At 48.3% G+C, this 70917-nt stretch overlaps 1 long non-coding RNA gene across 4 annotated transcripts; it reads left to right on the forward strand.

The window, feature by feature from the left end:
- Nucleotides 1–1312: 1312 nt before the first annotated feature.
- On the forward strand, nucleotides 1313–28261 carry LOC114011727 (uncharacterized). 4 transcript variants are annotated; one of them, XR_008748840.1, is made up of 5 exons: nucleotides 1313–1972; nucleotides 2053–2578; nucleotides 21487–21559; nucleotides 21982–22117; nucleotides 23023–28261. It is a non-coding gene; the product is annotated as an uncharacterized LOC114011727 (long non-coding RNA). The 4 variants fall into 4 exon arrangements; XR_008748839.1 differs by having other exon boundaries at nucleotides 2070–2578; XR_008748838.1 differs by having other exon boundaries at nucleotides 1318–2364; nucleotides 2474–2578.
- The last annotated feature ends 42656 nt before the right edge of the window (nucleotides 28262–70917 follow it).

The following is a 70917-nucleotide window of genomic DNA, read 5'->3' on the forward strand; positions in this document are numbered from 1 at the left end:
GCAGTCATACACAGAGAAAGCAGGGATTTGAAGGAGGTGGCAATATTTTAAAGAAACTTCCACACTTCCCCTCTTTGCTGGGTGATGGCATCTCTCAGGACTTCATGAAGAGGAGGTGTCGTGAATGCTGATGACCTGAAAGATGCCACCACCAAGAAATTCCTTCCTCCAGACGCTGCTTCAGCATCTCTTGCTGGGCAGTAATCTCCCCAGCCCTCACCTCTTGCCCGGCACAAAGAGCTGGTGAAGCCGCTGAGCTGCTCAGGGCACTAAGCCGCATTGACAGACTTAATTCTGCTGGCTGCAAAACCCACGGCAGCTGTGGCAGCGTGTGACTGCTGACTGTGGCGAGCCCCTGTCCTCTGCCCTGTCCTCCCAGACAGGGCTGGCTTGTCACCGTGCTGCCCCCGAGCCTCGGGGGACGGGGTGCTTCACCCAGCGCCGCAGCTCCTGGGGTCTCCCCAGGCTCCCAGCCCCATCGTGGGCTGCCCCGTGCCTCCAGCGCCATGGCCAGGCTCTGCTGGGCAGCAGTTTAACCTGTGGATGGTGCATACAAAAGTCTCTCCTGATTTTCCGGAGGTGCTTCGCAGCGTGTTGGGAGCAGGGCAGATGGGATGGGATGCAGCGGGACTCAGGTCACTGGTCTGTTCCCAGCTCAGCTTTGGGGTTCCTGGATCCGTCTCAGCTCCTTGAGAGCAGTGGGACTTGTTCAGGTAGAGAAGGAGCATTTGGGGCACAGGGGGGAGAAACTGATTTTTCCCTTTTGTGAGAAAAAAGTAAATCCTCAGTGCTGGTGTGAAATGGCATAGAAAAGGAGTTGTCTGGGTTACAGGGACAGACATACCAATTACATTAAAATGGGGTAAAATCAGGAAGGCTTTACCAGGGCCACGCGCTAACAAAACTTGCAGCTACAGGCTGTGTATGAAAGGGCTTGATTTGAATCCACAGAAACATTTTGGCTATAATAATCCTGCAGTATGCAGGCAAAACTCCTGTGGGGTCCAGTGAGAGCCTTGCTCGGGGCCTGGAGGATTTACCTCATCGGTCTTTTGAAAACGTTGAAGAGTTTAAAGCCACCAGCTGACTTAGCCGGGGGAAAATGATGTGTGGCAGCAATGCCGATGCCTGTGTGTCACGGCGAGAGCCAGCACACAGCATCCCTGCAGAGGCACCAAGCTTTTCTTTTTGTCCTTTCCCAGTCACGGTACAGCGAGAGGAAAGGGATGAAAGCAAGAACCTATAAAGTTTCTCTCGCTACATTCTGTCAGCTCTTTTTTTTTTTTTTTTCCCCTCCTTTATTTCCTTTGCACTTGGCTGGGCTGTAAAGTCCTCTCTGTTCCCGGCTGCCCTCTGCCCTCGGTGCTCAGCAAAGATGCCAAATGGCCAGCGCGGGGTCACTGGCGGAGCATTCCCGGGACGTGCTGCACTTTGTTAGTGGTGACCCTGCCACGTGGCCCTCCCCGCAGGCCGTGCTGCTCGCTGTGTCTGCACGGGCACCGGAGCGACGTGGGAGGCGAAGCTTTTCTGCAGTGCTGGGTACCGAAGTGTCCCCAGTGTGACTGTGCTGTGCTAAGGAGACAACAAGCCGGACCAGCACCTTGAGGGTCTGGGCTCCCAAAGCATTGCAGGGGGATACAGGCACACGGGGGCTTTTGGATACCAGTTAGTGCTGCAAAAAGTGGTCACTGGGGACAACAAGCGGTTGTCGCTACCCTTGTTCTGGGTCGGTGGGAGGTGGCAGGCTTTGATTTTGTGCCGCTCTCTGCTGGGACTGTTTGACCCCGGGGCTGCCACAGCATGGAGCTGCCCCTGCCCCTGGCTGCGCTGTGGGATATGCCCTGGGCACCACGCTGACAGCAAGATGGAAACTTGAAAAAAAAAATTTGCTAACCTATTTCTGTTTCCTGGCTGCTGCAATTATTTTTGGGCCCCATCGCGTTCCCGCATGACCTGAGTTTTACCACTCGAGGTAATTAGATTGATGAAAACCCTTCTGCAAAAGGTTGTTTAAACCCAAAATTAAGTGGGATGAGAACTGTTGAAGAACAGCAATCTCTGATTTTCAGGATCTCCACTTTCCAATGCGTGATGGGAAGAAGAGCTGGCCCCTGTGTGCTGTGACCCTGCGGGTGCATGGGCTCCTCACCAAAGCGTGTCTCTGCTTAGAAAATGGCACCTTTGGGAAAGCTGGAGGCAAAAGGGCATCCTGATGTGTGAGGAGCCTCCGGGGACTTGTTGGAAAATCAGTTATGAGAAGCACGCACCAGGCAGCTCAAAACACTGGGGCAGGACCAGCTGCCGAGGAAGATGTGCCTTCTGCCACACATGCCAGCAGCTTCAAGGGAAGGATGGGAAAGAATGGTGACTGTTGATAAAAGGGGAATTCTTCATGTGCTCAGACAACACTTGGGCTATGTCCTGAAGGATAAACCTCAGTAACTCCTATGGCATTTTTTCTCTTGTGTTTCAGGTGGCCGTGGCTTTTCTTGCCATCAATCTGAACATCCTATCAGCGCAAGCCCTGCACCACTGAAACCTCAGAGACAATTTGCAGCAGCAAAACCAGAGGTTAATGGTATGTTATGGGAAAGTGGTCAGTTTTAAATTCACTGCTGTCTGATCTTGCTCTATATCCTCTTGTCTTTGTGCTGCTGCAAATAACCAGCCACTGGCTGCTCATTGCAACAGAGTCTGGCTTTCACCTGATTATTAACTTTTTTTTTTTGATCTATTTTGGGGTTCTTTTCACTTCCTGGTAATTGATGCTGGGTTGCTGGGGGAAAACCATCTGTGTGACTGGGGAGATTTAGAGTCAGTAACAGAAGGGATGTTATCAGAGTCTGGTACTTTAGAAGACTATGGTAATCCAAAGCTGATTACAGCTGGGCTGGTGCAGCGGGAAATTTGGGACATATTGGACACCGACACTTTCCAGCAGCATCAAGCAGCATGGGGCCGTCTGTGCGTGTCGGGGCCAGGAGGGCTCTCTGTGCATGCACAGAGCGAGACAGTGACCCTTTTCCTTTGAGATCATGGCTGCTGGTCTCAGCCAAAAGAGGTGGGGGGAAAAAAAGCTAGGAAAAAAAAAAAAAGACAAGGAGGTGGAAAGCACTGGACTTGCTCGCTGGGCTGTGGTGGGTACATGGCCGTAAGGGTGAACATGTCCCCAGCAAGCGCTCGTGCTCCCCTGCCATAGCACAGTCCCTGTCCAGGGCTGCTCCCCATGGGCACAGGTCAGTGCCATGCAGCCTTCCCAAGTGTCTGGATTTATATCCTTGGGCTTGGCCACACTTTTGTGTTGCCCCCGATGAGTAATACAGCCTGTGCAAATCAAGCACATAAATTCCAGGTGTCAGAGGGAGCGATGATGTATCCCCACTGGGGCAGAGAGACGTCTCGCTTCTGTCGTGCTTTATTAACAAATATTAGGCATTTATTCAGTTCCATAAATAAATGCCAAGGGGAGTTGCATTGGTGCTGTCCTCGGCAGAAGGGTTTGGGTCAGCCCTGGGGCCACTGGACAGAAGTGGGCTGTGACTGTGGGATGCTTTTTGTCTGTGGGGAAACCATTCACGCACGAAGCAATGCGCTGTGCCCAGCCCCATGCTGTGGTCCAACCATGCGAGGATGCTGTAGCCCAGTTTGACCATGGCAAACAGGATGAACCCAGTGCAGAGATGGGAAAGTTTCCCTCGGGTGCTCGCTGGGCACTTTTCTCCCCCGCAGGAGCCTTTTTGAGTGCTCCGTGCTGGCTGCTGCATCTGCACGGGGGAGAACGTGCAACACGTGAACCTTTGCGGGAGATTACAAGCTCTGCAAATTGCAGTGTGGCTCCTTCCCTTTATGCTGGGAGGGATCGGCACGGTGCCAAGGGGGGCTGTAGCAGAGGACAGCTAATCAGTGCTGCTGGTGCTTTTGTGAGCAGACAAGGGCTTGCAGCGTGCACGTGCTGCCCCGTGTCACTGCCACGACGCGGGGGTGTATCGCGGGAAAGGCAGTGATGGGGCCAGCGTACAAGTGGGTTGTAAAAGACAGCAAAGACCCCTGAGACACTCCTATCCCAGCCTGCGCTCATCTAGCTGTTGTTTGGGGTGTTTATTTTTTTTAATCTGGATTTGGCTCCCATTCAAACCCCCATGTGACGGGGTGCGCCCCCGCTCAGCGCTGGCTGCGGCACCCGGCTTTGGCAGCTCTGTAGGATGGCACGCGAGGCCATGCTCAGGCTGCCCTGGATCAAACCACTATTGATTGCCACTTTGATTCCCGCTGCTTTATTTACTTGCTCAGTAATAATTTGCTTAATAAAACCCTGCTATGGTAATTACTGAGTCCCCACACCTTTTGATTTCCAATTGCATTCCCAGGCCCAAAGCCACCAGAGTTTCTGCATTTCCCCTGAAGAACAGTCTAGGGTTTCTATCGTGTAATTTGGGGTTGTATGGGCTGACCCATTGCTACTTCATTGATAGGTACCAGTAGCAGGTGCTATCTTGGGATGCCTGGGTGGTTTGAAGAGCCCATTGGCATTGGTGTGTGCAGGGAGACCTTGTCCTGGGAAACATTTGCATGCAAACCCCAGAGGTAGAAAAGTGGCAGCAATTCCCGGTGACGCTAATACCCCAACTGGGAGCATGGGCATAAAACCTCAGCAAAACCCATGATGCCCTCATGTGCCTGTGTGGGCACAGGTCTTAGCCCACTGGTTGTGTAAACACCACTTGATTTATGCAGCAATGTTCCACGTGAGGAAGGCATCATCCTTCTCATTAGTGCAGCACCCAGCACGGTGGGGCCCTGGCTGTGGGCAAGCTGGCAAAGGAAATGTGAAATAATATTAATAAAAGGAAGCAGAAGTGGAGCTTGCCAGATGCAGCCACGCTGGGGGTTGTCAGGAAATGACAACACTGCGTGCAGGCTCTGTGCAAGATTAGAAAGTGTTTGGAAATTGTCCCCCTGAGTCTTTAACCAGGAATGGACAGTATGCAAATACAGTTAGTTAATCATTGCAAAATAGGGCAGGGTTTCCAGGGATGGAAGGCAATTTTATTCTTTCATTATGCAGGCTACTTGCTCTTAAATATGTTGAAGATAAATTTGTATATTTTTTTTAATATAAAAAAAAGCAGCAAACAAAAGTGAATGCAAAGGTTTGTACCACAGAGATGCTTTCGGGGACCCTCACTGCTCCTGGGGGGATGGAGGCAGGGGCCATGGGGCTGTGCTGGAGGCTCCTCTGGGCTTGGTGATGGCACAGGGTTTGTTCCCAGTTTTGGAGCTGGTGTCACCCTTCCCAGCTGCAGCTGGGTTTCGTGCCAGCTTTGTCCCAGCCTTGGCTATAAACCCCAGGGGTGGCTGTAGCCATCTCGGGGGTGATTGCCAGGCTGGGGGAGCTGGTTTGGTCCCATGGGCAGACTTGTCACACTGAAATAAGGGCACCACACCTTAAAGGTGTGCGAGCACAAGACAGGAGCTGATGGTGTCCACTGGGCAGGGTGGCACAGCCTGGACCCCACCAACGGGAGAGATGTGGTATTTGCTAGTCTCTCATTTTCTCATTTGGTATTTTTCCTGAACTTTCTATCAGTGAAAAAAAAAAACAACCACCAGCTCCTGTTTAGCCGTTTCAGTCTAATTTGGGATGAAAACGAAATGCTGAAATATTCCTCTGGCCTGAGGCGGTGTTTAGCCAGCTCTATTAATACAGCTGCATGCATATTAATAGCCGGGCTGCTGGTGAGTGGGGAGGGCGTTCAGCTACGCCTGGATCCCGCTCTGGTGGTGTGGGGCCGTGGGTGCCCGTGCCAGGCAGGGATGAGGGGTGCGATGCTGCCAGGCTGTGGCGTGCCTCCCTGCCTGCTCGGCCCTTGGGGCAGCGGCCAGCAGGGCTGGTGGCTCCGCATCGCTGGGGCAAGACACAGCATCCCCTCTGGGGTGTCGGTCCCTGAGGTGCCGGTGCCACACGGCCTCCGGGCACTGGGTGAACCCCGGGCTGTGGGTGCTTTGGGTGCTTTTGGCTGGTTTGCAGCCTCTAGATGGCACTGACCCAACGCGCATGGCTCGGGAGCAGGACAGCTTCTGAATTATATCTTTTTCACTCCCTTGGGTTATTTTTGTTTTAGAATTCTGTAATAATGGATGTTCAGTTTCGGCAACGAGGTGCTGATTACAGAAATAATCGATGCCATTGAGAGAAAAGAGCCTGTCTGTGCCAGGTTCTTCCCTGCTTTCCTCCTGCGGGAGCCATGGCTGGGGTCCCTGGCCCCCAGGGGAGAGCTGAGAGGGGACACCAGGGCAGAAGGGATGCTCAGCCCCATGGGCTGGGGGAAAATGTTCTCCTGGATGCCTTCTTCCTTCTCTCCATCCCTGTCACACCGGTGTGAAATGCCCTGTATAAGAAGGCAGCAGCACAGTGCACACCCTGGCAGGGTCCTTGGCTTCAAGAGAAGCCCTGTTCTGCTCTCAGTTATTCCTAGTAACAGCTTTGCTCTCTAAATCCCATTTTGTGCTTATTTCTACATCCCTTGAGTCAGGCAGCGAGAATCTGCCTTAAACCCTGGAGCGATGTGAGATCTGTGGAGCTCAGGGATGCACCATGGACCAAAGGCGTGAGGAGAGGGAAAATTCCCAGTCCTGCTTGGCCAGCTACGGAGGATAAAATGCTCCAGTTTGGGTGGGAATGTGGTGCATAATGGTGCCTGGTCCCTGAGCAGCCCCATCCTGTTTCCGCCCTGAGGCATCCATGCCCCCAGCATCCTCCTCCTCCCCTGCAGGGATGGGGATGCGCTTTTCCCACCGTGGGGTTAAACGCTGGGGAAGACTTTACAAGGAGACCCAGAGGTGTGGGGTGCTACAGGGACTTTAACCACTGGCAGCTATCAGAAAGGAGGGTCACAGCTGCAAAGACTGGAGGGTGGTGGGGGGTCACCACGGGCCCCTCTGTAGAGCAGGAGGGTCTTGGTCCCTTGCAGCCTCCCTCCCCTGTGGGACTGAACGCTGCTTCAGCCAGGGGGATTACTTATCTGATGGAAGATAAAGCCCCCAAGGTCACCCTGGCTGAAAGGCTGCTTACACTCCCTCCCAGGAAATAATCAGAACATTTTTGATAACGTTTTGCCTGACCTTGTGGATAAAAATGTGTGGAGAGGCAGAGTGGGGATGGGGCTGCTCAGGGCCGGAATGTGGCAATGGAGCATCTCTCCAGAGTGTCTGTCTGGGATCCTGTGGGGGTAAAGAAGGGTTAATGGCCTGTCCCACAATATGCCTTTGTAGGTATTTGAAGACCGGTGTGATTTCCTACTATGTTTGCTGGGCAGCTTGAAGGAGTGTATTTTATATCTATATATTTGTCTGTATGAATACATATTTGTTCATATTTCTTAATATTCTGCCATAAGCTGCCTAAAGGACAGTGTGGCATTATTTAAGCTTTATTTAAAGGACAAGTCAGGGGAGATTTCTGGGAAATTTGGGCTATTCCCCACGCAGCGAGGGAGGAGAATAGTTAATTCCCTCCTTTCCAGCACAAATTAGCAAATGTGTGTTGCCTGAGCAGGAGGGAATAAGTTTGGTTGGGAAACTTGTATAATGTAGGAAGCAGGTCTTCTCCCAGAGACAGCCATCCTCGCTGCCCTGATTTCTTGGAGGTGCCTGTGTCACTACATCTGGGTCCCTTGCTGGGATGTACCCCTGAAGCAGCTTCCCAAAATGCCTGGGAAAAAGCAAATTTAAACCTGTGGCCACGCTTGTAGTTGGTGTTGTGTTGGGAGGGCTCCCCAGCGAGAGAAGCAGTAGTGGGTGCTTAAAAAATGAGTAGAGGAGGGTTAAAAACTATGTGTGGCTTGCAAGGTGCCTTTGCCCTTTCCTGTAAGAGGGAAAGAAGAGGACGGGCACCTTCCAGTCTCCCCTGCTGCCTCCTGCCAGCACTGCAGTAAGGATGGGCAGAGCTGGGGCGAGGGGGGCCCTGGCTGCTTCTGTGGGAGGGGGGCTGGGGCTGGGGTGGCAGTGGGGAGCACTGATTGAGGTTAAATCCCCACTTGGGATTGGTAGCAACCCATTCCTATGGTGTCCTGAAGGGGAAGATCTGTGCAAGTTATGTGAAAGCCTCTTGGTTTTAAACCCCATCCCGTGCACTTTGGGAAGGTCTGATGGGATTTTAGCTCTTGGAACTGGCGTTATTGCTTCCAGCGAGGAAGAGTCACTGAAAGGCACATTTTCAAAGAGATTTTGGGAAGGGTCATAATGTCATTGAAAGAAAGATGAATGTTTGGTTTGGATGAGGGCTCATAAATTGGCTGGGGGACGGGTGCTTCTACTGGGAAATACGGATGTGGGTAAGACATTCGCACAATCTTCTATTTGCAGAGTTATCAAAGCTTCCAGAAATGTTGCTTTTAGGACTTGCAGTATGTATTTAACTCTTCCTTCAGCAAACGTTTCTGGCTTTTGTTCTTATTTGCTAAATAGTTGGCGTGCTTGGGAAGCTCGAAGAAAAGGGGTGGACTGGCTGCATGTCCTGTTGCTCAGGTCCCCGTTCTGGTCCTGGTAAGACCCTGTTTGCTCTCCTGACTTCCAGCTCTGATTTTTTTTCAAGGTTTTTCTTGTCCCTGAAGAAAACCACATGGACGTAAGGTTTCAGGAGAAAAAAACCCCTCAGATTTTCTTTTTTTATTGCCCCTGTCATAAACGGTGAGTGTCCTCTGTGTGGTCCCACCACCCCCTTGACACGGCAGCAGCTGCTTGGTTACTTGCAGGACAGAGTGTGAGAATTAGCTTTAAATACCGGTTGGAAGCAACCCGGGATCTATGGTTAACTCATAATTCTGCACAACCAAGGGTTCAGGGAAACAGCAGAAGCAACGGGGTTCTCCAAGCTGCCCAAACAGTGGGCAGTTTTGGGGCAGGATGGCAATGGCAAGGCTTTGCATTCCTACGCGTCCCTGGGGAGGAGGGAGCAAGGTCTAGTGCCCTGGACTCACACAGAGAAAATAAATCCTCTAGCCACAGGGAGATAAAGATGAGGAAAATCAATCCAGAGAATTTATAATGAATAGTAAATAAGCTAACATGGGCTAGCTGTCTACGTAGGTATACAGCTTCATCAAGAGGTGCTGGTGACATCCTGATAATGGCTTGCATTTAATAACAGGATTTAACACCCCCGTAAAGGGAGCAGGCAGTCATCTGTTGTCAGGACTGTGAGGTAGTTTTCTTGTATTACACTTTCACAAATTGCTTGTGAAATAAGGGCAGGCAGTGGTGGAGTGGGACGCCGTCCCTTCCTGCTCCCTGGCTGCCACGGATGTGCGGAGGGCAAGTGGCTTCGCCTGGCTGTGGCAGGTGTTGGGGGCCAAAATCCCTCTCTGACCTCGTGGTGGGGCATTGCCCTGACCCAAAAGCAATGTGTTGGATGGTGTGGCTGGGGCTCCGGGGCAGGCTCTGGCCGTGAAGCAGAGCCTCGCTGGGGCTGCGCTGTGCACCCTCGAGGTGACGGTGCTGCTCTCGTGGGGATGCTCTCGGACGCGTTCCCAGGCTGCACAGCCACAGACCCCTGCCCAGCCGGAGCGGTGCTGGCTGGGCGCTCAGCTCGGCAGCACAGCCCATCTCCCGTGATTCCAGGTTTCCCACCGCATGGCAGCCCCGCCGTGCCCCAGGATGCTATTGCAGATGGCTCTGCTTCCCTGGAAACTCTGCATGCTCTGGATGTGCAGACATCCTCTGGAGCCCGGTGGCAGGCGGGCTGTCAGTGGGGGGGCACAGCTCGCACCCCCTCCCCAAATCCCGGCTCAGCAGCCGGCAGGCTCCCGGGGCAGAGGGGAGGAGAGCTGCATGGCAAGGCTGTTCACAGGCTGTATCAAAGGGTCTGTTGATATCATGGTAACCACAGGGGTGAAACTTGATTAGCTGGGGTTGTGATCAATAATTAATGATGGTTATTTATTATTTGTTAAGTGCCGACACTGTGTTCGCTTCCAGATCCCCCAGTGGATGTATAGCCTTCTTCGGCGTCCCTGAGTTGTATTTTTATACTGCTTGTAGGTCACAAAAGATTTCACAGAAAGAATATTTTAAAGAAGTGTGATACTTTGTACAGAGAGAACAGAAACATCCCACTGCTGTAAAATTTGCTGTAACTAGGGAGAAAATTTCTCTTCTTTTTCCTAGTAGTTTGATTTCAGGACAGCTCTTGGACAGTTCAGGATGGCATAATCCATGGGTCAGAAGTCGGTAAAGGAGTAGTGCAAGTTCATTTCTGCAGCTTCCTTGCTTCACATGAAGCCGGAGCTGTGCTGAGTGCATCAGAGCAAAGAGAAGTGAGATGTAATGCAGCTGGATTTTAAAAAGATTTGAATAATTTAGTTGGCTGGGTCACAGGCAGAACGTGCTACTTGTGGTACCTCTGAAGTTGTGTTAATGCCTGAGGGCTGCGATTCACCCCGGGGCAGGAGGTGGGGGAAGGTCCTTGGCTTTCCTTTGGCTGTGCAGAGGGATACTGGTACGTGTGGTCCCTACTGGCAGCCTGCAGTGGGTGTGGGTGGGGGGAGAGGTGCCACCGAGGGGGGTTCAGCTCTCAGGAGAGAGAGGTCTGTGCCTTCAGTGTGACTCTGTACAATGGCAAGGGATTAAAAAAAAAGAGGGCAACAAGATGGGGCAGAGAGACCAGGTGGTGGTGACAGCAGGACAAAATACTTAATGGTTCAGGAACTGAAGTAGATGCAATAATTTGCATGCCCACCTGAAAACCCAGCTGCCTCTGGGCTCCCTGCACTGGTGGGAACAGCTTATGGTGGGCAGGGAGGGAGCGGCTCTGGGTGCCCCTCACGAAAGCGACCTCCACCATGCCCAGCACCATCACCTCCCTCCTCAAGCATCGGGGGAAACCCATGCTGGGGAAGAAGCAAATCAGCTGGGATTTGCCATTCAGGACTTTATAGACCCCTTCCTAGAGGTACCCTTTAGGCATCTAGGCTAAGGACTCCCTTTAGAGACCCCTTCCCAGAGATCCCTCAGCTGCCCTGGGGGATGACAGCTTGCTGGTAGCAGAAGAGACAGGGAAGTGCCTGTGGGGACTGGGGACCTGGGGACCTCACCAGTGGAGCTTCCATCCTCTACTTGAATGTACTGGCTCATGTTTTATTTTAATGAACTTAGCAGCCTTTTAAAGCTAATTATATTTCTCGCTCTATTACTCCAAGAGATTACAGAACCTCTACTAATTTCTGACCTAGATGTAACTCCAGCCAAATGCCCCCAGCAAAGCAAGGCCCGTGCCCCCCAGTGCCCACGGGAGCTCCCTGCATGATGTGCAGGGCAGGGGGTGCCCCCGCAGAGCCCGGCAGCACTCGCTGCCATGTGTATATATGGGTTATCTGGGTTAGAACCTGCCACCCATGCTCCCCGGAGCACTGCCCAGGCTCGCTGCCACCGTCCCCTCGTAGCAGCCCATCTGCTCTGTGGCTGCCTCGTAAATCCCTCCCGTCCCTCGTGCCCCCGTTAATGCTGCTGTGCTTTAGCTCTTGTCCTTTCACTCTGGGCTTCACAGTGTTGGCATAAAGTGGCGGGCGCTCAAGTATGGATGGTGCGTGATGGATGTAGCCACGTGGCTTTGGAACAGATGAGCGTTTTGTGTCGGTGATATTTGTTGCTCTCTGATGGCAACAAATCAAAATTTTAAGCAAACTAGATACTATATGGCCCTATGGTTATCTTGCTGGTCCTGGTGACTTGGACAAATCACTTCAGCTTTGTGTTTGTGTGGTTTTGTTTCTTGTTGGTTTTGTTGTTGTTGTGGTTTTTTTTGTTGTTTTTGTTTTTTTTTTTGAGAGAGAAACCCTTGTTACCATCCTGTCCCAGCCTTGTGTCGCATGGAGTGGCGGAGTTAATCTCCTCTTGCTATAGAGAGAGAAGATGGGATGTAAGGAGCTTTATTTGGTATGGAAACACTCTCTAGTTAATCCCTGTTTAGATACAACAAGAAAGAGCATGAAGGGTTAATGAACCCTCCCCAGAGAGATTAGTCTGGAATTTTTAAGGCTTCTTTAGTCTTGCAACAGTTATTGAAGGTTCTTTTTTTGTTTTATTGTTGTAATGCTCCATTCAAAGAAATCCCTTCTGGAGAATTCTTTCAATTTGGTCTCCAGCACAGAAATAAACTGGCTTATCTGAGATCTTTTAATATCATATTCGGTGCTTTTAATAAATGTGAATTTCATCAGTGCCTTTTTTTCTTTTTCTTTTTTTTTTCTTTTTTTTTTTTAACTGGCAAGATAATTTAATATTAACACATCACACCTTATCACCCAATAACACTTAGTCCCTGTAATCTTATGACAGGCTAATTTCTGTAGCAACATCCCCTGTGTCAAATCTGCTCCATTCCATTACTACCCCAGCTGCTCATGAAGCCTAAGTTGGTAATGAATATTCTGGCTCCTAAGCTTTTTATCTAAGGATTATGAAATGAATTTGGAGTTTAGCTTGAGGGAGTTACAGCTTCATTTTGCCTAGTGCAGTGCGTTCGTATCGTTGGAATAAATCGTAGGGGTTTTTTATGCTAAAAATGTAAGATGGAGAGCCAAAAATATATATATGTGCAAAATCCCCTGGATGGGCTGGGGTATTAAGTGCAGGATTTGAGAAAAAGGGTTAATTGAAAAGAAAGATGGGGAGATGGGGAGAAGCCGATGCCTGGCTCCTGGGGAGAGCGGCGGGGTTGGTGCTCTCGCACTTTGCAGGGTCTCTCCCATGGGCAGTGTTGATGGGGATGAGGTGGCGGTTTGAGCTGGGGGAAGGAGAGCGTTGGTCTTCGCTCTTTTAGGTGGGTCATGTGCCAAGGCAGCCATGGTGGGGACTGCGTCCTGTCCCCATTGCACGGTGTGTCGTGCTTCTCCCTCCTGCCATTCTTGACTGCGATGCTAACAGCTTTCACTTAATTTAATATGTGCAGCTCAGAAGGCTGAAGATGAGGTGAGCTCATTTGGCATAATTATTGGATGTGTCAGGAATGTGAAATCCGAGGCAGCGTAACTGTCCTGGAGCCATCACACCTCCGACAGCCTGTCGGCTGTTGATGCTGCAAGGATGGGAAATGCACCTGCTTCCTCAAGCAGAAAATAGACTGTTAAAAAAAATCAGTGAAGGCTAAACCGCTATCGTGTTTTTTATGTTTAGCATATGCTCCCCATCCCTGCTCCACTGCCCCTTCCGCGCAGCTCCTCACTCGGCTCCCGCAGGCCCCTTGCCGTGGTGCCGGGGTGGGTGATGCCACCCGGGGCGGGTCGCGGCGATGGGGGGCTGTGAAACGGGGGCAAGCTGCAATGGGAGCCTCTCCCACGTGCCCGCCTGAACGCAGCTCTGATCACACGCTCGTGGAGGAGCTGTTGGTGCTCTTGCTGATGCGCAAAACTCTTCCTGGGGTGGGAGAGAGGGTAAAGCAATGTGCCACACCTAGGCTGTGTGCTCGAGTCAGGGACTGGGGCATCCTGGGCTGTCCCCATCCCCTCCTGCCTGTCATGGGCAGCTGAAAGCCAGTTGTTCCAGGGAATCTGCAGCTACTGCTCCATAGCTATTGTACAAAGCTGCTAAAATGTGGCTGTTGTGAGCAAAGGTGGGTGCCTGTTTCATTTTTGTCTGATTTCTACCTGGGTCACTTTGCTACTCCCCACTTTCTCTTCTGAAAATCCCATCCTCTCAGTGAATCTCCCATCCCTGCCTCCCCGGCACATACTCTGGTGTGGTCAGACAAGTCCCTAGCCCAAGGCCTGAGGGGGACAGCTTTGGTGGGCTCAGTGGTGCCTTTTCAAAGCTTCAGAGCAGACTTTTCCAACATCTCTCTGCCGGAGATGCCACCAAAAAGGAAATAAGTAGGCAGCCTTGGGATGCCCATGTCAGACAGCAGTGGGTTTCGGCAGGAGGCAATGGGGGGGGGTGCCTACCCCAGTTACACTGGGGAAGCGGGAGGGTGTTACCTGGCTCAGTCCTGCCCATCCACACTGCAGTGCCAAAACTCACCCGCTGCCAGCCTCTCCCTTCCTCAATGAATGCCGAATAATAAATTTGACGAAAAATAATTACCTTGCCATAAATTGGGTATTAGCATATGAATTAGAGTTTAACATATGAAAGGGCTTTTGATGCCGCATAACATTAATATAGAAAATGACCGTAACAGAATAACAAATTACACTTTAAAAGTCAGCTCCATTGAGCCCGGCTGGCATCGCGACAGTGGCACAAGGATGCCTGAGCTGGCGGGAGGGGGAGGCTGGGAACGCGGGGCATCACTGCTGCCCCCCTGGAGCAGGCTGGCCCCAGTATTCGGTGCTGCACTGTGCCAGCCTCGAGCTTCGGGGCTGCCTTTGCCCTGTTATGGTGGAGCTAGAGGCAATTTGTGCAGGTAATCCCCTCCCATTTATTTTCTGGCACTTGCTTCTCATTTATTTGGGCAAGTGGTGGTTTATTTTTGGTCCATGACTTTTGTCCAGGGTGATCTTTTTTTACCTGGGGCTTTTTTCCGCTGGAGTTTTAAATATCCTGGCCAGGCTGGCTTTCAGCTGCATCATATCCAGGACTGAGAGGACTTAAGACAGCTGTTGAGGCGTGTTGTGATACTGTTAAAAACAACCTGTGGAAATAAATTATTATTCACAAGCAAAAAGTTTTCTAGGACAGAGTTCAGCTGGTAAAGGCAGGCCAATTATTTTCTGAGGGGATGCGGGGTCAGGGGGAGAATACCAAGCTCTTACTAGAATATGAGAAGTATGAATGCAATTAAACGCGGTTTGGGCAACAGCAGCTCAGTGAGCTGCCACTCATGGTGCTGAGCTGCCACGTGGGCTCTGTGCGTGCTCTTGGACCAACCCAGCTGCAAAAAACAAGGTCTTGGCTTAAGTTGCCTTCCCTAAAGTTTAAAGTCAATACATTTTCCCTTGTATTTGGAGCAAGAGAAATCAACTGACGAAGAGCAGCCCACTGAAATGCCACAATGTGTTTGCATGCCGTCAGGCATCCCACCCAATGCAGAAGGTCTCGGAAAATATGAGTTGGAAAGCTTGAAGATTCTTTTTCCAGTCAAATAACCGGAAAAACGCCACAGCACAGCTCTGCAGGGAGGAGAGCAGGGTGGTGGTAGGCAGCAGCACCTCTGAGCTACACATTCCCTACGGGCAGTTTTGCTTTGCCACCAGAACAGTGTCTGTACGGTGGGGAGGACCATGGCTTGCGTGGTTTCTGTAGGAGAGCAGGAGGTTGTCTAGCCAGCAGCGTACAGCCACACTTTAGAGGTAGAAATTGGAGATACTGGTATTTTCCTGCACCTCTGGCAGAAGAGCAGGGCTGGTTCTGTGCCCTGCACACAGTGGGGGGCCGTGAGGCTGGATGTGGTGCTGGTGCTTTCACCCTGACTTGTGAACTGGCGGTGCAGCTGCGGGAATCACAGGCGAGCAGTGCCGGTCTGGGCTGCGTGTCCGTGATGAAATCCTGCGGGTGGCTTGGGGCAGCGTGGGCAGCAAGAGCTGCCACTAACAGGCAGGAGAGGCAAAGCCGGGGAGGGTTGCAGGGGTCTTGGAGAGCAGGACTAGGGTTCGAAGCGGTGGGGGAGTTAGCTGCATCTGCAGATGCATGGCTAGCGGTTTTTCTCCCCCGACCGCCACTTTTCTCCAGAGCCAGACAGTGCTTGAGTCGATGCTGTGCTCCCAGTCTCAGGGAGTGAGAGATCTTGTAGAACAGCATCATGTGGGTGGGGGCGCATGGTAGAGAGGGGACTGCAAAGCCCCCAGACCCAACCTTTTGCCTTCAAAACTTTGCTTCCTTGCTGTAATCCTGCAATGTGTGATTGAGCTCTCCACTGCCTTTGGTTCTGTTCCAGATTCCTCAAGAAGCCCCCAAGATGTTTACCATTTCCAGGGAAATCCCTGCATTTCTTAAGCCCTGCAAGGCTCTCTGCCACACTGTCACCTCCCGTGCAGATGTCAATCCCTTTCCAGCACTGGGAACTCTGTCTTTGCAATGTGCAGAGCCCTCCACGCTGGCCTGGGTCCGGTCCCGATCACGAGAAGTGCATGGCTGTCCATCTTCTGTCTCTGGTTTGGTTTTTTGTCTTTTTTCTTTTTTGTCTGTGAGCAGACAACACTCAGGTTGTACGTATGCCTAAGATAGTAACATGATTATACCTTCCCAGCTGCTGTCCATAAATGCTCTTGCCATGAGTGCCAATTAAAATAAATGCAGATTATTGGGAATTTAAAGGACAAATAGATCACTTTTTGTCTAAATATCAGCCTGGATGCTGGGGCCATTAAGGCGTTTTGCATTAGTGCCTGCATTTATGACCTGTATCAGTTCCTTTTAGCAGGGAAAGAGCCTCAGCCTTGTTACAGGAGCAGGCAGGCAATCATGGTCCAGGGTTTTTTCTGGGCTGGCTGCTGCAGCCAAGGGGGACTGAGGGATTTTGCTGCCCTGAGCAGTGAGCTTGCTTTGGATGGAAGGGCAGAGAGGGCTGCCTGCTCTGATGGCTCAGCAAGCAAACACTAATCTAAAGAGCTTGCTCTAAATTCACAGCCAGGCAGAGCAAGTCAAATAGAGACAACCACGCTCTGCCCTGAGGGTTAACTATTTGCTGCTGAAATACTAATTGCAGTGAATTGTGTCCCTCGATTATAGCAAAGAGGGTTTGCTTCCTGCGAGGGTGCAGGGGGAGGGAGGGAGAAGCCCTGATCCTCTCAAAGGAGCTTTCTGCTAATCAGCTGAGAGGTGGGAGGGTTTGGGAGACTGATAATGAGAGGTGAGCATCCTTCACCAGCCTGTAACTGGTATGTCCCTGGTCACCCAAAGCACCCCTTTGCCTTGGGTGCTCATGGGTCCCTAGCTGGCCCAGGCTGCCTGCTGTCAGGGTGGGCTGAGGTGTCCATGGCCATCGCAGGCGGCTTCTCCTGGGGTCTTGTGTAACCGCCTTGGCCACGTTGCCTGTGGTGAAAATCACCATCACTTGGGGTCACTTGGTGCCTTTTTGAGGGTCTGGATTTCCAGTGAGACCCTGTGTCCTGCCGGAGCTGTGGTAGCATCATCCAATGGGCTGGGTTCAAACTTCCCTTTCCTTTCTTCAGGCAACTATTTTAATTAATACTGTGATATTACTAATAAAAAGAGGGATTTCACACTCTCACCAGCTTTGGGAATCTATTGTTCAGGCTGTTTACCTCCCTTTTTTGTTCTGAGGAATGATTAATTGTCTCCTTGGACAAGGTTGTCCTCTAAATTATACTAAATTGGTAGTAATTTATGTAATATTTCTCACTTCATACAGTAGCAATCTGCTGTTTACAGATCCTTCTGCCAGACACTGCTTTTGGGGATGCTCAGCTCTGTGGCTGAGCAGTCCTGGAGGATGAGAGCCACCCCCAAACCACAGCTCTGCACCCCAAGGTGGTTGGGATCCCAGGACCTGGCCTTTGCTGTCCCCTTGTTGTTCTCCAGTGTGTTTGGCTCCCTGGCACGTCTTGGGGAGCTTCTATTTCTGGCATCTCTATTTTATTGGCAAGGAAGAAGGAGCAGGTATCTCTTATACGTTTTCTTTTTCCTGCCTGCCTCTGCCCTATTTTCCTAAACTCAGAAGTTACCCGTAGCAGAGTTACAAGGCACTGCGTAAGCGCTGCATCTCTGAGATACCTCCTGTACTGCCTGGTTTAAATACTGCAGCAATTAATTTTTTCAGACTTTTTAACCAACCTTCTGGTTCACTTATTTCATGGATGTGTTGGGTGAAAGATTAAAAAAAATGGTAAATTAAAACATAACGAAATTTTTGTCTGAAGAAGAGCAATGAAGCTGGTGAAGGGTCTGGAGCCCAAGTCCTATGAGGAGCAGCTGAGGCACCTGGGGGGGCTCAGCCTGGAGAGGAGAGGGCTCAGGGGGTACCTTATTGCTCTCTATGACCACCTGAAAGGGGCTTGGGGCGGGGGTGGGTGTGTGTGTCAGTCTCTGCTCCCAGGTAACAAGCGACAGGACCAGAGGAAACAGCCTCCAGTTGCTCCAGGGGAGGCTTAGACTGGATCCGAGGAAAAACTTCTTCACCAAAAGGGTGGCCAAGCACTGGCACAGGCTGCCCAGGGAGGTGGTGGAGCCCCCATCCCTGGAGGTGTTTGAAAGATGTGTAGCTGTGGCACTCAGGGACATGGGTTAGTGGTGGGCTTGGCAGTGCTGGGTTAACTGCTGAACTTGATGATCTTAAAGGTCTTTTCCAACCTGAAAGATTCTGTGATTCTATAGAACTTTATAGAACTATGGTTCTATAAAGCATCACCTAGAATTCTCTAGCCCAGTCTCCCACTTGAAGAAGGACTGTCACCACTACTACCACATCTGGGCAGATGTTGCTCTGTGTGGCCAAATCCTGGAAACCTCCAAGGGTAGAGACATCACCGGCTCTGGTGACCCGTCCCAGAGCTACACCAGTCTCCCACAGGACCTTTTTTCCCTAGATTTTAGCCCGACATTATATTTTATATATCGATATTTACAGTCTGCCACTACAGTGAAGAATCATCTTTGAAACTGCCCTCTGGGCAGCTGTAGGCAGCTATCAGGAGCAAGAAGCCCCGTGCATGGTACATCCATGTGGGAGGGAGAGCCCAGGAATTGTGCAGCCTGTGCTGTGCCGGGGGACAGGGACAAGGTCTCGCCCTTGACCACCCCAGCAGGTTTCTCTCACTAGGAATGAGCAGTAGAACCTTGAAGCAGTGTGGGCCTTCAGCACTGACATGGGCCTTTTTCCTGCTGGCCATTTGTCTTTTTTGCAGTTCTCAGCTGAAGTTTCAAGTTATTATAGTAATTTTATCCCAGCTTTATGTCTCCTCTCTGAAAACAAAAGAAAACACTCTTTTATTTTTCACCTCTTCAGGTGGAAGTTTTAGTTCCATCTTCTTGTTAAAAGATAATGAAAATTTTCATGTCCTTGTTCAGTCTGTTCAGTTTGGGGGATGACAGTCTTTTTGTTATTATAATGCCAGCATTTTATTTTTAGTCCGAGTTTGTTTCTTTTTTCTTGCCAGTAAGTATTGAAGCTGGGTATTCTGGTATGGAAGAATTCAGAATATATTTTTTCTTGATTAGCTACAGGGGCGTATCTCTAAGCAAAAAACTTTCCATTTGGGAAAATGGGACCAGTGCAGGTGAGCTGGAGAAAATACTAGGGTGACAGCTAAATTTTTCCATAGCAGTCCTGCTCACTCTTAAAAGTTCTGATCTTAAACCTGGGATTCACAGACCATCACACTCATCTGCTATAAACCTTCGCAGTGTGAGGAAAGAGCGTTGGCTGTGTTGCAGACAGCCTTCCTAGCAGAGGCCAGTAGCATTTTGGCATGTGTTTTTACAGGAACACCTACACAATCCCCCCAGGGGCTTAAGTTAGGCTTAGAGCAGAAGAAAAAAGATATTTTCTGCCTTTTTTCACTTTTTTTTTGTTTGGCCAAACACTCCCTCTGGAGGATAAGGGATATTCTCTCTCCTTTGCTGCTTTGCTGTTAGGGGTTTTGTCTTCAGTTCAGACTTACTCATCTAAATGGACAGGGTATGTGTTTTTGACCAAATACAGGTGTTAGATTAAACCAGTGTTGCAATTAAAAAAAATATCTTTATTCTCTGCAAGAATTTTCAATACTCTGCAGTTATGTATCTCGTGAGCATTGCAGCACCTTGTGTTCAAGGGACACAACTAAGCATGTGAACTGTCGGACTTGTCTGTCCACGCAGGAGTTTCCCGGAAACCTCCTCATCTGATGGCAGAGGGGTTGTTTGTGTTTCCTGGTCCTCCCTGGGCTGGGCAGGGACTCCTGGCTGAGTGATGGAGTTGTGCTGACCATGTCAGCCATGCAGGTGTGGTTGGGTGGCAAGATGGTAAAGCTGGCTGGAGTTTGAGAGTAATGCTGAAACCCTGGGTTTTGCGATCACCGCCTCTTGCCTCCTTTTGAAGTTACAGGTCATCTGCAAGACCTAACATGTGACAAGTACCAGTGCCCCAGGGTTCTGGAGCCACTGGCTAGCAACACAGCCTTTTCCTAATACACCCTTACCCTGTCCCATGCCATCAAACCTCAATACCTTCCCTCCTCTCCAGCCCACTAGGGATTTATTCCCCTTTTTAAGCACACAGAAATGGTGCAGAGAAGGAGCTTTGCCATGAGCCTTTGGATGATGAAGGCGTCGGGGCTCCATGTGCTGTAGGCACCAGCTCACCCTTGTTGAGGAGATGCTGGCGAAGCGGGGGTGCCCCATTGCTGCAGATGGCAGCCCGCCCCCCCGAGGTGATCTCCAGCTTAGGCTCCAGGATGAAGCTGCTCTGCTATTTCTTTTTTTCCTTTTATTTCTTTTTTCCTTGTCATTGGAGGCATTTCTGCATTTGGGGAGTGTCACAGGCCTTCTGGCTCTGTCACTTCAAAGCTTGTCGCCCTTAATGGTATTTCTCTCCAGCCAGTTCCCACCCGCTTCTCCCACTGCAGTGCACCCCCCCCTCCCTCCTGCACCCCCCGCCTTAATTCTTTATGGACAAAAGCTGACTTTAGCACAAGTTTCCTTTGATCAAAGGGAGCCTTATCCAGTCCCAGAGACAAGTGCATCCCAGGGAGATGGCAGAAATTAGGTCAGCTCTGTGGTGCTCGGCATCGGGCAGACGGGGCTGCCTCCCGCCTCCCCTGCCCGTGGGGGGCTGCCGGCCACCCTGCTCCTGCCTGTGGGGAGCCCTGGGTGCAAGGCTCTACTTGCAGGCAGTTGGGGTCCCCCCCAGCCCGGGGGAGCAGCCTGTCTTTGACCCAGCAGCCTCCTGCATCCTCCAGTGCTGAGCACAGCCAGCAGCTCATTCCCTCTTATCTCAGGGTGACCCGAGTCATCTTGGGGCAAATATCTTCATTCAGGGGGGCACTGGTCTCTGCGATGCTGTCAGGATGGGGTTCATCAGGCTGTCAGCAATGAGCATGCTGGGCTTTAGGAGTTTTTTAAAAAACTGAATGAATCCCCTTGCCACTCATGGCAGCAAAGCCCAAGCCCCTTTACCAGCTATGCCACTATAACGGTTATCTACAAGGTGGGACCAAATCTCACTGGGTGTGGGATGCAAAACGCACCACTACTGGGAAAAGACTTCCATCTTTGAGGTGACTCGTTGCTTTTTTGGGTGCCTGGTAGCCTGGGTGCCCAGAAAGCCAGCAGGCAGTGGGGAGGGATGGGGGATGGGACCCGCAACTCAGCTCAGTTTGAAGGACAGGATTAGCCCCAGCCCCACAGCAGCATTCAGCTCAGCCCCCTGACCTTTTGTACAGCTCATTAACAACAAATGCTGGAGAGAAGGAGGGCAGAGCCATTACAGAGCAATTTATATGTAAATGCCTAAAGTACCAAATAAAAGCAAGCCTACTGGCATTCATTAGAAAAAAAACATTATTGAATTTTCTTGTGTGTGTCTGTGTTTGTTTTTTTTCTTTTCATCTTGGCAAGACAAAGCACTCTGTCAAACCACCTATTTGGCTTCTCGATTCTCCAGTTGCATCCTTGCTGCATCCAGGCACAGGTAAGGGCCAGGTTTTCCCCTGCCCAGATGGGGTGGGGGGTGAGACAGGGAGGCTCTGGGATCCCCCACAACCCCTGGAGAAGGACATTCCACATCTGCTGCCCGCCTGGATCACCAGGGCTGTGGTGCAGACCTCCCTTCCCCTTGGAAAGACAATCCAGAGCCTCCATCCTGGAGGGATTTCTAACCAAAGTGAGTTTACCTTCAGCTAAAACGTGAATTTTCTCTGCTGTGAGGTTTTAGCTCTCAGCTAAGGGCTGCTTCTGCCAGCAGCAATAGAAACAAGGTAAAACACATGTATAAATTCTTAATCAAACTGTTATCTATAATGGCCTCAAGTAGTACAGCTGGTGGCACTGCTGCTGGAGGGGGTGTGCTGCTGTCTTTGCATATTTGAAGAACAAGTGGATTTTCCTTCCCAGCGCTGTATTGTCTCTTGTCAAGCTGAGACGACGCACAGGTGAATTTGGTGGTCCCAGGGTGCAGCTGAAGGCCTGGGGAATCACCTGCTTGTGTTGCAAGCCTGGATGCAGTTTGATTTGAGGCAGAAAAGCTCAGGTAAGACTTCTGTTTCTGGATTGGAATGCAAAGTGGAAGAGCTGCCTACACCTCTAAGCAGGTCTTTTTACACCAGCAACCATGTCAAAATCCCAGATCCTTCTCCTGCCCCCGCATCCTTCCATCCTGGCTCCTTTGCAAAGCTGCCGGAGTCTGTGAAAACCTTCTCTGCATCAGCTCTGCACCCATCGGCAGCAACCAGAGCTGTTTTCATGGGCATACGAGCCAGCAGCAGAGGCCCAGGGAGGCTTGGTGGCCTCCCACTCGCTGGTTTGGAGCAGGCTGGCTGTGCAGCCCTGCCCGTGCATCTCCCAGGCTGCCTTAAGCGTGGTACCTGGTTTCTGTTGGTTGGTGTTGTGGGGTAACAGCAACATCACCCTATGCTTGGCATTCTGGGTGACCTTATGCAAATGAATGTAAATACAACAAGACCTACCCCATTGACATACCGATGGGATCGGCTGCTGTGTCAGGTGTTAACTCAAACCAATTTCTATCACACTTCTCGACACAGTGTCTGGAGATTTCCAAGATAGACTTTCAGCAGCTGTGCAAGGGAAAGCTATTCAAATGGGAGAGAGGGAAAAATGGAAAATAATCAATATTACAACATCACTATCAAATATGTAGGAGCCCATGTTCTGGAAAAGATGTGTTCGTTATCTCTCAGACCATTATGGCTGTATCAAACACAAGAGCTCATGTAGGGATGCTTGTGCCCATGGCCAGCAGCACAGCACACACCCAAAGCAGGTGCAATGAGCTAATGTGTCTTTGGCCTTAGCCTTCCCTCTCCTCCAAACAGCCATTTTACAGGGTTTTTTTGTAGTTTATATCGTAGTTAGAATTAATTCTCAGCCTTGTGATGGGGCAAAGAAATATTCGCCTTTTCTTCTCTGCATTAGTGAGGAGCCGAACTGTTGGCAGCTCCCGCAGAGGATGGGTTTGCAATGAGCACATCTCGCCACACAGGTTTTGTCGGCTGCAGCTGCGTGGCCAACCTTGGCCAAACTTTCGGCTGTGTCTGATGCCACCAGCATGGTGACACCTGGCATCGCTGTCACAGCAAACCCTCGCTGGAGCTCCACTTTTGAGCCTGTGCTCTAGTCTGCAGGCAGCTGAGCGTGCTGAGAGCTGCAGCAAAGCAGAATCACCACCAGGAGCTTCAGTTTGCTTACAGAGATCTCCATCTGTGGGGAAAAGTAGTGATGGGTAAGTTAAAAAAGGTTAAAAATTGCTGTCCAGGTGTGCAGAGCCAGGAGGTCTCGCTGGAGCAGGTAAGGAGGGTGCTATGGCCCCAGCGTGAGCAGGAGTCAGAGCAGTGCACAGACCTGGCATGTTAATGAGCAATTTAACAAGGAGCCACCTCGGCTGGCAGCTGTTGGCTGCCTGAAGGGACAGAAAACCTCACCCTGGTGGTTGTATCATGCGTTTTGCTGCTTCCCTGTGTGCTTTGGGACCTCCACAGGGGAGCAGAGGAATGTCTGCCAGCTCTAGCAGGAATTGCTCTAGATACTTGGCTGTCTCTTTGTTTATCCAAACTGTCTAGCTGGGTGGGCTGGGGCCCTAATCAGTAGTTCATGATTGGACTAATGGAGAAAAAGACCCAGCTGGCAGATTTCCCAGTGAGTTGGGCAGCCTATTCCTTGTGTATCTGCGCTGACCCTCAGAAATCAACTGAAACAAAATCACAACAGCTCAAAGAATCTGTCTCAGAGATGGTGTTCAGGGTAAAAGACTAAAATAATGTTGCTTAATCATGACATGCAAGAAGTCAATAAAGAATAACACAGCATAGTTCTGACGTGGTGAATTCGTACCTGACTGCCAGGCTCCACTTTTATTATGTCCATAATAAGACGGTGCTGCCACTGTTTTTTGTGGCCATTAGTCCAGGGGAAGCGTTGCCTCATCCCTGCTGGACACGTGCTTTCTGGTCCTATAACCCTGGTTGCACAGAGTATTCATTTAAGCGGAGGGACTGCTCGCACCCTGCTGCCTGCTCCTGTTGGCTCCAGAGGCATGCAGTGACCTCCTGCAGCATCGTCCCCTCCATCATCCCACCAGTGCAGGAGGGTTGAGGTCTGGCAGGACTCCCAGGGCCCCCCAGTTCCCAGGAGACAATAGGAGAGGACAAGCCCCCAGGATGTACTTTCCACAGCCCATGGCCAGGAATTCTGAAGCAGGTCTTGTCTCTTGTGTGGTACCTCCTGGGGCAGAACAATTAATCAATCCCCAGCTGCTATTTGCCTGGGAATTAGCTGTTTCCTGAGGATTAACCTAATTGTCTAATTATTTGTTATATCACCTCTCCTCCCGCTTCTCATTCATTGTTTTATTTGTAAAATATCTTTAGTCTCTTTTATTTGAAAGCATTCAGGAGACTTGTTTTGGGTTTGGTGGTTTGTTTGGTTTTTTTTGCATACATTTCTTTTCTGAAGAGTCCTTGCTGATACAAACATCTCCTCAGCCTCCCTGGGAGCAAGGACTGGGGGGTCTGGCCTTTAGAGTGTGAAATTTCCCCCCCTGCCCACAGGGAAGTCCTCTAATCTGCTTTTGTTCTTGTGTTCACCCTGTCTGACTGGCTCCTGAGACAGTATTACACTGCAAAAGGGATGTGTGTCTAGAGAACATGCTCTAGACAACTCCTTGACAGGAGTTTTAGGGTTAGGGCATAAATGTGATTTTGCTCCTTCAGTAGGTGTTTAACTACTTGAGTTTGTCCTTGCCCCTAAAGAATCCACCTGCATTAGCAGAATCTGCTCTTGCCTCCCAGAAGCAATTGCCTGTTGACACCTTGGTCTTTGTTCACAAGGCACAAATGGTCACCCCCCAGAAAAGCAAACAAAACGAGGAGATCACCCACAGAGCAGCCTGTGTGACTGGGAGCGGGGATGTTTGGAAGTGCAGGGATGGATTCTCCATCCCCCATTCCAGCTGCCTTTGCAGAGGAAGTTAGAGGCCCTTTAAAAGAAGTAGCCGAATTACTGACTCCTCTACAGGACCCTCACACCCTGGGCCTTACTAGCTGGTGTAAGATCCAGCCAGTTAACTTCAGCCAGCTCTTACCAGCTGGTGTAAGCTCCAGCTGGCTTTTACATCCTTCACCTGCGGTGATGTGCGGACAGCTGGTCTAAATTGTGATCTGGGGCTGAAATACTCCTGGTTGTGTCCAGAGTTAAAAGAGAGTTAAAATATGCTTTCTTTGGTGCAAAAGGAGTGCTCGCTCTTTTCTCTCCACTTGGGTATTGGAGCTAGAAGCCAACGTCGGGGGGGGACAGTCTGGCAAAGCTGCCACCGTCACTCAGGCAGAGAGCGGCTGAATCGCTGCAGATAATGGTCCTCTATTGATTTTGACTTGTTTTTACAATCATTTGAGAATTTTCACTAAGCAGAATGAGAAAATCTTCTGATCCCCCAGAGGGTTCTCTTGTTCCTCTCGTTCTCTCAAGGAAATAACAACAACAAATAAACAAAAAAAAAACAAAGCAGAAAAATTAAGCCCATGAGTAAACCGTAAATAATGGGGTAGAGCTGGCTGAGAGTGCTTTGATGTTCAAATGCATCAGTTACTTGATTCGGTTCTTTTCCTTATAATTTTCCTGTATGCACTTTCCCAACTTTTCATAGGCAGGATTTCAGTAAGAGGCACGGCTCCACGACAGTTCGTGGGCATTCCCAGCCCTGCACGGAGGAGCACGAGCTGGGCTGGGCATGGGGGTTTTGTTTCTTGGCTGGGTGCTTATGTCCAGAGGCTTTTGGGGATCTGCTTTGGGGGTCATTCCTCTGGGTCAAGTCTGTCTGATAAAGTCTTTGCGATGTTTTGATGAGTTCCCAAAATGTGTGTGCGTGTGTGTGTGTGTGTGTGTGCATTGGCTCACTGTGTATGTCTGTGCTGGACCTGGGTGTCAGGACCGCTGGAGGCTGGAGTTTGTGCCCATGGGGCGGTTGTCTCTGGGGCTTCTTGCAGATTGGAGGTGACCCTGACGAGTTTCCCGTGGCAGGGAGAAGGGGTGCGCACGTGTGTGTGCACCGTGCATGCTTGGGGACTGGGGTCTGCACATCTCATCCGAGCGCAGCGTTTGTAATAGAAGCCAACTCCAAGTGCTAGCAGCACTGTTCTGCTGCTCAGAGGTGTTTGTTGGCTCATGCAACTGAAAAGATTATGACATTCAAAAGAAATAATTTATAAACAGCAGATGTTTCATAAACTATGATTAAAAACCCCCAACAACCACAACACCAGCCCACCCAGTATGTGCTTGTACCTCAACTTGGAAAAAAGTATCTAGATAGAACAGCTGCTGAGAGCACCAAGGGAGGTCGGCTCCGGAGCAGCGCTGAGATACACATGATGCCGAATGCCTAATAAGAAATCTTGAAGTGATACAAAAAGGGCATCTGAGGGAAATTAAACTCATACATTTTTTATAAGAAATGGGGGGAAGAATGATATGAAGTGGGGAAATGTAAAGTGGGGAATGGGGAAGGAAGAGGGAAAAACAATCATGAGGGTGCAGCAGAGCTGAGCCACACTGTTAAACGCTTTGACAGCGAGCTGTGAGCGAAGCTGGAGTGCAGCTGGCAGGCGGCGATGTGACCCTGTGCCCTGCCTTCCTGAGCCTGGCTGGGGTGAGAGCAGGACTGCTGCTGGGGACATGCGTCCTGACCAGGGAAAGAGACAGCAGGGGCTGACACTGCCGTGTACCTCTTCCCAGAAAGCCTTTTTGATACAACTGTAAAAAATTCATTTCAACATCAAAGCGCATTTTAATTTGCGCTTTCAGTTTGATTGATTTCATTTCTTCTGTGTCTGCTAAATAACGACACAAGCATTTTCAGAAAATGCCCTTCTGATACTCTCTAACTGCTTGGGTTTGGACTGTAATCAGCCCTCCTCCTCCTTCTCCTCTCGGTCCCTGCAGCCCCTGCCCAGGCGGTGGCTGCAGCCAGGAGAAGGTGGACATCTCCCTCCTCCTTGTGCTCCTGCCAGGCTGGGCAGCTGGGGCAGAGAATTTGTCTGGGGTGCAGAGCTGCTGGCTGAAAGCCTCCCTCCAGCTGTGGCCACATCTGCCACGTACCCCATGGACCGACTGCAGGTCATTGCATCTCGCTCCACTCCTGCCACCCTACCAGTGCCTACCACTCTGCAGCTGTATCCTGGTAGGAGCAGCTCCTTCCTTACAGCCTTTCCTCCACGAATCCACAGATCTGTATTTCTCCAATTTTAGTCCCTTTCACCTACAATCAGAAGACTTCTCCCACAGCCCCAGCCTTTAGTGGCCATCAGCCTCCCTGGTATGATTACATAGGTCTCTCTAAAGCATCACAGGGATGTAACTCATCTGAAGGACCCAGTCAGTTCTTTCCCAGCTGGCTATTAATTATTGTGTTTGCCCAAGAAATCCCTTGGCAGAGATCCACATCTCTTGACCAGCTTTTAGCAACCTCCGGAATAGCCTCCAGTGATGTAGTTTCCCACTCACCTCCGTGCATGCTTATCTGTTCACCATCTGAGTAAAGATTTGGATGAAGCAGATGAATATCTGGTATTACCGGCCAAAAACTGCTGAGCAATGCAAAATAAATGGGGAGTATAGAAACATGGAGTGAAGGAGGAGGTCTCAGGAAGCATCTGGCCAGCCCCTCCTCAGGGAGGCTGGATCACGTAGCCCTGGCTGGCAGGAATCTGTGCCCACCGTGCAAGGGAGCTGACACAATTTGGTAGGTGCCAGCCCAGAAACCTTAGCTGGGATCTCCATCTCTCGCTGGCTAAAGATGGAGCTTTCATGGCTCCAGTGTTTGTGATTGCCACGTTCATGCCCTCCACATTGCACTGACTGCCAGAGGAGACAGGTCACAGCACAGTGACCGGGTACCTGGCACATTAAATCTGGAATTCCAGTTTGGGCATCCTGGAAGAAGGAGGCCATGTTCTGGTTTAATAATAGCTTGGTCTCCCTGGAGACCATCACATGTAGACAAGCTTCAAAAAAGGCTCATAAAGGACCTTAGAAATCCCCCTGATTTTCAGTCCCCCTCCTCTTCACACATCCCAGGTCCATCACGGTTGAGTTTCTTAGGCAGAGCAGGCTGTGCATTTGCAGGTGGTTTATTTTGTCCTGGAAAGACATACATACAGAAAGAGAACCCTGAGTCAGGGCTGAGGGCTCATGTTCATGTTCAGTGTTGCTCATTTGTTCCCATTTCCATGAATGAATTGCTTTTTAAAGGGTCTCCTTGGAGAGGTGCTGTGCATTAGAGAGAGCTCATTCAGATAGGATTAGTGCTGTCACCATTACCTGCATTATCTCAGAGTTTCCAGCTCACACCACTTTTGTGGATGTAAATTTCTCCTGTATTGAGGAAGACAGAGGCCCAGCCTGAAGATGCCTGTCAGGTATGTCTGAGTGAGCACAGAAGGCATCCCTGCCCACACACAATGCCCACATGCAGGCTGTGCATTGCAGAGTTGCTGCAGGAGCTGGACCAGCCACCCCAGAAGTGACCTTCTCTGGCAGGTCTCCCTCTCGATGGGAGCTGTCTTGTGGCCCTAAGAAAATTTTAAGATTTTCTTTATAGATTGAGGGATCTGAAAGGTCAGCCATCCCTGGACTTTTCCACCAATAAGAGATTCATTTGGGGATGGTTACCTGTCAGAGCAAAGATCCACCTACCCCAGCACCCTCACCTCCACAAGTGGCCAAGGGAATGGGCTGAATTTAGGGAAAAGAGCATCTGCACTTCCCCAGCCCACAGCCACTCGCCTTGCCTGCAGCTCCTGAGGGGCTATGTTTAATAATGTTGATGGACTTTTTTCCCCATGAATTTGTCTAATTGCTTTTTGTATTTCTGGATATCCATTTGCTGGTCTCAGCCAAGGAAAGGTTAATGAATTAGAGCCCTTAAAAGCGCCTGAAGGGTTTGAAAAGAAACAATTCTCTAAACACAAAGCCTCATGTTCTCATACTGTCATTAAGAGCTGCAGGATCCTTTGGAGGGTGGTTGGTGGAAGTGCGGGGACCCCAGCCCGAACTCCCTCCTGACCTGTTTCCCAACCCCGAGAAATTGGAGTGGTTTCTATGAGTCTGCTTGAAACCTGCTGTTCCCATTAAAGCTATTTTGTTCTGTGCTCGGAGGGTTTTGTTTCCCTTTATTTATTTATTTTCTGTTCCAGGAGGAGGGAGAGTTTGGACTGTTTTTATTTCAAATGTGCAGCTTGAAAAACAACAGCTGCTTATTATGGATGTTTCATGGGGCCCAGAAAGCAAAGGAGAGAAAAGATGTAAAGAAGCAAAGTTTGGCACAAGTGGGAATGATCAGCATGAATACAAACCGGCCAGAGGAGAGGTGTCCATGGGAAAGGGGGCTCAGCAGCGTGCCACTGCGGGCAGAGCCCTGCGGAGTGGCATGAATGACCATGGTGAAGGGGCGATGAGGGTCCTCACTCTGCCCCCTCCCCCGCCATGCTGGGCCAGCTGTGCTGATGGGGCACTTAGAGATTTGCTGGGGGCTGAGGCCGCTGCCAGTGCCAGGGATGCTCTGCTGGAGCCCTCGCCCCCCTCACACCACCCATGGGTCTGTGCTCTCTCCTGACTGGGTTGGGAGAGAACATTTGGGTTTGGGAGAAGCGGGGCTTTGCATCTGCCCATGCATGGGCACGGAGAGCAATTGCTCCAACAATGCATGGGCAGCAGAGGGACTAAAAATGTGCCCAGGGACCATCCCCTCCGCTTGTGGCGTGTTGCATTTAAAAGCAGCCCTGGCCCATGGCTCCTGGCTGGGAAAAGCTGGTGGCTGCGGGTTGACAGCACTGGCTGGGGAGCAATGTGCTCCTGTCCACGCGGGACTCTGTGGACAGCCTTGCAAAGATTACACTGATAATTTCTCAACTCCTAACCCTGGAATTTGGGTGTGTAATTAGGGCAAGTAGGCTGTAATTAACCACAGGGGTTGAGCACACCAACTCTCAAAGTATAAGAAGAGCTTAATGGTCTCCCGGAGCCTTCCACAGTGGTGGCTGTGGTACCTTGGCTCCTGGGAGAGGGCATGGGTGTAAAACTGCATCTTGTCTATGTAGCTGTGGGGGATCTCTGTAAAATCACCTTTAAATGCTTTTTACAGAGAGGGTCAAAGACGGGACAGGTGAGGTTATGCACTACATGGTGGGTGCCCTGTGCTGGTCTGTAAAGTCCCAGCATCAGTGTTACTGGGGTAGGGTCAGGCCCCTAGCACCAAGAAGAAAAGCTCTCCTGGAGGTCTGCATGCCTCTCCAGGACCCAATCACCCTGACCAGCCTCACCTGGGACCTGATTCCACCCACATACCCACCTCCAGCCCTTAGCCCGGGGCTGTGTTTAAGCTCAGGCTCTTAGCCTGTTCCCTTCCTTTGGGTGGGCCGTGGGGGTGCTGTACCCTGCCTTGCTCCTGGGCCCTGGCTTCAGGGCTGCCCTTGGACCTTCTTCATTGCCGCAGATCTGCATGATGACAATCGCTGCCCCAAAACTGGCTCTCCTTGCCCTGATACTGAGCCCCTTTTGGTGAGGTTGCTGTCCCCCTGGGCTCCTTGGCTCATCTTCCTCTGCAGAGCAGCCCCCTCTTACCGCTTCATAGCACTTTATTCCCAGGTAAGTCAGCTTTTGTTCTATTTTATTTTTGTGTAACCTTTTTTATTAATGGAAGAGCAGATATGAAGATGCAGTGCAGTTTTTCTCTGAAATTGTGTCATCTACTGCTGGGACAGATGAGCAACCACCCCCAGCAGTAAAAATGTCCATGCAGATCTTGAGGAGGGGGCAGGTGTGGGGGTTTGCGCAGGGGGGTTTGTTGCAATGTCCGTGTGTTACTGCCACAACACTGGCAGCTGCCTGTGCCCTTAGGGCCATTTCCAGGTGAGCAATGCTTGCTGATGCTGTGCAGATCCTGCTGCGTGGGAGGCAGAAGTTGCCCAGAGTAAAGAAAGTTTTTTGCTCAGCTTTTCCCCCATATTTTCTTCTGGCTGTTCGCAACCTCTGAAGGCAGAGGGGCTGGCTGTGCCAGGCTGCTGCAGGATTTAGGAGCTGATTTTAAGGGCTCAGAGCAAGATCCCCCTCTGTTCCCAGCAGCTGGCAGAGTTTTAAAGCACCAGAGGCTGCCTGTGATACATTCTGCAGCACAGCTACTGATGGGGGGCACTGAGGGATGGGTACAACTAGGGAAAAGAGCTGAGCACGGAGTGAGAAAATAAAGATGAGCTGAGGGGAGGGAAGGAGAACTGGAAGCAGCTGGTAGAGGGCTGTAATAAAGTGACAAGAAGCTAACACTTCAGCAGCTGCTTGGTGCACTGGGTAACCCAACACATTTAATGAGACGCTGCCTGCTGCTAACTGAATGGGTTGGTTTCTTTAAATAAATATTATAATAATATGTGGGAGACTGCTCTGACAGGGTGCTCGGTCCCCCCAGCTTTCCTTTTTTGTCTGACAGTGCTTTATTGAACTTGCCCTTTTTTTACGTGCTGTGGATACTTCTGTGAGCAGCTGCACTCCAAGGCGAGCGTGGGAGGCTCAGGCTGGATGGTGGTGTCTGCTTCCCCAGTGATGCTGGGAGCACTGGTCCTGCCTGCTCTGGTGGAGATGCCCTATGGCCTAAAGCGGGGAGGTTTGGGCAGGCTGCTTGGACACATCTCAGCCAGGTTAGGTATGCTGGGCAGGGACCCTGCGCAGACATTTGGGCTGCTGCACCTCTGTGAGCCCCTCTCTCCTGGCTAGAGCCATGGGTGTCCCTCCACTGGCTGGTCTCAGGTGCACATAGCCTTGAACAATACCCACAGCTGCTTGTATCAGCTTCAAGCTGACTCTGAAATTGACTTTAATTCCCTCTCTCCCGTGCTGGCCTGGTAATCGGTTACCAAATCTGGCTGCTGCTCTGGCTGCTTTCTTTGCTGGCTGAGCACCTGGGAGGCTGCTCTTGCCAGCCTGGAGAGGGTCTGGGCTTGGACAGGGTGAAATGAAGGTTTGGTGGGCAGGGCTGTGGGTGTTTGCAATCAAACCCAGTGGGGCTGAGTGTGCAACAAGGCTAATACTGCTCTAACGCATCTTTCAACCTTTAGCTGAGGTGCTTTTTGGTGAAATCTGCTGTGTTTTTATGGCTGTACCAAGGTGCTGACTAGTTCTTGCAACCATCCTTGAGACTGGCTAAAGCAGCTGTGCTTAGTGGCAGGGCAAATTCCTTCCTGCAAGACGCAGCAGATTGGCAGATTCCCTCTGCATCTCTGGAACAGCCCAGAGCTCTCAAGGAATGTGAAGAATTGGGAACAGTGGCCAGGTGATTGAAACCAAAGGAAAAGGTTAAAAGTCCCAGCTGCACAGCTTCGATAACAGGAGCACTGAGCACTTTGCTGCAGTATAAGTGTAAGATCATTCCAGACTTTATTGCTCCTCCAGGCCTTGTTGCAGCTGATATCCTCCTGCTGTGCTCTCTCACCAGCTGAAAAACCAACTGCAAAAGGGGTGAGAAGAGCTGGGAGACCAGTAATGGGCTAGTTGGAGCTCCTCTGCTTCAGGTCAGCAGCTGCTTTACTGTGAAGCAGCTCAGCTTTACTGTCTGCAATTCTTTCCATGCAACGTGCTTGTTTTTAACGTGTTTTTCCAATAGTTTCCCTCTAGCCTTTGTGGTCAGATGCTCACTGGTTTTGCTTCCCTGAGCAAGGTCAGTGGCAATCCTCCTGTTTCTGCTTTCCACACAAAAAATTAGCACTCCAGGAAAATAATACAGGTTTCTGCTGTCAGAGAATGGTTGGCAAGCTGACTCATTCACAGGTTGCAAATGTGCTGTGGGTTGGCCTGTGAGACCTGGGCAGGCACCATAAACTGTTCCTCCTTCATCTAAAATCCAGATAAATGCTTATGGCTTCACCCATAATTTCACTAAGTGTGGATGAAAGCTTGTGTTACACTCATTTCTGCACTGGAAAAGGACTTCTATGAGGAGATGTCCAGGGTGTGGGCCGTGATGTTAAGAAGTTGTTGGGGCTGAGCACTGCTTTGCCAGGGAGATTCCTGCTCCCCATTGCTTGTTGGTGGCTGTGGAAGCCCCGTGACACTGAAAGAGGCGGCAACAGAGAAATGTTGCTTGCTCGAGGTTGCCACAAGTGAGCACCGAGGTGCCAACAGACTGCCCCTGGTGCAGCAGGGGTGGAGGGCTGCTTCTGCCCAAGCTGCACCTGGGGAGAGGCAGAGCCACCACCTAAGCCAAACACGAGCACTTCCAAACTGCAGCTGCTGGCCTCCAGCATGTCTCTGGGATGTGAGCAGGAGTCGTGTTGGTCCAATTCTTGCTGGGGCTCAGGCTTTGAGCTGGGGGAGCGGCTGTGGTATGGGCCACCAGTGGCCTCACCGGTGTGGTGGCCATGATCTCTTCCATCCCCCACAACCCCCTCATCTGTTTTACCCACAGCTTTGAAAAGCGCCAGAGCAGCCTTAAAATAGATGGTAAAAGAGAAAAAGTGCAAAAATGATTCAAGCCATTTCTGCATAGTTTGCTCTATTTTTAGTCACAATTTGATAAATGAATTTAGGTCAAAAAATGAGGGGGAGGGGGAGAGTTTGAACTTTTTCTTTTGTACAAAATTCAAGAAAATTTTGGAAAACTGGAGCAGCTCAGGAAAGGACTAAGTAGCTGCCAAACACAAAGCTTGCTTCTGCCTGAAGAGCAGGGTCCTTGCTTGGTGGACTGGGGAAATTAACTTTGTTTTCGTAAATGTTGCTACTTTGTTGCATAGCAAGCTGGGGTGAATTAATTTTGTTTTGGTAAATGTTGCTACTTTGTTGCAACAATTAATTAAATGTTACCTGAAGGCCTGTGCCCTGGTGCAAGGGCAGGTTCCCAGGTTCCTGTGCCTGCTCGGGCGGAGGGCTGGGGTGAGCAGCCCTGCCCAGTCACCCTCGGCCCCCCAGAAGGGCACCCAGATGATTTTAGATTTTAGTATAACGAGGCGCTGGGGGTTGGCTTTAAGGGCTGCGGACACCTCACTACATTGCCTAATGGGGGAATTTGTTTTTTGGTGCATTTCTTTGAAAATTAGCAGGACTGAAGCACTGGGTTTGTTGACTCTTTGGAGGAAGTGAGAGCAGAGACATCAATTTACTCCATGATTATTAGGTTTTTTTTCTGGACCAGTTTGCTCTTGCCAAAGCTGGGAGCTGCCCTCTGTTTTCACACCCTAGTTGCAGTTTTCTTCCGCTGAAGCTCTCTCTGAGCATCAGTGCTGGGTGTCCCAGGAGACTGGGCTCCAGAGCTGGGGCTGGGAGAAGGAAGCGCTGACAGTGTCTGAGGAGCAAGAACCCCTCTGCCACAGGGAGCTGTGGAAATCCCTCCTCGAGCCTTTCCTTCCAGGCAGACAAGGAAGTAGTTTCTACCAGCAATACCTTAATTTGCAGAGTTAAAAAATGCAGCTGAAACGTTGACCTCCTCTTCAGCCTGTAGACACAGTGTTCGGTAAAGTAGTTTGACCAAAGGCACCGATTGCTCCTGAAAAATTATCTCGGGCTTGCTCAGCACCGCAGGAGTGTACAGACTGGGCAGGACAGTCCTCTGACACAGGGGAGAGAGAGACCGCTAGATGGATCTCAGCGAGCCTGGCTTAATTCTGCTAAACTTTTACTATAATCAACTGTTTGATGCCTCTGATGAGATACTATGGGTTCTGTATCTATCGTGACAGAGAGATCTTTTTAAGGAGAAGATGCCAATTTGTGTGTTTCTGGCTCTTCTGCACAGGTCAGGAGCTAAAATTGCTCCTGGACAAATGGATCCCCTGAGCGGTTGGGCTGGGAGGGTTGCTCAATCCAAGCAGCTATTCAATGGTTAAGGGAGAAGAGCAGCCTTCCCAGTACGCAGAAGTGTTATGTTCCTTATTATAGCTGCTATAGAAGTTATAATTTAACCTGCACTTAGAGGAAAAAAAAAAAGCTCCCTAGAGTGGAACTAGACTTGATATCTTTTTTTCAACGTATTATTACTTGGAGTATGTGGCAGCTGTTTGCTGCAGTGTTTGAAACACCCAGCAGAGTTAAACGAGAGATGTGCCAAGGGATACCCAGGGCAGAGAAGCACTGAAGTCTCACCTCGGACCCTGCTTAGCAGAAAGGCTGCTGGGAGGGTTGAACGTTGTAAGACTTAAGAGGCTGGTACGGTCTTCCCTTCTGCAGAGCACCTCAGGGTGCACCAAACCTGTGAGATGGTTGATGATGTAGAAAAAAATCACCTGGTGGATACAGATACAAAATCTAGTTTATTCTTCTATCATATGTTTCTGCTCCATGGGAAGTGTTTGAGGACTGGGTTGAGGGAATTAAATACATAGAGGTGGGTGAGAAGGTGAATTGCTTTGAAATGGGATGTAGACTTGACCTAGTCTCAGCAATAGCCTCAGCTGGGTTTAGACGAGGTTTTTCACCAGGTTTTCTTGATCTCGGGATCCTTTGAAAGCGAAAGGGAAGCAGTAGTAATGTAATAAGGAGAGCAGTTGTATGAGTGACATGCATGTTTTGATAGAGGACGCCTGAGGATGGATGTCCTTGTTAGTGCACTCGCAGGCATTCCCGTGTCAGCCCTTCAGAAGGCAGATCGCTGTGCGGGGTTGGATGGGTCCCTTTGCTGCAGCACCTGAACCCCATGCAAATCCCTGCAAAGAAAAATCTGCTGAAGTAACTTCCTTGTAGTGCTGTCAAGTACCTTCAGGACACTTGCTCACTCCTCTGCTAGCCTTCAGGCATATGCAAATGTAATTAATATGTTCTAAATTAATCTTCAGCACACAGGGGAGCAAAAAGATGCAACCTTCTCTGACTTTCTCCCAGTCCCCATCCATCCTAATGATGGTGTGGAGTAATATGACTGCAAGAAAGAGCATTAAATATCCACCTGCACCATTCTGAAGGTGTGCTGCAGCTCTCAGCACGGCAGGCTAGTCACGGTACCTGCTGCTCTTGGACTCACCAGTGTGAGCGGGGGAAGACTCCCTGCTCTGCCCAGGCTTCAGCAAATGTCCCTACTGCATCACCAAGGAAGCTCAGGTGCCCCCCAGCCCTCTCCTTGCTGGGCTTCCTCAGGTGGCACTTGCTGAGGGACTACAAAAGAGCTCAGTGCCCTGGTTAGCCATGCTCCAGCTGGGGAAGTGCATTGCACACCAGGTAACCACAGGACAGAATAATCCTAATTAAAAATAAAAAAAAGGAAAAGTATTTGAGGGCCGATTCAATCCTTTTCCAGCCTGACTTGCTGCCTATATGTTGTAGTTTAACACAGGCTGGCAACCAACCCCGCACGGCTGCTCACCCTCCCTGGTGGGATGGGGGAGAGGGTGGGAAGGGTGGAAGTGAGACAGCTGACGGGCTGAGCTAAAGGCAGTTTAACAGCTGCAGCAAAAGCCGCACAGGCAAGCGGGGCACAGCAAGGCGTTCATTCCCCGCTCCCACCGCAGCCCGGGGCTCAGCCACCCCCGGGACAGCCGGGCTCCATCGTAACGGGGGCTGGGGGGCCGACGGCATCACTCCGAGCGTCCCCCCCTTCCTCCGCCTTCCCCCAGTCTACGTGCTGAGCGTGATGCCACACGGTCTGGGATGTCCCTGGGGTCAGTGGGGGTCAGCTGTCCCGGCCGTGCCCCCTCCCAGCTCCTTGTGCCCCCAGCCTGCTGGCTGTGGGGTGGGCGAGGAGCAGCAAAGCCCTTGGCCCTGTGCGAGCGCTGCCGAGTGGTAGCGAAACACCCCTGGGTCATCAAGGGGGGTTTCAGCACAAATCCAGAACGCAGCCCATCCCAGCTACTAGGAAGACAATTCACCCTGTCCCAGCCAAAGCCAGCACGCTGTCCCTGCTGGCACTACAGCTCTTGGGTGGTCACAGAGACCATGTCCAGCCTGGCCCGAGCTCTGCTCGCTGCTCCATCCTGCTGCCGCATTGTGTCCCCGAGCTGTGGCACAGTTGTGTCCCAAGGTGCGGGGTGGCTCTGGGAATGCAGCACCATCAACTTTGGTGGGAACCTTCAAAAGCAGCAGGTTTTTGTGTTACTTCTGTCTTATTTGTGCCTGGCCATTTAAAAATATTTATGGATTAGCGGGAGTTATGCCAACTTGCTTGTGTGTGCAAATCACGTGTTTAATTATGCATTAACCTACATTAACAGCTTTTTATCTAGAAACCTCAAAGCAATTGGTGAGGGGAGGAGATGCATTGCCGTGATGGTGTGGGAGGTGTGGAACATCACTGCGGGGGTGCGGGTGCCTGTTCCCACACCACGTGGAGGGCTGTCAGGGATGGCTGTGGCCTGTTCCCACGTGGCTGGGTGAACCTGCCTTCCTCTGTGTGTGCGTAACAACCTGGCTCTGGCTTGCACAGAGACCTGCCTGCACAGCCCAAGGGGAAGCCAGGCCCTTCCTTGCTAATCCCTGGCTTTGAATACTTACTCCTGCTCCCTACCCAAAGCACTGTTTCTGGTGAAAGGCATATACACATGACAGTGCTTGTGTGTCTGCATTTGAAAATTTGGTCTCTAATGCATCTTTCCAGTGTTTTCTATAGATACACTCACATAATATCAGAAGTTTCATTTGCTTATAGGTTTTTTGTTAGCCATTGGTGGCTGGCAAGTGGTCTACAGAGTTCAATTTTGCTGTTAATGATTGCACGTGCTTGAGTTGTGATGGAAAAAAGTGGCTTGACTTTTCTTTTTTTAGAATCAGCTAAAGCAAGATTAATGGAAAATCAATGTGTGTGCTGTAAATTCTGTTTAGTTAATACACAATATTTTAAAAGTACAAAATAATAGAAAAGCAGGTAGGGTAAAAAGACAGTAATTGATGGATCGCCTTTGATTTTTGCAGAGAGAATAATTGTGTGTGTAACTCTGAGATGAGGCACTTAGCAAGCTGACATCATGTTCTGCAACTCTTCCATCCATTTAGTCATTAAAATCACTGTTTTCAATGCACCTGGAAAGCTGCACCAGAGAACAGTGAAGCACATTTATTATCAAGTCTCTCAGGTATGTTGTACATGAGGAGCAGCTGAGAAGGCTGCAAATGTGACTTGTAAAATGCTAACCTTGTGTTTTGTTGGATGCGGACACTTTCTCATGTGCTTTGTATGCTGGCTCTTTCCCGTCACCACCGGCAAGTGTCTTCTAGGCGATGGGACTTGATTTCTCTTAATGAGTAGGAATTGTGCTACCCTTGACATCATTTTTGCGATGAATGTCTGGTGAGAAATGGTTTGCTAGCTGCTGACTGTGTTCCCAACTCATTAAATCTCATGGGAGTGAACACTCCCGATGCTTAGTACTTTGTCAAATGTAACCTACGAGGGAGTGCCTGCCTGTCACAGCAAAGCTCAGCAAAAACCTGCCCTGCGGTGGCAAACAAGATGGTCCCTTGTGTCAGGCTGCCTATGGAGAGACAGAGCATCTCTGATCTTCCTAGCTTGTAGTCTAAGTAAGTGATTGGACGAAGTGCAGGATGTAGAGATGATGTGGGGTGGTGGTTTTTGCCTGTGGTCTCAGGACTGGAGAGGCAGGGACAAAAGCAAAGGCTCCCCAGTTGCAGCCCTATCTTCTCGAGGGGGAGGTTGGGTCGAGAAGGATCCATCAAGTCAGGAGCCATCCTGAGATGGACAACAAAGCTACCTCCAGGGATGGTATGTTGTCATCCTTAACTGCTGCATGCTTTGACACCCTGCAGGGGTAAGTGGCTGTTGGAGGGACTTCAACTTTGGCTTTTTTTTTACAGCTGTCCTAGTGACAAGGTAGTGTTTTGCAGAGCAGGAAATCTTTGAGTCAATCACATCACCAGCCTAGCCCAGGGAAGCACAGGCATAGGTGCAGGTTTGCTATGTAATGAATATTTAAATTTGAGGCTGAAGTTTCCCCTCGAGGCCCAATTTAATCTCCAAGAGTTAGTGTACAAAATATCATATTCTGTGATGGGTGGGGAATAGTTATGACAGCCTGCAGAGCAAGGAAGTCTATCAAGGAAAGATGTAGTACTTAATTTTCATTACTCAAATGGGTTACCAGTCCTTCTGGGCAATAGTCTCATTAGCTTGACACATGAACATCTCTCAAGAGGCAGTGCTGCTGATCATTCCTGAGGTGGCTTATGGGATGAGCTCTCGACCAAAACCTTCTCCATGGGAGGAGAAGTTGGCTGGTGGCAGTGTAAAGGTGAGATTCCTCCATGCTGTTGTATAACCCGCCACTGGCTCTGAGAGCCCTGCTCAGACCCGTGAAAGTATCCAGCATATCGAGTACTTGTAAGCAACTGGTGGCAGTTGTGAAGGCTAGGAAGACTTCTCAAAGCCACAGATGACGGGTCAGGGCCTGATTCAGATTGCTGTATGGGAGCCAGGTTCCTAGGAGACTCCGTGGAGATGGGAAGCACTTTTTCTGAACAACCGAGTAGCCGATCCTAATGGTCTGATTCTGTTGTACTCTCAAATCCAGGCACTGGTTCTCATCTGTATTTCCCTGTAGGCACCAGGTGGCAAATAGATGCCACAGTGCTGGCTTGCACCCATGTAGCGGGAGTGTGGGATGAAGCCTAGCTAAAAATTGGGCACCAAGGAGCCACTTCTAGGAAAAAATTCAGGATACTCTGAAATTTTCAGGCGTGAAAGCAAGTGCTATGCAGGCATAGCTACTCCTGGAAAGGCTGGTCTTTTCACTTAAGATTGATTACTCTGCCTCAGCATGTGTTATTAAACATAAAAAATACAAGGATGCAAGGGAATAAACTCTGGTATAAAAACCCAAAGATTTATACTTGAGCTTTTCCACCCAGCTCCTGTATTTGTTTTACTGCTTACTTAAGGGGCTCAATTATGCCTTGGAGGAGGAGGGAGGCAGAGGGTGGGAAAGAAACCTGTCACCTAAATGACAAGGCACAGTGCTTTGGTGAGGTGTAATGCCTCCTGGCTGCTGGTGGAAAGGAAGAGGGGCTGGTTGGGATGACAGTAATTGGGCAGTGTTATTTCAGCAATAGCCCTCTTAGTGCGTGTGTGGCAGGTGAAAGTCTAGGTCTGAGGATGGGTGGGATGCAAATGCTCTTGCTGCTTGGATGTTCTGCTGTTCCAAAAAGACCTCAGCCTCCTGCCTGCCTCCCCCCACCAAACCTCAAAGAACAAACATTAGCAGTTCTTAGTGGAAAAGAAAGAAGAATAAGACTCTCTTGGGGATTTTGTGTGATTTTTTTTTTTTTTTTATTTAAAGTAGAAAATTTGAACTTTAATGCAATTCAATAGGCAATAGGATCTGAGTTATGTATGTCTTCTGGATTCAGTATGTTCCTTGCTGCCTTAAAATTGTTCTGGGTTCTCCCAGAAGTCTGGAGGGAAAGGCAGAGTGCTCTTTTTCCATCACAAAATAATCCCACACACGGTACCTCAGTCTCAGGGGTGTCTGTGTGAGGCGCCAGCAGGAACCAGGAGTTGCATAGAGAGCAGTGGCTGCTTGTGATGGGCAGGTTTGGGAGGAAGCAGGGAAGTTGTGGGGCTTTGGGAGGCATTTGTGCTGCTGCCATTATCCCGGCTGCTCTGCTGGCACCTCAAATAAGCATTTTGCCAGAAAAGTGGCATTTTCTAGAGATGGAATTGCAGTGAGTAGAGGGTGTCCTGATGGGTCTGTTAGCCCTGGTGCACAGTGAGGATCCTGGACTTTTGCTGCTGATGGGTGCTTTGTTCTGGGGAGGAAGCCTGGGGGTTTTCCCCAATATGACCTGAGAATATGCCCTGCTGCTGTCCCCTGTCACCCAGAGATGGATGACTCTTTTCTTACTTTCCCTTCCTCCTCTCCAAGAAGCACTAGTGAAGCTCCGCTCAAGCAGTGCCTGGGATCCTCAAATATGATATGGGATTGGGACCCGTTCCCATCCTCAGGGCACAGCTCATTGCCAAGGATTTCAGGTGTGAAGTCTCTAGTGGCACAGCTGTGCTAGGCTAGAAACATAAACAATGCAAGTAGTATGGTCAGCCTTAATTGATGAGATCTAGAAAAAACAAACAAGTGGCCAAGCTAAAAAAGTTTTTGTTATTGTTAGTCCTAGCAGCAGCTGGGCTTTGTTCCATACCCTCCAGATCTCCACCTCTTTCATCCAGCAGTAATTTTCCTGGGGTTATAAAGGCGGCTGTTCTTACTCTATACAAATACACTTCTGTCTTTCAAACTTTCACTTTTAAAAGTATATTTAATGGGAAAAGCACACTGAGTAATTTATTGCAGCTGTTTCTGTCCTGTTACCAGGGAGATACTGAAAGAAGCGCAAGTCTGGCATTGCAAGAAGGTGGGAAGGCTGGGAAGAATTGAAATGGGAGATGGAGAACAACAGGCAGAGGGAGCACAAGAAGCCCCTTCTGTGTGGGTGTATAGACATCGATGTGTCCATAACGTGTCTGTGTGCATACATTTGTATACACATGTGTGTACATACGAGTACAAATCTGTATATATGACGGACCAGCTCAGAGTTCATTATTACTGTTATTGGCAGGAACTTTTTGTTCCTCTGCCTGAATATATATAAAAAAAAATCTATATTGTTTCATGCCATGTTGTACAAGATGCCAGCACACAGGTTAATGAAAAAAAATGCATGAATTTGGATAGATATATAAAGGTCCCTTGGGTGTTCAGTCATGAATCTTTGTAGCTGGAAGGCAGAGCAGACAGAAATAGGCCTGATATAACCAACTGTTTTACATACAAATGAATGCTTGACTTTTATTTAGTTGACAATATTATTATTTTGAATCAAAGGAGAATATTAAATGAATTCTATTACACTGTCTCCATTAGGAATGATCCTTGATCTCTGCGTTGGCTGTCGTGCTGGCTTTGGGCTCTATGCAGGGTTGTATAAAGCGAGGGGGGGTGTGCACGTATGTGTGGTGTTTCATGTAATGGGGCAAGTGTCACTGAAATGCACTGGATTCTGTTCAGAAATGTGCCTTCGCTGTAAAGCTCCACTGGGAGGCAGGAAAAAAAAAAATTGGCTTGTGATGGTCCCATACTTGTAATTAAGGGCTCTGTACAATGGACTTCTACAGAACCAACAGCAGCAAACTTATTTCTTTTAAAATATAAATTCTTTCTTCTTTCTCATTCCAGGCAATGTGGTGCTGGTGTATGCAGCGCTGGGATCCACACTTGCCTTTACCTGTGGGACATGCACTGGCAGCAAATGCCTTCCCCTTCCTCTGCCTGGCAGCAGGAGGGGGTGTGCAATGGTGTGCTAGCCCCGAAACACCTCTCTGGTGCTTTTCCCACTGCAAATGGAGATGGAGGCCACCGGCTTCCTGAGCCTACTGATGGGACAGCCTCGTGCTGCAGCCTGCTCGTTGTCAGACCTGCAGAGAGGCCTTGCAAGGAAGAGGCTCTGTGTGCCGTCAATCCCTAGAGTGAAAGAAAGGTAATGTGGGATTTCCCAGCACTACTGGCCAGGTCCTTGTAATTGCTGAGCATTATTAAAAGCATAGGTAAAACAGATTCTTGTTTTTTCTGGTTGTCCACTGGCTGCAAACATATCAAAAAGACTGCCTGCATTTTACTATACAGTAGGCTGTTTGTGGAGTGGATGTGCAAAGGGCAAGCAAAGAGACAAGCCTTTCCAATGACTTGCCAAGAAAAGGAGAGAAGTGTTGGTGTGATGGCTTTATAGAGCTTGCTCTTTAAACCATTTGTGTGTCTTTGCATAAGCAACATTAAAATTCCTCTAAATGCTCCGGAGCTTTTTTTGGTAGCCCGCTGAAAACTGTTATCGGTATTTTTTTAATTGCAGGGAACAGCATCTCTTTCTGAGAGCTGGGGTTGATCATTGCTGGACCCACTCTTTTGCTGGTGAGAGGTCTCAGCACAGCTTGGCTCTTTGGAAGCTATTTAGCAGAGTGGCTCTAAGATCATTTCTCAGTGCTTGAATATGTGATTTCCTCACTGGTTGTGTCTTCATGCTCACAAAATCCACAGTAGGTAGGAAAGTGTAATTACATGCACTTTACAGACAGTGTATGGGGGTAAAGAAAAATTAAATGATTTGGTGAAGGTTGCACAGATGATCTGCAGCAATCCAAACAGCTGAGACCAGCTCCTGCAGCCAGGACCCTGCTCCCATTCATGGGCCACTCTCTGTCTGTAGCAGTTTGTGCAATTTCAGTTTTCCACCTTCTCTCTTTGGATAGAGCAGGTGGTGCCGTGGTACCAAAAGGTGCCTCTGCAAGGGTTTAAGCAGTCTGGGGGGAGGTTTAAACCAAAGAAGTTGTTGGATGTGTGAATTGGGTGCTGAGGGTGCTGTCATGTAGAGAGGACCATGGTCACCCTTCCAAGTTATTCCTTTCTAGGTGGGTAAAATAGAAAAATAATCTGGGATACCCAAGACTCCTCAAATCCTTTCTTTTTGCACCAGCTTGCTTTTTTTTTTTTTTTTTTTTTTTTTGGCTGCTGTGGTGTGCTGACTTCACTGCTGGCTCCAGCTACGTGCAGTTGTTCTTGCTGAGCTGATGCTGGAAGGCAGATGAGTTATGCAGGAGATGCCCTCCCTGGTGCATTTGTATTTTCTAACACTGCCAGACACTGTCCTGCCTTCCATTCCGCAAGCTTAGTTCCAGGCTGTTTCTTACCTCTGGGTGCACAAAGCAAAGCCCAGCTCAGTTTGCTTCTGATCTTTGGGGTCATCTTTGCTGTTGGCTCACCTAAGCCATGGAAATATTGTAGCTATTGAAATCTATATGAAGGGAAGTTTAATTTTAAAACAAAGCCTTCAAAGAGTCAGAGACAGTCAGCTCAGAGGATCGTGCTTCTAAAAAAAATAAAATTAGCATTTGAAAGCAAATCTCCCTGATTCTATATTAATCTGGAAAATTAAGATAAAAAAATAATTATCGAGCACCGTAGTATTTTTATTCTCTTAGAGCTGGGAAGCTAAAGTAAAAAAGTGGAGCGTGCTCCAGAATCTAAAAATCCTGACACTTTAAAATTTTTATCTGTGTTCTCTCTCCGTTGTTGGAGCGAGCTGATCCGCTGTGGGAGGTGAGGGGGGCTCCCAGCCACCCCGCTCCTGTGCAGCGGCTGAGCAGGGCCCTTCCTGGGCTGCTGCCCTGCTGGTAAACCATGGGAGGTTTGGGGATGTGGAGGAGAGGGGTGGTGGTGAAGTGTGGGGTCTTCCTTGGTGTGTGGGGAGGTACCATCTGCCAATGCGGCTGTGAACCACGGATGTGAACCAAAGATGCTCCAGGCTGGATGGTTTCCCTGCACAGATCAGCTTTGCATCAGGGTGAGGAGTTATAGGCTGGTGATAAGAGCTGGAAGGAGGAGAGGGCAGGAGGGAAAGGCTTCTGACAAACATGCATATCCTTGAACTACAAATGAAATAACAAGGAATAATGTGCGCCCTTTGCCTCTGTTGCTGGATCCTCTTACTGCCTCTATGCCGCAGTGAGATTTGTTGCAAAGCCAAAATTTCCTTTGAAGAATTGTATTTAGAAGGATTCTGACCAGTGTGGGGGTGGTGGCTATCTGGCCCCACAGACTGAGCCGGGCAGAGCAGTGCTGATCTGCTCCAGGGCCAGCTGCTGCTGCTCTACAACAAAGCACAGGCTGGGTAATCATGGCAGTGAGCAGCAGATAAATGTCTTGGAAATTATTTTTGGAGTGAATTATAATTAAAAATAACCGCAGGACAGAGTGAGCACAGACTACAGAGGGAAGATGCAGATGCATGTGTAAGTCTCTTTTTCTGTTCTGTTTTCAAATAGTGCTGAACTGGAAATGTTCAGGCAGCTGAGGGCGTTATCTGTTGGCTGGTGGGAGCTGGCACTGCCCGGTGGGCCTCGTGGAGGGGAAGATGCCCTCCCGCACAGATAGCGAGGGTCTCCATAGCGGTCATGTTAAGAACGTCTTTGGCATCCAGCTCCTACCTCCATCATGATCAGCCCAAATTATTTCCCAGCCTTCATGAGATCTGGTATGGGCAGCTACAAAGGGCAAAGCGCCTCAGGCTGCCCAGCTCTTTGCCTTGCTGTTGAAAGTAGCTGAGGACCACTGGGTTTGCAGTCACTTGCTGTGGATGCCCCATCACCAGATTATAAACTTTTGTGCCATTGCAGCAGAGAGTAATTGGTATCCCGTACCCTCTTCCTTCAGGTCTGCTGCACCACGGACCTTCACGCCTCTGGACGTTACTCTGCTGGCTTCTCAGGATGCTGTATCTCAAACTCATGTTTCTCTGCTGCTGGAAACGTTGCAGAACAGCTTTGTTCAGCATGTTGTAAAGGTCTAGTCTAATAGCTGATATTGTGTTCCTTGTTTAATTTGTTAGCCATGAATAAGAAAAAAACTAACAGTGGACAACACCAGCTCTGTGGCTGTTTGCTAATGTGGGAAATAATTATTCACATGACTTATGTTCACAGCTCCAAAAACAAAGGGAAAGAAGGAAAAGCCCTGTGAGCTTTGCAGAAGCAGTTAGAAATTTGCACTGAGGGCTGTTAGGGAGCTTTGGCTCCTTTCCTGGGAAATGCTTCTGCGAGTCCCTAATCAGCGTAAGCTCCCCTACAATGTGCCGTGCAGCTAACTGCAACTTAACTTATTCCCCTTTTATTTGCGTTTAATGTGCTGTGGCTGAATAGAGATGCCAGTCTGTGTAATGAACGCAACTGCAATCTGTTTATAAAGCAAATAAGAGGAATATTTTTCTTGTATAATGCCCTGTAGCCTGGTGAAAGCTTCATTGAGCGGGGTGCTCAGGGACTTGGTATTTTGGCTCTGTATCTTCCATGGATGCTATTTCTGTGTCTGTCGTGACCCTGGCAAGGTTTCAAGTCCTGGGTTTCTTGCAGATTTCTCGCAGCAAATTTCCTTCGGTGCCTAAATACCAGCTCCTGGGCATGCTGAGAGAAGTCTGAATGCTGCTGGTGCAGAGCAGCTGGCAATTAAGACATCGGCATCTGTGAAAGGGCTGTTGTCACTCCGCATATTGGCTGATATGAAGTATTTGTTGGCGTTACTGATTTAAGCTTTTCTGTATCACCTACTCCCTGCCACTCACTTTGTTTTTGTGGTTTAAAAAAAGCAAACGCCCACAAAACTAACAAAAATGCCAGCTCACTGACACCCTTTGCTGGTGTCCAGCCCCGAGGGAGGGGTGAGCTGTGGCTGGTGTGGGAAGCAGGAGGGGATGGGGACAAGTGTGTCAGGCTTGCCCCTAACAGTGGGGTGTTAGGAAGCCAGTTTTAGCCCAGGACTCTCATGTAGAGGGAGCTTCAACATCAAAGTTTGGGCTTTAGCCCAAATTTAGCATGTAAATATTATCCTTTTGCTTTTGATCTCAAGCTGAAGTGACTGAAAATTCTTCCTTTGTGTGCTACAGAGGTTCCAGGTCTGTTCCTTACCCCATGCTACAGGAAAGCTGCCTTACGCTGTGCTTCCCATCACTGTGTGAGCGGGGCCAGGAGCAGAGACCAAAATGCTGCTGCAGCTGCCCTGGGCACGTGTGTAGGTTATTTGCACATGGGCCATATGGAGGAGGCAAACATACCTGTCTCTTGCTGCCAAAGGGGTTAAATGCTGCTGATGCACGTCATTTATGTGTGAGGGAGTGGGGAAACAGGTCTGGGAGCCGTGGCCCCGGGGAGCATTGCTGAAATGACTCTGCATGTGGAAACCTTGTGCTTGGATGCATGGGGGCTGCTGTACTGGTGTTACCAAAATGTAGCAGTGGTTCAGATACGCAGTTGGTTAATGGCAGGTGTCCTTTGAGGGAGCAGCAATCAAAGCCTGTATTTGGCACTCAGATGCAAGGGAGATCTTGCTGTCTTGCCTAGAAACAGTGAGAAGTGATCCTCCAAACTTCCAAAAGGTTAGTGCTTCTTGTAATGAATGTTTTCTTCAAAAACTGGCCTCAGTTGCAGGGGGACTCTTCTCTATATGTCCCCAGGATGAATCCTTCACCATCTGGAGGAACCTGTAAATTGTGATTTGGTGACACTTGTACAAAACAGTCTCGATATCTATGTGAGACTTGCAATAGATGGGGCTTGTGCTGTGAGTTCACTGGGTGTTCCTATGGTATGGAGCAGGGTGGGACCTCAGGTGCAGCTCATCCTTTGCTGAAGGGTCAGAACCTGTTCATCGATGACTTTGCTGCCGATGTGGGATAGTTGGGAATGCTGTCCTTGCTCCAAAGGCAGTGGATGTGAGCATGTTCAGAAGATGGTGCTCCACGATTCATGATTTAATCTTCGAAGGGGAGGGAAAAACCCATAAAGGCAGGAAAAACCCCCATGCTTTTCTCTGGCAGCTACTATTTTGCTTTGGAGATGGGAACCTGAGTGAACTCCCTTGTGAAAACCCAGCGGGGAGTACCCCCTCCTCAGCCTTTGGGGAGGCAGATGGAGACCTGGAGCTCTGCTCTGGGCTGGGCTGCCACAGGCGTCAGTGGCATCAGCTGGTGGTGGGGATGGGAGCCAGGAGCCAGCATTGCCCAGCTGCCTGAAGGGGCTGTGGCACTTCCAGCCGATGCTCTCTAAAACTGCGCGTGTGATGTGAGTGTTAAACAGCACGGCTAGAGCCTGTGAGGTGTTGGCATCTGTGAGATGTAGACTGAGCAGAGATTATAATGTGTATTAAGTGAAACTCTTGCTCTATCTAACAGGCTGGTATAAACATTGTTAGTTTGCTGCTTCCTTTAGTGTAATCCTCATAAAAAAACAAAAACAAAAAACCCCTGCTGTTCTTCCAACAGGACTGGGGGTTTCCTTGTTTTCATTTCTTTATCCTGAGGCTTCTTACATCTCGCCTCTCATCTGCACAGAATGGAGTGGTAAATACTTGAGCTGAGAAAACAACAAGTTTGGAACACCCACTTATTGATGCTTTCTGCCTTGTCCGCCCAAGATAGGCGGTCTCCGAGGCTGGGGGCAGGAGGTGAGTTCCCTGTGTGATGGATTAAAATAAGACAGCATCTTTGAAGATAAATTCCTCCTCTTGTTGCTCACTTCTTCACTTCCAAACAGCACTTTTTCTTCATGGGGGGTATTATTTCTGTTTTTCCTATCCTAAGGAGGACTCCTACTTCTTTTCTATAGTCAAGCTTGGCCTCTACAACAGCCACGGACACTTCTCCACCCACCATGAGTTGCTCCTGTGTCCAGCAGGGCCAAGCTGCAGCTGGTGGGAGAACAGGAGGGGAAATCCTTCACATATGTTTGAAGGTTAGAAATATCAAGAGTGGGGAAGGTCATCTGAGGCCCCCAACACCAGAAGGATACGGACCTGTTGGAGTGAGTCCAGAGGAGGCCACGAAGATGCTCAGAGGGCTGGGGCACCTCTGCTGTGGAGACAGGGTGAGAGAGTTGGGGTGGCCCAGCCCGGAGAAGGGAAGGCTCTGGGGAGACCTTAGAGCAGCTCCCAGTGCCTAGCGGGGCTGGCAAGGAAGCTGGAGAGGGGCTTTTTACAAGGGCCTGTAGTGCCAGGACAAGGGGGTGGCTTTAAGCTGAAAGAGGGGAGATTAGGTTACATGTCCGGAAGAAATTCCTCACTGTGAGCGTAGCGAGGCACTGGACCAGTTTGCCCAGAGCAGCTGTGGTGTCCCGTCCCTGGCAGTGCCCAAGGCCAGGCTGGACGGGGCTTGGAGCAGCCTGGGCTGGTGGCAGGTGTCCCTGCCCGCGGCGGGGGTTGGAACTAGGTGATCTCTAAGGTCCCTTCCAACCCACGCCAGTCTATGATTCTAATAGATTATGAAAAACTGATGTCCCTCATGTGGGGGCTGGCCTACGCTGCCCACCAAATGACTCCATGCCTCCTGGTCAATGCTTTGAAGATGTGCCCTGTGTTTTGAGTTGTTTTTCAGTTGTTTCTTTCCTATCTGTGTGAATCTATTTGGGTGACTTCATCCTCCCTGCACCATGTAACATCCCTTTGAGGTGGTGCTGGGGATGGATGCGTTGTCTTTGTACCATCAATAAGGTGATGTGTCTGAAGCACGACCACCAGAATGCAGAGCCCCAGTGTCCCCTAATGTTCAGCGGAACATGCTTTTCACAAGGGAGTTCAGCACTACTGAGCTCTGGTGAGAAGAGAGCATCATGCAAGCTGTGTCGGTGGTACTGGAGCTTTTCCCTTATCTGAGCACAAAGCCCAAAAGGTTCCTCTTGCTGGTGTGGGTACAGGCGCTAAAGAAGCTGTAGGGGAGGGGACACTAAACTCATCACAAATTGATTTTTCTCTCTAGGCGAAATTGGTCCCCAAGCTAGGTGACATTAACAGTGGTGCATCACCACAGGGGGCTGCCAAAACTGCAGAATGGTGTGGTTTTTGTCTGTGTGGGTACATGGGTGTTCTATAGCTATAATCACAAAAACCGGAAAGAGCACAGACTAGAAGCCTTCTCCCCCACGTCTGTGTATTTGGCATCTTCTGCCTGCTCATACTGTGACTCGCAAATGCTGTCCCCTCCGTTATGCATCTCATATTTTTCATGCTTTTTCCAACATAAGCTGTTTTCCCATTTAGAAGAAATTGTTGCTCTCCACATCTCAGGTACCAGATTGCACTTGTGAGGAAGGATGTGCACGGACAGGATCACCAGCAAACTGAAGTTATAAGAGCCCTTTGAGGGTCTGAGTGGTCCCAGGCTGCTCTGGACCTGGAGTGGGCACGCTGTGGCTGTTCGCCTTGTAGGCTCTTCCTGAGCTCCCTGCCGCCTCTGCTTTAGGTGGTGCTACAGAGAAGGACACTAATAAGTAATTACTTATGTCCAAATCAATTTGCTGTCCTGTCTGCTTAATTTTCTCTTTAAAGACAGTATCAGCATTGATTCCTGCAGTCACCTGTCACATTGCCAGGACTGTGCGCAGTCAGGCACTTTCTACAGCTTCTGGAACAAGGTCTGAAGGAATCTTCCTGCAGTGACACTTGTTGGCTGCTTTTTTGTTGAAAATTTAGTTGAAATATCTTGATGTGAGTGGAAATTATTTTTCTGATTGATCTCAATGATCTGGCAAAAAGGCAATCAGGATTTAACACTGTTGCTTAAAGGTCACAACAGGCTGGTGTAATAACAGCAGCAGTGTGCAGAGTAGGGCTTGCTGTCTGAACGGGCTGTCTGTTGATTTCCACCACTCCGGAAAAGGCTGCAATAACGTACCAACAAGTGTTTTTTTGGAGGAAAGCAAAGCTCTTGCTCCTTGCCGTGCCTGGGAGCTGCTGTGATTTCTTTTGTTCAGCTTTTGAAGCACACCTGGTCCTCAGCATCCACCCCCTCCTCATCTTTGCACCCCTGTGGGCTGCAGGAGAAACAAAGCGTGCAGAGATCAAGGCAGCGTTGCGCTCTGCAGGATGAGGGACCAAACCTTTACATTTTGTATGTTAAAATTTCAGGAGCTTTTGCACCCGTGTGAGCTCTCCAGGCCTAGGTGTGGCCCCAGCTGATGTGGTGGATGAACATTCACTGTGTCCAGCTGTGGGCATTAATTTTTGTTCCCTAGGAAACCCTGATTTACGTTCTGCCTGCAAAAGAATCTTTATAGGTGATGTGGCAGATAAAAATAAATGACTTTAATCAGATTTTTTTATAAAGTAGAAAATTAAGTGTGAAATTCTAACCATTTATATTGGGGTCTTGATTTAATATGTTTAAATAACTTCTATTAAATTAAAATGCTGAAGCAATGTGTTTACTGCTGAAGTTTTCCGATGTGTCAAACTGCTGAAAGGATCAATGTAACCTGGCTGAACACCTGCAGTGAGCCTTGCTAGAGGGCTGCCTTGGCTTTAAAAGCAGGTGTTCTCAGGAGCTGGAGAAAGAACAATTATTTTTTTATAGCAGTTTTATCCAATAATAAAGCTCAAAAATTCATTCAAATATGGTAAAAACAAAATAAAAAACCAGTCCAGGAAAGTGGTTTTCCTTCTGCAACCTCAGAATAAAAATCAGGTGCTAGAAGATGACATCTATTAGCTCTAACATCTCAAAGGTTTTCGCCCCAGTTACTGGAAACAATCAGTTCAATTTTATTGACCGCATATAATACTACTTTTGTGTAATAAATCAGATTTAAATGCAAAACATGTCTTAATAAAAATATTTTTAGTACCTAGCACACATGAAGAACTTGTAATTGGTAGGAAGCTATTTGAAATGCTGATTTGTACATTTTCATTCAGTTCTAGTTGCTCAAATATGGTTTGATACAAGTGAAAAATAAACTATCATTTAGTAAATAGTAAAAGTATTACAGCGTTATTTAATACTGCTAAAAAATTGGAAAAATGCAGACTCTGAATGGATGCAGGTATCTGTATTTGCTTAAGCGTGTACAGATGAAGCAGTGAATTGAATGGAAAGGCTAAATTTAATTGCAGCTCATGTTTTAATGATTTCCCACCAATGAGAATGAACCTTTCTGCTCAAGAGTGACTCAAAAGTACAAACAGAAATAGGATTGAGACCAGGGATGCTTGCTGAATCAAAACACTTTTATGTAAATCAACCCATCCCTGCTAGGGAGGGAATCAAAAGAGCTCTCTGTTAGCGGTGCGAACCAAGGGCTCTGCATGGTGCCTCTCTGTGGGTTGGCAGGGGATGGACCTCGGGGATGCTGCTGGGGTCCCTGGTGCCGAGAGCTGGAATGGCCATGTTTTCTCCAGTTCTAAGACAAAAAAGAAAGGTTTCTAGCCTTTCTGTGGGCAAACAGTGAAAAATAGCAACTAATCAAATGGGGCATGATAGATTGCTGTTAAAGGAATAAAAGCCTGCCCGCACTGATAATAAACATTGCAGCTGTGTCCAAAATTGCTCCCCAGGGCAGCTCGTTCAAACTTCAGTTGCGTAGGAAAAATAACTGTGCCCGGCAGAGCCAGTCCATTCAGTAATACAAAAAACAAAACAACCCACCACAGGGAAAAGCCAGCGTGGAAGAGTGGCACTGGTGCCTCTTGTGGCTTTTGTCAGTGATGTGCTGTCACTGGGACAGGACTGTCCAGCTGGGTTTAAGCCTCAGCCACTCTACCTGGCTTCAGCCTTGCTCCTTCATCACGTCATTCTTCTGTCTGTTGTGATCTCCAGGTTATGTTTGACCAGAAGTTTCTATGTAGGTACATGACTGGAAGGAGCCAAGAGCTGGTCTAGCACTTTTTCTGTGGTTCTTGCCTTTAGTGTGGTTTGGGGACACCCTCACTGATTCTGCTTCTGGCTCCACGTATCGCTGAGGCTTCCCAGCTGGTGTCTGTGTGCCTCAGCTGCCCATGTCTAAATCTGGTACGGCGCTGATCAGGCTTGCTGGAGGACTGGGAGGCCAAAGGTGCTTAGGGTGAGAGGGGATGCCTTAGGTTTTGTAGTGCTCCATCCAGTTTTACCTGCTCCAGGTATAGCTATAGGGAATGGTTGCTCTTAAAGGAGGAAAATTCCTTCCTCTGTCCTTTCCTCAATTAGAGGAAGCACCTGCAGCTCTTTTGGAGACCTCTCTTCAGCATCAAGGGGAAAGAACCAGGTTGATATCTGCCCTCCCATCTTCTCTCATTCCCATGGAAAAGGAGCTGGGGTCCTTTGGTCCTTGTCCTCCAAAACACCAAGAAGTGCAAAATTGATCTTGCTGTCACCCACCTCCCCTCCCTTTTCAGGAATTGCTCTGGAGGCCTCTCCTTCTGCCTTAGCGGCTTAATTCTAGTAAAATCATATCCCAGAAACATGGTTCTCATGAAATGCTATGCTTAATAAAATGTGTTGCACGTCAATAATTTAGGTACTTGTGACAACACAAAACTCTGTTAAAAATATTGCAGACTTGGGCTGGTGTTCTTGATAATTAAAAATGGATATAATAGCAAAGTATGGTAGGCGTTAACTTTATTTCAGATTTTTCTTGTATTTAAACCAAGGACCATCAATTTTAAAATACCATAAAAAGTATGGCAAGATTGTACTATTTTAACTGTATCTGATATATTGTCCCATCTATTTAAATTATTAATATGTAACGCAGCCAACAGGAGTCTAAATTCTACCCAGCACAAGCTCTAGGCAATCGCTGTAAGAGGAGCTTGGTAAGCTATGGGGGATGGAGATAAACCTCAGCAGCTGAGTAATCCTTCTCTGGACTCAAGTCTCCTCTGCCTCTCTCCATATGGAGCCGTTTACACCTGCACTAAGTGGGGATAAAATGCTACCGATCTGAATTTTTCACTACCTTGCCCTCGAGGTTGCATTTTACATCTGGTTTGCGTTTGCAGAGCCCGATTGCAGCCTTATCTCTGTGCTGTAGCCTGGGCATTACAGCAGGGAAGTCAGGGCAGTGGTTTGGGATTTGTGGCAGGGTGGCTGAGAGCAGGAACCACCGTGTTCTTTAGCATGGGAAGAGAAAATGAACTGCACCTGCCTGGAATTAATGACTTGCTGAATGCAAAGCTGGTAGTAGCTCAGATGGGATGGAAATGTTGGGAAGAGAAGTATAAATTAAATGGAAGAACATAGAGATATGGGCTAAAACCATAGACTTGCTATCAGACTTTGGGTCACACAGATGATGGAAAGCTGGAGAAATGCCAAGTACTTACTCTGTATTAGCAGCTACTCTGCTAAAATTTTGTTTTCAGGGCAATACTTGTCCCAAGGTCAGGAATGAAGAGGGTTCTGCTGATGCAGGTAAGAAATCTGGGGACTTGAGGCAATGCAATGTAAAGGCGTGACCCACGTTTTCCAGGTAGTGCAGGTCCCTGGGAGGGATCAGCAGAAGGCAAAGAGTTGATAAAGCCCCAATATTTTTCACGTTCATGCACAGGGCCAAAATAAACTGATCTGTATTTTGTGTTTGCTGCAGGCTGCGCCCTGCTGCTGTGACTCTGTCTTTTTTTTGGTTAAAAAAAAGTGAAATGAATAGGTACTTGAAATGTCTTGGTGTGTGGGTTTGTATTTTTTTTTTTTTATTATTTAAGGATTGCATACAGGCTCGGGAGGACATCAACTCTGCTTTACCAGCATCTGTCTGCAAGTCCTGGCTTAAGGAATATCTTATTTTAAGGAAACTGAGTTGGTGTGGGCTCTGGGATGAGAAGGAGATGCATCAAGTCCCAGAATACAGGCAAAATGCTCCATCCTGGGAATTACACTTTGTAAGAGCCTACAGACTAGGAGGTAAAAAACCAAAAGAGCATTAATTCAATTTAGTTTTGCATGCTGTTCTGGTGGTGCTGGTTTTGGAGGTGGTGTCTGAGTGCAGCACTTAGTGCACCTGGCCAGCTGATTGATATTTTTCATAGGGGGAATTAATTCTTGGCCTGACAGAAGTGGGTGATTGGCTTATGCCTTTGATCCTGAGGATTTGCAGTGCCATTAGGGAAACGGTGTGTCTGTGTTTGTTCAGGGCTGGCTGGATCCTGCTGTTGTCCAGAGGAACAGGAGGATCCCAGTTTCTTCCACTCTTCTTTCTGCTCCATTTGATTTTCCTCTAAGGTGCGATTCATGCATTCTCCCCTTGGCTAACCCAGCTGTGTAAGTGCTCCTGGCTCTGATGTTGTATCAACATCCTTTTTATTCCTCTGAGGGCATAATCTGTAGGTGATACTTTAGAGAAATCAATGTGAAGAGAAAATTGGCAGCTTTGGCTCTGCATGAAAATGACAAGTGCCTCATTATTGGCCCAAATATTTTTTTTTTTTTGAGGGTGGTGGGAAATGTCAACGTTCTGTTTTTCTTTTTAAATGAACTTGGATTATTGTGGCTGTTATGGAAGTGTATTTTATTTATTTTCTGTTTAGTACCATCTTCATTAGACACTAGAATGAATCTCTCTATATGGCAGAGTACATCGTGGAGAATTAATCGTCCTGTTCACAGAGGTAGTATTTTCATGAGTCACTAATAGTGATGTGTGGTGCTTTCTTACAAGATTATTTTTTCCTTGAAGAAAAATAAAAACTGATGAAGTATAATACAAAAAAAAATAAGACAAAGAGCATCTTTCTGATATACAGTGTATGGTGCACATCTTGCTGGGCAGCCAGACAGGCAGCTGGGTGCAGGGAAGGGGAGTTCAGGATGGCTCCACCTGCCCGCCCATCCCTCCAAATGGGACGTTTTAGCTGATTTCATCCTCAGTGTCTGTTTGCCTGACCTTTCCTCAAAACTGCAGCCATGGATGTTTGTTATGCTTTCTGGACAGTCAGTTCTGGTGCCTTACTGCCCCTCAAATTCAACAGTTTCTTTTGATGCTGACCCTAAATGTGCATTGCTGCAATTCAAACGTGGTCATTCAAACTTTGTCCATAGCAGATATGGAGGATGATCTGCCTATCTCCCTCTTAGAAGCTACAGTGCTCTAACACGAGGATTTATCCTAATTTCCCTCTACAACTTCTTTTCTTTAAACTGAATCCCAGCTCCTTCATCTTCCCTCACAGTTGCCCCGTCTTGGTTTCCCAGTCCCTCCGCTCCCTCCCTGGGTGGCAGTGCCCCAGCAGGCAGGCTGCAGGTGCCTGAAAGCCTCCTCACTGACCCACGGCTCACCCTGTCCTGCTTTCCTCGCTGTTGGTCCTAGGCTGGCTCGGGATGGTCCTTGGCCAATGGCCACATGCTGCGTCTTTCCTACCTGTAAATCTCTGTGCAGGTTCTCGTTGACCACAGCCTGCTGTGTCTGCGGAGCATTTCCCTCATTTGTCAAGACTGGTTCAAGTGCCTGTTGTCTCCCATTTGCTTGCACCATTGTCCCAGCTGATGTTGTCTCCAAACGTACTGGTTTTGCTCACTATTATTACTGATCATAGTGGCCCAGGGCAAATCCTCACCGACTGCATACAGGTATGTTCCTCCAGTTTGACAACAAGGCACAGAAAGCTGCTTTCCGAGTGTGTTTTCCACCTTGCATGTTATCACCTTAATTTTACCTAATCACACTTCTGTGGCTTGCTTGAGCCAATGTCACTTAAAACGATGCCAAAGGCCTTGCTCAGGTCACCATATACAACAGTGACCACCTCTCCTTCTCTGTCAGTCCAGCTCCCCATCATAGAAAAAGATGAGATTGACTTGCTATTTGTTCTTGACAAATCCGCGTTGGCTGTTTCTCAATGCCTTGTTATTTTTTAGATGCTTAGAAAGTGTTTGTTTGATGTTTTTTTGCAATATTGTTCCTGGGAATTGAAGTTCAGCTGACTGGCCCGTAATTCCCTGCTATGCTTGCTGTTCTCTGCTCTTCTGGGACTCGCCACGGTCCCTGAGTGTTCCAAGCTAAGCCCTAACAGCCCTCAGATTGCCTCCACCGCTTCCAAGTACCTGGCAGTGAATCTCAGCAGACCCAGCTGATTTGAAAACATGTAATTTATATAAATATCTTCCGGACTATTGCTTCCCCCTTGTAGTCTGAATTCTTTCCTTGTTGTCACAAGTAACAATTGAAATATCTATACAAATGAATCCATCATTTTTAGTAGAGAAGCATTACCCTCTGCAACGGCAGCTGGTAACAGCTCTGCTGACTAATGGAGGAACTCTTCTCCTGGCCATTGATTTATTACCAATTTGACTTAATTTTTTTTGGTTAATATTGACGTTACTTGCAACTTCTACAACAATATATAACTTGACCTATTTTTTTAATTTTAATTCCTAAATGCATGCCCTACTCATTTACACGGTCCATTTGAATCAGTTTATATAACCTATATTCTCCTGTTTCTGGTCCAGGATGTGGCCCTCACTAGATGCTTTTCCATAGTTTATTCGGTGTATTGTTTTTTTAAGATTCAAAGCCAGATAGGTCAGGTGAGAAGATTTTATGCTGGAGAAGGTAGAAATTCCCTGATGTGCCACAACATCTGTGCTGTGTCCTGGCAGGCTCCGGCAGCCTATGGCTGGGGTGGGCACCCTGCGTTATCCCACCAGCCTCAGCCCCTGGTGGGTAGGGCCAGGGGAGCAAATGTGCTGTCATTCTCAAATACCTTAACTTTCCAGGTGAAAATATGTCTTTCAAATAGACTAGAAGAATTTTTACTTTGGAAGTCTGACACTTAAATTTACCTTTATCTTTGTCTTGTTTTACCATCATTTTGTGACACCCTGTTAATAGTGAAGAGCAGGTTTCACTGGTAATTGTATACTATGACAACCTGTTAAGCAAATCACACTGATGTTTTTCTTACTTGCATTAAGGATGGCTGGGATTTGGCTTGCTGAATGAAACATCAGATTTTTTCCTGTGTTTCAAACTACTTCCCATCTAGTTTGCAATGAAATGGTTTGACAGTTTTCAAGCAGGCAACACTTTGATCTATGTGTCAACTTGCTTCAGCTCGCTTCTTTGGAACAAACAGGAGATGTTTTGTTCTATAGAAGAAGTATTTGGCACCTGTTGTCCCTGATATTGTTAAAATAAAGTCAAGAGTGTTTCAACTCATACATTCCATCATGGTAAAACTTGTCATTCATAGTAACGTGTTATAAGTTACAGTGGACTTGTCATAAAATGGAAAAAATACCCCACCAAAGCTGTACAATAGAATTGAAACTAAAATTTCACAATTCTGGAATTATATTCTTAATGAAAAATCTGAGGCAAGATGATGTCATTTCATATCATAATTCCTTAATGGCAATTGACAGCAAGGAACCTTTTTATGAATTGTTTTTACTGAAGGACAATTTGGATGAGAAACAAAACCAACCAAGCCACAGGTCCTTGCCCCCACTGCGACATGGACAAGTGTGACCCCTGAGAGGCTACACGGGTGCTAAATGTCAGATCGCGTTGGGAAATGCCTCTTCCCATGACTCATTCAGTCTTCTGCTTTATGTGCTTGCAGGAAGAGCCCTTTTCTCTCCGTAGGAGCCTTGCTGGTGAACCCAAGGCTGTGGCAGAGCCAGGTGGCTCCTCACCTGCAGAGGCACTTCCCCTTGGGGCAAAACCAAGAGAAAGCTCAGAGCTCTGACCTTGCTGCCCAGCATGTGACAGCACTGTCACCCCTACCACTATGGCTGCGAAGATAGGCCCTTTCTTTTTTTTTTTTTTTGCCTAAGTAATAAATATTGATGGTGACCTCCTCTCTGCGAGGAACCCCAGCCTCTGAAATGCTGCTGGTTGTTGCCTCCTGGGACCTCTCAATGGTTTTCTTTTCTTGGGGGAAGCTGAGGTAGAAAAGAGCAAGCTGAGGGCTTGGCCCGTCTGCTGGGCTGAGGTTTGGTGGCACTGAGAATGGGAAAGAGCAGCAGAGAACCGTGGCCAGAATGGGCTGTGCTGCCCACCTTGGGTCCCTCCTGGCTCCACCACAGCTGGTGATGGTCTGGCTTGCCCATGGAGATAGACCTGGAAGGAAACTGGGTGAACATAACACCCCAAAGTAAAGGAAAACTGCACCATGCTCTAGTTTTATGCCATTAAAAAAATAATTTAAAAAAATCCTCGATGTTCTATAACGGATGATGATCCAGTAACTAATTGGCACTGTACCAGCGTATTCCTACAACACTGACTAAAATAGGAGATAGGAGTACCACAGACTGGTTCTGAAGAACTTCAAAGAGCAGAGGTAATGCTTTGCAGAAATCCACTGGATCCCTACCACCTCTGCCCCAGCCTGGCTGCCTGTGCCATACAGCATATTTGAACCTCCTTTGAATGTTTCTTTGCAAAAGATTTATGTTTAAAGATGGCTTGATGAAATTGTATGTTTCTGCATGTGCAGCATGCAGACAGAAATGGCATTGATTTGACAGCTTAACTTTGCAGGGAAAAAAGGCAGTATTTTGGAAATTGACTGGAATCAAATGACAGATTTGATGTTTTTAGTTTGAAATAACATTTTAATTCAAAATACAGAAAAGGCAGAGGGAAGGGAAATCAAGAGCTAAAACTGAAGAGAAATGTATCATTTGATGATATTCTTTTTCTTCCTTTTGGAAAGCTATATCATAATTTAACAAAGGAAAAAATATTTTTGCATTGCCACTCGGGGGAAAAAAAAAAAAAGAAAAGCATGAGTTTCTCTGTGGCTAGTCCTATGCAAGTGTCTAGCAAGAGCAAAAGCTGCAGCTATGAAAAAAAAAAAAAAAAGGCTTATTTCTGCAGTGTAAAACCTTCCTTCCCTTCCCTTTTCATCCAGCCCAAATCCAATCACAGAGAATGTTTATTTTGAAAAGTCATCAAGACAGAGTCAGAGCTGTGGTGACCTGGTGGTTGTTCCTGAGATCTCAAACAGCCACCTTCGGTCTGAAGTCTGACAGCCTGCTGTTGTGCTGCTGATAGGATTACAACTAGTGCAAAAGTCTTCAGCTTTTAAGGCTCTGCACGTAGTGAGGTATTGTGGTGTTTGCATGGGAATAGAGATATAGTAATGAGTGTGTGCATGAGCATTTGTCTCATGAGTAACTGCTAAAGCCAGCATCAAGCTGCTAGATATGTGCTGTGTATAAGTTATGCAGGATTTGAAAGGTTTGGGTCTAAGCACTACTGCTGTAGGTCTCTGCAGGGCTCAGTCTAAGCTTGCAGGTTGGCTGGGTCTGTAAGCAAAATAATAATGAATATAATTATGAGTAATTTCCAGCTTGTTCATAGTCAGAAGCCAGTCTGAATAACTAAAGAATCCTCATTTCCTTGGTACAACCGTGTCCTGTTCAGGACTGGGCAAATAGCACAGGGTTTTTGATTCATATTCTTGTCAGCATCTTGAAATAATTCCTCTCCTTCTCTCTGCTCTCACCTTTGATGGACAGACCACTCCTATTAATACTGATGCTCTTGGAGCCATGAGGCTTCCTCTGAGTAGGGCTGCTTCGTGCTGAACAGGGCACAAAGGAGCAAACGGCAGCACCTCTCCCGCCTCAGCAAACGGGACGCAACAGAGATGCCGCCTGCAATTAAGAGATGGGTCTCGTGATGATGTGGTCCTTCAGCCCAGGTTCTACCTGGGCAATTTGCCTGTGAGAAAGTGCAAAACCCCAAGTGCACTGCTGCTTTGAGAAGGTGTAAAGGGGAGGCAATGGCCCTGCATCTAGGCACAAATCCAGGATGGTTCCTGGGAACAGAGAGGATCGATGCTCCTCTGGGTCCCATGTGGCAGCACCCGTTAGTGTTTGCAGCTGTGTGCCCTTAGGCAGCAAGGAAAAGGTTGGGGGAAGAGAAGCCCTGAGCATCTGCAGCAGCTGCAGGGTCAGGGTGCATCAAGGCAGGGCCCACAGCTGAGCCAGCGGGGCAGAACAGCGGTTTGCTGAACAAACAGCGCTTGGGCATGTTTGCTGTGGAACTGGGGGATACCGAAATGCTGGGAGGCAGATTTGTGCTCTATACCCCTCTCCACTGCCATGCCAGTGCATGATGAGCTAAGTCCTTTTGGTCTGGAGACAAATTCTGCTGCATCTCTGATGACGGCTAGTCATCAGGAGAGTATTCTGTCTCTAACGACTTTTGTTTGCTATAAATCTCTGAAGCTATTTAAGATGCCTAATTCCTACCTTTGAAAGTCTGCTGCTGAAGCCCTGAACGAGGAAATATATACACACGTAAAAAGCTTGGCACACAGGAGGACTCACCTCCAGCTCAAGAGCATTACTCATGTTTGCAGCATTCGTCCCCAACAAACTTGCTGCACAGGGACATAAAACTCGGGGAAGGGGAAGGCTTTGCTCAGGTGTGTAGGTATGGTGGGGGGTGCAGGGGGCTGCTGCAGCAGGGTGCAGGGTGATGTACTGCCGTGCTGCCCAGGGCAGGTCCCCACCACGGTGCCTTTGCTTGGTGGAAGGAACTCAGCCAAAGTACAGTGGTGGAGAGGGGGTAGATACCCACCAAGAATAGAGCATCTTTCTTTCTTGCCTATTTTGACCTCATTTTGAGTTATAGTTTCACTGCTGCCACTATTATTTTTTTTTATTATTTTCGAACCTAAAAGTATAACAAAGGGCAAAGATAAAGTCTGAAATCCATTAAAAGCTTTTTATTCTGTGGACTTTCAAAAGATCACCTCACATTGATGTTATTCGAGTTCTCAGTGGATAAGCTGAATTCTAATTTTGCTCCAGTCGCTTTGCTAGCCAGCTATACCTCTCCGACTCGTATCACATGGAAGACTAAAAAAAAAAAAAAAAAATCATCCAGATTTCATTTTTAATCTGTCTCACTTTAAACATTTTATTCTTTTTGTGTTACCTAATTACCCAGCCTCTTTTAGATAACCACATGATGTGTGTGTGTTACATCTGTGATCGCAAACGGAATATCTGATCCCTATGGAATGATCCATCGGGGAATGAGGGTAATTAGTCTCTAACAAATACAAATTTGGAAACATCTGTGCAGATTTAAGCTTAGGGAGCAGGACTAGGGAGCAGGTTTCAGCAACGGGAAGCAAGCAAGAAAGATGAACTCAAGGTACCAGGCAAAGACTGCAATTAAATTAGTCAGCTTGAGGAAATTAAATCAAGGGAAATTGGAATGTGTCATATTTTTCGATCTGGATTTCTGGCTGTTATGAGATTTTGAAGAGAGCCAGTGAAGAAAACAGAAGTTAATAAGTTTTAATTTTTTTTCTTAGCGACTCAGAGGAGAGCTGGATGAAGCCCTTTCTGATTTTGTGATAATTAATGCAGCTCCCATGGCAGAGTGAAATGCAGTGATTAGTCATACATCAGCTGAACTCTCACAGCAAATTTTTGGACAGCTTCTCATTGTTTCAGCCTGCACAACCTGGTTTTTATCTTTTATTTTTTCCCTTAAGCCAAGTCACTGTTGCGCAGACCTGTCCTATCTAGAGGGTCAATCTTTGCTGAAATCTATCTGCAAGCTGTTTATGGGCAATGAGTGACTTATTTTTTTTTTATTATTTTTTTTTTCCTGGAAGCAGGTGAGGACTGGCAGATCTGGGAGCAGAAGTAGAGGCACTAGCACATTTTGCTGTGTGCTGTGAGAGGGCTAGCTTCTAGCAGGGCAGCAGGATCCCAGAGGACTGGAGTTTTGTCTGGTGGTGCTTCTTGGGGACGGGTCAGGGATAACCTTGTTGCTGATGAAAGAGGAGCACACCGCGTGCTCCCTGCCACCCCCTCCCATAGCTCACCCTACACCAGCTCCAGGGCTCCTTGGACCCCTCCAGGAGCCAGCTCAGCTCATTAAAGTAGCAGGGAAAAACTAGTTTTTGGCAGGAAGGGTGAGCTGAATTGGCTGGTGGAGGGTTGAGGGGTCCAGGAGCATCCCAAGATGCAGGATGGGGTGCACCAGAGGTGTGGGTCTTTCCTGGCAGCTGTGAACTGCTAGACTGACAGCATGGTAACTGCAGCATGAAAGTTAAAGCTTTTATTTCTTGATTTACTGGAGAACAGCTTAAGAAATATCCTACCTTCCCATACATTCAGAAGATAGCTTCATTTTTCACACCTAAAGGAAAGAAAACTTCCCTGACTTCTAGGGGATTTGGATCAGCTTCCTTTACTTGTTTCAACATTATTAATTTGATAGTCCTCCAAGGTCTCCACTAGGAAAAGTAGTTAAGCATATGGTTAATTTAAAGTGCACAGTTGGATATCAATAGTTACAAATAGGTGCTTATATGCATTTGTGAAGAAGGACAATTCTGGGCTGTGAAAGTGCAGATATAACTATTCCTTTAAAAAAAAAAAATTGTGTAAGATGCTGTAAGTGCTTTTATAGCAGTGCCCATGTAGTGACTGATACGGCACGTGGGCAAAGATGATTGTAAAACAGACCCAGGAACCTTTCTTAAAGATTTCTGCTTTCAGTTTCTAAATTGACTGAAACTTTTGCCAGTTTGTAAACAGTGTTAGCCTGGGTACGATTTTGTTATGCTCTTGCAAGCCAGGAGGATCACAGGCTAGTGTGACCCAGAGCTCCTGGGCTCCGGAGCACCAGGCAGGGGAGCACAGCATCAGCAGTGCCATCCCCGTCCCCAGCGCCGCCTGGGCTCCACGTCCCCAGCAGATTTAAATTCAGCAATGAGAGCACAGGAGGCCAAAGGCCTTTACACACAAGCAGATGAGTTACTGCTTCATTTTTCATGATTACTCAGGTAGACAGCACCACGCTGACAGTTAATATAGCAAATGGGACGCATCCTCCTCCACGGAGACTGAGTAAGGGAGTGAGGAAAGATGAGCTGATGGGGAGACCGGCCAGCCCAGGAAGGCAGCAGACCTACGAACAAAGGTGCAGGAGAGAATTTACAATTAGTATCCAAGGAGGTGTGAATTAGCCATCCCTTTCTGCTAAGTGTGCTACCACCAGCTCCTTCCTGAGCCTGATTTCTTCTCCTTGCTTGTGGTGGTGTGTGAGGGAACCCAGGGATGTAGGTCCAAGTACATCATCTTGCCAAGGGCCCACGAGGAACATGCTGCAGAATGAACACACGCCTATGGTAAAACTGCAAAAGCTGTTGAAGCCAGAAGGTTTGCAGAGCCCCAACTGGGCTTTCTGACAGCAGGTAGAGGAAAGCGGGGTGAAGGCAAAGGTTTAGTGTCTCCCTTCCCCAGGGGCTTTAAAAGCTCCTTCCAAGAGCTACAGGAGACACGTAGTGGAGTCTGGCTAGCCAAGCGATTCTTCTACAAGAGGGGGAGAGCAATGCATGAAGATACTGGGTGACCTTCTGGTGGGCAGTGGAGCAGGCTGTACTCCTAAAAGTGTCCATTTTTTTCCATTTTTTTTTTTTTAAATCTGTTGATATGGTAAGTAGAAAGGCTTTCAAGACCATTCCCACAGAAGGAGTCTCGTGTTCCTGTAGATGAAGTTTGTGCTGATGTTGAATGCGTGTGACTGGTTTTTGTTCACTTGTTAGCCCAGCTTGTGCGTGCAAGGGCAGCTGCTGGGTATTTTTTGCAGTACACAGGAACTTTTCTGTTGGAAAGCATAGGCCAGAAGAAACTTGGATTATTATTTTTCAAAACTGTCAACTCAATCTCTTAGACGTTTTTGTAGAAAAAGCTGATGTTCCAAAGATTTGTGCAAAATCTTTCCAAACCAAGCCATTATTTCTGCTTGCAGAAGAGAATAAATGTTTGTGGGCTCACTATGGCGCGAAGTAAGGGCCTTAGTTTATTTCTGTGCTGCCCCAATGATTTTATGTTAATATATGCCATGAGATTGCTTTGTTTTTCCCCTTTCCGTTTGTGCTTTATTGCATCTCAAGTATTTATTTTGGGTTCCTGACAGGCTCTGAGAGGTACCACTAGTTATTTTAAACAAATAAATCATGTCTTGTCTGTAGGATGCCCCCAGGGTGTGGAGCAAGCGAGGCGCTATTACCAAGTGGTGCAAGTCCCTGGGCAGAGCGTGGCAGCCGTGATTGATTTCTGCAGGCCTGGTGGGCAGCACCATCCCCACGCTGCAGGCCAGGGCAAATGGCCTGTCAGACTCGATGTGTTTACCTGACGGTAATGCAAACTGCACAGATGCGCAAAGAGGAGGCTGGGATGGTGGAGTCACCTGGGAAGGACAAATTTGTGTTTGGACACATTTTCTCTGTTTTTTCCCTCTAGGTTGCATGTGGCAAGTTTTTGCTGTAGCTTCTGAATTTCTGCAAGTGACTCTTAGTCTGGGTCTTGTTTGCTATTGTTTCTTTGTGTTTGGTAATTAAATGTAGAGCTAAATATGGGATCCCAGCAGGAAGAACACAGCATATGTCCCATCTCCCCCACTTACAATGTCATTTCTTTGTGAACGTTTGCAAGTAAAAACAGAAAAATAAATAGATGTTGAAGCAAATCTGAGATACGATCTCTAATTAGATTAAGACCCACAGTTATGGAATAATAAATTATCTAACTACCATGGTACAGCTCCTCAATGCTTTTAAGATTGATTTTTGCCGAAGGCCCTGGGAAAGTGACTTCAACAAAACTTAAAGAGATTAAGCCTGATTATTAAGTGAAAATACTTTTTTTTTTGGATGCCTTTTCCAGACACAAGCAACTCTTAATGACCCTGTAAAAAAAAAAATGACACCCTATGTAACTTTGGCAGCTGCAGGGAGCGTGGCTGGATTTCCTTACCTATGCCCAAAGCAGAAATTAGTAAGTCAAATGCTGACCTGGAAATGTGACAGTGGGATGATTTTCTACTTTCAGCCCTTCTAAATTAAAACGCATGCCCCAGTGTTTCAAGTACAAGGACTCTATTAATTTCTGTCGTTGTGTTACGTCTGTAACTCAGAAGTGATTCCCAGCATCATCCATCTCCAGTCTGCTAATTTTATCAAGCTAAGCCATGCACGGTCCATCTCTAACCATGAAACTTTATTTCATCTCATCCATTTGGGGTGTTACCAGCAGTACTTTCATCTCCAGCTGGTTGCTCACCCAGCAGTGCCAGCAGCACAGGGGCAGCCACAGCCCTTTCCCCAGGCACAGGAACCAGCAGTGCCAGGGAAGGGCTCCTGGATTGGAAACGGGGGAGTTCAAGACCCAAAAAGTCACTTCATCTCTCCATGTGTCACTTGCCCGGCTGGGGAATGCTGGCTGTGCTTGGAGGGGCTGGGTGCTGCACGTGAGGCAGGTAAGTGCCTGCCTGGCTTTTAGCCTAAGAGTCTTGACCTAATTTCTACTGACCCCTGGAATACTGATTTATTTTTTTATATTTTTTGGCTTTGGGCAATAATAGTATGTACTTGGCTCATAGGACTGTTAATAAGAAGTGATTAGACAATGTTTGTACATAGCTCTGAGGGCCTGGGGCTGTTATTTCTCACCTGCAGTATAGTTAACAACGCATATACGTTTTTTCCTTTGCTTCACAGCACACTGCAAGTAGTATATAGAAAGGAGTCGCTATCTGCCACACAGGAGCATTTGGAGACCATTATTGTTAAATTAATCCGGATGGCTTGACAATGCCATTGTGTAGGTCACTGACCTCTTACCTCTGGACATGGAAGAACATTCAGTCTCATAAAAGCGCGCGTTACTCGCCATCCATCTTCCCTGCAAAGCTCTCGGGTTTTGCACTGTCCAAGGAAAGCCCAGCTTGCAGGAGCCAAGGGAGCCAGTATGTATGTACGGAGACCCCTGGAGAATTGGCTCCACCCAGGAATTTTTAGCAAAGCTCAAGGTGATGTGTCTGCAAGGCAGTGATTTCCAGGGTCCTGTCCTGAACATTTGGCTGTGTGCAGTGTCTGACAGCTAAATACAGCTCATCAGCTGCTCGTTTGCCATCATTACTTAAGAGGTGAGCAATGAGTAAAGCTTGGCATGTCTGATTTTCCACAAAGAAGCTTTTAGATGGGGTTTTAAATATGCAGCAGGTATCTACTTAGGGGTTGCGGATTGCTACAAAGGCCAAGGGGCTTTTTCAGTTTTGCTGCCATGATGCAGAATTCTCAGTTTTGCTCCCTGCAGAATTTGGCTGGTGCTTGTGGCTGGAGTTGTACTCAGGCTGGGTAGCACCCACACAGCACAGGGTGAGGAAGCAGATGTGATTTTCCTGATGGACAGGAGGATGTCTTCCAATCTATAGTATTTAAATCTGAGCCCAGGAGTGAGTGTAACCAATTGAAAACGTACCTCTCTGTATGCATTATTTCATACTGTTAAAAGTGAGTTTTACCACCCCACTTGCCCACCGTAGCTTAACTCTTTAGCCTTTTCCAACTGCTCAGCCCTTCTGTGTCACCTGCAAATTTGGTCTCCCTGGTGCTACACTCTGGGAGACACGGTGGTGGCGGAGCAGCGTGCTGTTACTCCCATGCCACCCTCAGCACTGCCCGTCCTACCCACACGCGGTACTCTGTCCCTTCCCAAAGGGCGGCAGGGCTGTGCCTCTCACCTCAGGTCCACTTATTCCCCTTAACAGTTTCTTGTGAAGACTTTGACAAAGGTTTTTAAAAAGGCCAAGTGTTTTACCTGGCCTCCCTGTAGTCATTATTTTATTGACGTTTTACAGAAAACTAATTAGTGGCTCAGCTGCTCCTGATGGGAACTCTGCTGTTCTCTCCTGTCACATCGCGCTCACTGACTGGAGCCCTGTCTAAACCAGAGGTAATGTCTTCTGCTGCTTTATGCTGTACATACGGCTCTATGACATAAACAGCGGTTGCCTTCTCCATTTGGTCAGGCTGCATGTCACAAGCATTTAATTTAGGGTAAGGGTTTCTGCTGGGGGAGAGAGGGCAGAGGGCAGCAGGTGGTGGAGCAGGCAGACGCTGGTGGGGAGGAGTAGCAGGGTGCTGGGTGGGCTCACAGGCACTTTTTCCTGTAGGAAATCAGGTCCATCCCTGGGATCTGCACAGCAGGACCATCTACGAACAGTGATTTTGTCTGTTTCCTGGTGGAAAAGAAAAGTGAGACTGGTCCCTCGTCCCATGGTGTGACCTGACCTGCTCCTGTGGGGATTTAGAAGCTAAACTTCTCCCTGCCTCTCAGGAGCTCCTAAGACAGGGTTATATGCTGTTGAGTAGCAACTTCAATGCCCTAAATGCTTGAAAGGGAGAAAAATAAATGAAGTTTGTTGTGCAAATGGTTCCCAAAGGCATTGACATAGACTGTAATCTTGTGGCCAGAGAAAGCACAGGATTCAGGGATGTGTGATATGCAGTTTCGGTGCAGGGAAGTGAGGTGTCTCACTGGGGGGTGAGTACACGCTGGGCTGGGGCACAGAAGTAGTTTTAAAACACTTGTTCTTATACTGGGTGCCGTGTCTGTGTGGAGCTGGAGTGGACACCATGCCTCCAGCCTGTTGAATGTAATTTTTCATGTCTTTGTAAGTGATATTGAGGTCAGGGAGATGCTAGCGAGCCCCATGTAAGCCCTCTTTAGAGATGCCTGTCTCTTTTGTTGTGCATGTGGCCCATTTTCCCATTTCAAAGGGCTGCCAGAATGTGGCAAAGCCAACTTGGACGAGCGGGCCGGGCTGCTGGCAGCGCTTCCTTGCTTGCTCGTGGTCTCTGCAGAGCAGCCTCTGCAGCGAGTTGTCCCTGGGACACCCTGCCTCTGCTGCGTGCAGAGGGGAGGATGGATGGCTCTTTCCATGAGTATTAAATATTTTATTTTGTGACCCTCCTCTAATCAGATGCTTTATCTCGACCATATATTAAAAGAAAAGTAATAAAAAAAGGATTTTAATAAACTTAACCTCCTTAAATTGTGTAATTGTCACTTTCCCAGGACATTAGGGAAGCTGTAAGGGTGAAAAAATATGTACAGAGAAGTTTTTGGTGCATCGATAATTTATTATCTAATAATCTCTTATCTTCCACACTATTCCCAGTTTTCTCATTACTTGTATGCAGTATAATGCCCTGTTGTTAGCAGCAGGCTGCTGTGCTACTGCAGAGCCAGATCTGCTCCCTGTTGGTGTTGAACGTGCTGGTGGTGGGTGGAGGAGGGACTGTGCTGGGTCCAGGTGCAGCCAAGACCTGAAGCTGTCAAAATCGCAAAGTGAGTTGATTTCTCTCCTAACGCTGGGCTGATTTTGAGAAGTGCTGTTTTCAGCAGAGCGATGGCCAGCTTTTTCTGCTCTGAGAAGCTGTGGCAGGTGTTTCTAGGAGATTCAAAGCCATGGCAGGAGGTTCAGCCCCATGCCAGAGCGAGCCACCCTTGAAGAGCTCTGGGGACGTGGGTTGGTCACCCCTACTCTTGCTTTAGGATACTCTTGGGTCCATACGTGGTGGGGCCTGGACATTGTGTGCCCAGACGTGCTTCCTTCTTGTGGCTGCTCCTCACAGGACAGTTTTGGGGGTGATTTGCAGTCTTGGCAGGAGAGGGATACATCCATGTACAGATCAGACTGTGTGATTTGCGCTTCTGCATACAGTGCTTGCCAAAGCCTGCAGGGTCATAGGAAAGGCAAACCATGGCAGCAGTCCTCTGGGCTAGATCCTAGTGTCCCAGGGTCATGTCTGTGCTGGAAGGTGGCACTGCTTGAACCTCTGTTAGTATAATTCAGGTGGTGTGGCCCACTTGGCATGGACATGGTGGTCTGGGCGCAGAGGGCAAGGACATGTGCAAGTCTGGTATGTGGCTCTTAATTTGTTCCGTTCTTTTCCTCAGCACTCCTAACCAGGGCGGAATAACACATCAGAGCTGTTCCAAGTGCAGCTTAGTCTCCATTCTTATTAGGGAGCAGAACCATCCTTGGCTGTGGTGGGCACATGTATCCTCAGGCACGTGCTGGGTGAAGGTGGTTTCCATGAAGTTGCTCAGCTAGCTGAGGCTTAGGTATGAATCAGACCCTGAGGATCCCTTGTTTCTCCCAGGAAACCATCCCAGATGAGGCTGCTTCTGGTTTGGCTCATCTGAATGATACTGATAGAGTTTGTCTTCACTGTCTTGAATGCAGCACAAAGTACCTCCTTGGAGATCTCATAGGCCTGCTAGCACAGGTTGTGTCTGCTGCATAAAGCTTGTGTTTGGGTCAAACCAGGAGACCTGCCATAGCTGAGGCACTGCAGGATCTGGAGGAGACAAGGCAGAGGTGGTCCTGACCCCTAGGCTGGCACCTGGAGGTGCCTGGAGAAGTCTGGGGTAGAAGTGGCCTGCCTTGGTCTTCACAGGGATGTAAGTCTAGCAAGCTGCCTAGCAAAATGTGGCTCTGGAGTGAAGAGGTAGTGCCAAGCCAGGTGTACAGGGGGAAGCAGAGGTGCAATTGGAGATACAAATTCTCCTCCTGCCAGCTCTCCACATTCAAAAGTGGGAGAATTCTCTCCTTTTGCAGTTTACGTGCATATGAGAATTTACGTGATGGCTTTACCTACAGCAGAGAGCTTCTCCCAGAGATAAATTCATACAGCAAGTCATCTCTGGATCAGAAGGTTATCAGTGAAGAGCGAGCATGGGTCAGATAACTGATGCCTGCTGCAATGTGCAATTACATACCACGTTTGGGAACACACAGGAGAGTGTTACCCTTGTTAAGCTTTGGGCTGGGCAGATTGATGGATGTGATTTGATTGAAATTGTGCAGAGGGTGATTACAATAAGGTGCTAGGAAATTAAATGAGAATGCTACTGGTTAGGAACCACATGTAAATGATTTGTTTCTGTTCTTCAGAGCTGTGTGTATGTTGATTTGCATCTGCATTGCCAAGGAAGGGTGCAGTGCACAGCAAACAGAAGATTACCCGTGCTGAAGGCAGATAAATGTGCTGTGGCTATGACTTATCGAGCAGAACGTCAGCTTTGACTGCTGGGCAGGCAGGCATTACTCTTCAGAGAGCAGAACCTGATAGTCTTGCTTATCAAGGAGAAAAATAGGGTGGTGCATGGGCTGGTGGATAGGGCTGGTAGTTGTGAATGAGGAGACCTGAGCTCTTGTCTTGCCCTTGCCAGGTGTTTGCTGAGTACCTGCAGCCCCAGGGAAGGGGTGGGGGTCTGGGGGTAGTCAGGTATTATTATGATTTTAAATGCAGGGAAAGTCCTGCAAATGCAGAATGGGGAAATTGTTGTGCAGCAGCTAAGGAAAGGATTTTAACAGGGATTTGCTTTGTGGTCTGAAGGCACAACTGAGTAGTTGGAGGCCATGGTGGGACATAACAAGTGCTGTTATCAGAACTTTGCTTCTGTGTATCAGGGGGAAAGTTCAAACCCAGACCTAAACTCAGCTGTGGGGCAAAAGGGCTTGGACCTTACTGCTGCCCAATCTGGCCATGGAAATTGCTGCCTCTGCCCCTGCTCTGCTATCCCCTTGATTCTTGTGATTTTAAAGTATGATCAGCCTTATTAGTCATGAAAATCTGGGATGTCTCTCCCCACCAAGTGGGATTCTGATAAAAGAGTCAATAAGGCTAATGTTGTTTTCAGTCGCTAAATTTGACTTAAAGCCGGCCTAGGAGAAAGGGAATTCATTTCTGAATACATTAGTTGATGACTGACAGG

Source organism: Falco peregrinus, chromosome 9, assembly GCF_023634155.1.
Source record: "Falco peregrinus isolate bFalPer1 chromosome 9, bFalPer1.pri, whole genome shotgun sequence".
Taxonomy (NCBI): Eukaryota; Metazoa; Chordata; class Aves; order Falconiformes; family Falconidae; genus Falco; species Falco peregrinus.